This window comes from Triticum urartu, chromosome 5, assembly GCF_003073215.2.
Source record: "Triticum urartu cultivar G1812 chromosome 5, Tu2.1, whole genome shotgun sequence".
Taxonomy (NCBI): domain Eukaryota; kingdom Viridiplantae; phylum Streptophyta; class Magnoliopsida; order Poales; family Poaceae; genus Triticum; species Triticum urartu.
The window spans coordinates 532,601,381-532,673,469 of NC_053026.1; the positions used below are offsets into that span (position 1 = coordinate 532,601,381).

At 43.1% G+C, this 72,089-nt stretch overlaps 2 protein-coding genes and 1 long non-coding RNA gene across 4 annotated transcripts; 2 read left to right on the forward strand and 1 right to left on the reverse strand.

Moving 5' to 3' along the window:
- The first annotated feature begins 21,956 nt into the window (after positions 1 to 21,956).
- On the forward strand, positions 21,957 to 23,677 carry LOC125556614. 2 transcript variants are annotated; one of them, XR_007305148.1, is made up of 3 exons: positions 21,957 to 22,026; positions 22,129 to 22,164; positions 23,610 to 23,677. It is a non-coding gene; the product is annotated as an uncharacterized LOC125556614 (long non-coding RNA). The 2 variants fall into 2 exon arrangements; XR_007305149.1 differs by having other exon boundaries at positions 21,964 to 22,026; positions 23,561 to 23,670.
- A 3,542-nt stretch (positions 23,678 to 27,219) lies between these two features.
- LOC125556615 (B3 domain-containing protein Os03g0620400-like) lies at positions 27,220 to 30,613 on the reverse strand. The gene is made up of 7 exons (XM_048719307.1): positions 30,376 to 30,613; positions 30,085 to 30,224; positions 28,946 to 29,240; positions 28,678 to 28,868; positions 28,106 to 28,595; positions 27,800 to 27,996; positions 27,220 to 27,664 (listed from the first exon to the last, which is right to left on the reverse strand). Exons 1-7 carry the CDS (start codon positions 30,611 to 30,613, stop codon positions 27,392 to 27,394), a joined length of 1,824 nt encoding a protein of 607 aa, XP_048575264.1. The 3' UTR covers positions 27,220 to 27,391.
- Positions 30,614 to 69,100: 38,487 nt separating this feature from the next.
- LOC125510427 lies at positions 69,101 to 71,304 on the forward strand. The gene is made up of 2 exons (XM_048675602.1): positions 69,101 to 69,391; positions 70,982 to 71,304. The coding sequence occupies exons 1-2, from the start codon at positions 69,215 to 69,217 to the stop codon at positions 71,054 to 71,056; spliced, it is 252 nt and encodes an 83-aa protein (XP_048531559.1). The 5' UTR covers positions 69,101 to 69,214; the 3' UTR covers positions 71,057 to 71,304.
- Positions 71,305 to 72,089: the final 785 nt, after the last annotated feature.

Consider the following 72,089-nt stretch of genomic DNA (forward strand, 5'->3'; position numbering starts at 1 on the left):
AGTCAGGTATGACACCTAAGTTTGATTGTTTTAAATCTTTTATGGACACCGATATTTTCTGTAAGTTTAGCACTAAATATGGACTTGACTCTGAGATAGTAGCTTCTTTCTGTGAATCTTTTGCTACTTATGTTGATCTCCCTAAGGAGAAGTGGTTTAAATATCATCCTCCCATAGAAGTAAAAGTAGCTGCACCTATTAAAGTTGAAGAAAAGACTGTCACTTATAATGATCCTATTGTTCCTACTTTTATGTTGAGAAACCATCTTTCCCTGTTAGAATAAAGGATCATGCTAAAGCTTCAACTGTTGTTCGTAAAAGCAATATTAGAACTTATACACCTCCTGAGCAAGTTAAAGTAGAACCTAATATTGCTATTGTTAAAGATCTCTTGTCTGATAATATTAATGGGCATGTTATTCAGTTTAAAGGTGAAACTGCTAGAATTGCTAAACCTTGTGATAAAGATAAACATAGACCTGTGGTAGGCGTGCCTGCTATTTTTGTTAAAATAGGAGACCATTGTTATCATGGCTTATGTGATATGGGTGCGAGTGCTAGTGTTATACCACATACTTTATATGAAGAAATTAAGAATGAAATTGCACCTGCTGAGTTAGAAGGTATTGATGTCACAATTAAACTTGCCAATAGAGATACTATTTCACCAATTGGAATTGTTAGGGATGTTGAAGTCTTGTGTGGGAAAACTAAATATCCTGTTGATTTTCTTGTTCTTACTTCTCCGCAAGATAGCTTTTGTCCCATTATATTTGGTAGACCCTTCTTGAATACTGTCAATGCTACCATAGATTGCAAAAAGAATGTTGTTACTGTTGGCTTGGATGATATGGTTCATGAGTTTAATTTCTCTAAATTTAGTAAACAACATCGTGAGGAAGAATTACCTAGTAAGGATGAAATTATTGGTCTTGCTTCTATTGCCGTACCTCCTAGTGATCCTTTAGAACACTATTTGCTAGACCATGAAAATGATATGTTCATGAATGAAAGAAGGGAAATAGATGAAGTATTCTCTAAACAGGAACCTATTCTGGAACACAATTTGCCTGTTGAAATTTTAGGGGATCCTCCTCCACCCAAGGGTGATCCCGTGTTTGAGCTTAAACCTTTGCCTGATAATCTTAAATATGCTTATCTTGATGAAAAGAAGAGATATCCTGTTATTATTAGTGCTAACCTTTCAGAGCATGAAGAAGAAAGATTATTGAAAACTCTGAAGAAGCATCGTGTTGCTATTGGATATACTCTTGATGATCTTAAGGGCATTAGTCCCACTCTATGTCAACATAAAATAAATTTGGAAGCAGATGCCAAACCAGTTCGTGATCCTCAACGATGTCTGAATCCTAAAATGAAAGAAGTGGTAAGAAAAGAAATACTAAAGCTTCTGGAGGCAGGTATAATCTATCCCGTTGCTGATAGTGAGTGGGTAAGTCCTGTCCATTGTGTCCCTAAGAAGGGAGGTATTACTGTTGTTCCTAATGATAAAGATGAATTGATTCCACAAAGAATTATCACAGGTTATAGGATGGTAATTGATTTCCGCAAATTAAATAAAGCTACTAAGAAAGATCATTACCCCTTACCTTTTATTGATCAAATGCTAGAAAGATTATGCAAACATACACACTATTGCTTTCTAGATGGTTATTCTGGTTTCTCTCAAATACCTGTGTCGGCTAGAGATCAATCAAAGACTACTTTTACATGCCCTTTTGGTACTTTTGCTTATAGACGTATGCCTTTTGGTTTATGTAATGCACCTGCTACCTTTCAAAGATGCATGATGGATATATTCTCCGACTTTTATGAAAAGATTTATGAGGTTCTCATGGACGACTTTTCCGTCTATGGTTCCTCTTTTGATGATTGCTTGAGCAATCTTGATCGAGTTTTGTAGAGATGTGAAGAAACTAATCTTGTCTTGAATTGGGAAAAGTGCCACTTTATGGTTAATGAAGGTATTGTCTTGGGGCATAAAGTTTCTGAAAGAGGTATTGAAGTTGATAAAGCCAAGGTTGATGCTATTGAAAAGATGCCATGTCCCAAGGACATCAAAGGTATAAGAAGTTTCCTTGGTCACGCTGGATTTTACAGGAGGTTAATTAAGGACTTCTCAAAAATTTCCCGACCTCTGACTAATTTACTGCAAAAAGATATACCATTTGTCTTTGATGATGATTGTGTAGAAGCATTTGAAATACTTAAGAAACCATTAGTCTCTGCACCTGTTGTTCAGCCACCTGATTGGAATTTACCCTTTGAAATTATGTGTGATGCTAGTGATTATGCTGTAGGTGCTGTTCTAGGGCAAAGAGTTGATAAGAAATTAAATGTTATTCATTATGCTAGTAAGACTCTAGACAATGCTCAAAGAAATTATGCTACTACTAAAAAAGAGCTTTTAGCAGTTGTATTTGCTTGTGATAAGTTCAGATCTTATATTGTTGATTCTAAAGTAACTATTCAAACTGATCATGCTGCTATTAAATACCTTATGGAAAAGAAAGATGCTAAACCTAGACTTATTAGATGGGTTCTCTTGCTACAAGAATTTGATTTGCATATTGTTGATAGAAAGGGAGCTGAGAACCCCGTTGCAGACAACTTGTCTAGGTTAGAAAATATTCTTGATGACCCACTACCTATTAATGATAGCTTTCCTGATGAACAATTAAATGTTATAAGTACTTCTCATAGTACTCCATGGTATGCTGATTATGCTAATTATATTGTTGCTAAGTTTATACCACCTAGCTTCACATACCAGCAAAAGAAAAAGTTTTTCTATGATTTAAGACATTACTTTTGGGATGACCCACATCTTTATAAAGAAGGAGTAGATGGTGTTATTAGACGTTGTGTACCTGAGCATGAACAGGAACATATCCTACGCAAGTGTCATTCCGAGGCTTATGGAGGACACCACGCTAGAGATAGAACTGCACATAAGGTATTGCAATCTGGTTTTTATTGGCCTACTCTCTTCAAGGATGCCCGTAAGTTTGTCTTGTCTTGTGATGAATGTCAAAGAATTGGTAATATTAGTAGACGTCAAGAAATGCCTATGAATTATTCACTTGTTATTGAACCATTTGATGTTTGGGGATTTGATTATATGGGACCTTTTCCTGCCTCTAATGGATACACACATATTTTAGTTGCTGTTGATTACGTTACTAAGTGGGTAGAAGCTATTCCAACTAGTAGTGCTGATCATAACACTTCTATTAAAATGCTTAAAGAAGTTATTTTTCCGAGGTTTGGAGTCCCTAGATATTTAATGACTGATGGTGGTTCACACTTTATTCATGGTGCTTTCCTTAAAATGCTTGCTAAATACTCCCTCCGTCCCAAAATTCTTGTCTTAGATTTGTCTAAATACGGATGTATCTAGTTACATTTTAGTGTTAGATACATCCGTATCTAGACAAATGTAAGACAAGAATTTTGGGACGGAGGGAGTATGATGTTAATCATAGAATTGCATCTCCTTATCACCCACAGTCTAGTGGTCAAGTAGAGTTGAGCAATAGAGCTCAAATTAATTTTGCAAAAGACTGTTAATAGGTCTAGAAAGAATTGGTCTAAGAAACTTTATGATGCATTATGGGCTTATAGAACTGCATACAAAAATCCTATGGGTATGTCTCCGTATAAAATGGTTTATAGAAAAGCATGTCATTTACCTCTCGAACTAGAACATAAGGCATATTGGGCTATTAAAGAGCTTAACTATGATTTTAAACTTGCCGGTGAGAAGAGGTTATTTGATATTAGCTCACTTGATGAATGGAGAACCCAAGCTTATGAAAATGCCAAGTTGTTTAAAGAAAAAGTTAAAAGATGGCATGACAAAAGGATACAAAAGCGTGAGTTTAATGTAGGTGATTATGTATTGCTATACAATTCTCGTTTAAGATTTTTTGCAGGAAAACTTCTCTCTAAATGGGAAGGCCCCTATGTCATCGAAGAGGTCTATCGTTCCGGTGCCATAAAAATCAACAACTTTGAGGGCACAAATCCGAAGGTGGTAAACGGTCCAAGAATTAAACATTATATCTCAGGTAATCCCATAAATGTTGAAACCAATATTATTGAAACCGTAACCCCGGAGGAATACATAAGGGACACTTTCCGGAACGTTTCAGACTCCGAAAAGGAATAGGTATGTGGTACGGTAAGTAAACCGACTCCAAAACAATTTTTAAGGCAATATTTCTCCGTTTTGGAATATTTAGAAAAATAGAAAAATAAGTAGTAGTCCGGGAAGGACACGAGGGACCCATGAGGGTGGTGGGCGCGCCCTACCCCTCTGGGCGCGCCCCCCTACCTTGTGAGCACCTCGTGTGCCTTCCGGACTCCATTATTGTTGACATGAACCATTATTGGATGTAGGGGAGCATGAACCATTATTGTTGACATTACCCTTGAGGTAAAAGGTTGTGGGGCAAAACTATAAGCCCCTATCTTTCTCTGTGTCCGACTAAAACTCCGTAACCACAAGTATCGCGTGAGTGTTAGCAACTATGGAGGACTAAATGATAGTTGAGTATGTGGACTTGCTTTTTAGCTCTGACATAGACTCTTTCCGATGTTATGATAAATTGCAATTGCTTCAATGACTGAGATTATAGTTTGTCGGAGCCCAATAAGGTTTATGATTTATACTTTTGCATTGTGAATAGATCATCACTTGAACATAAGTAATCATATGACAAAAGCTATATATGTTGCTGCTATGAGAATAATCATGATGCCTTCATGTCCGTATTTTATTTTTATCGACGCCTCTACCTCTAAACATGAGGACATATTTATTGTTATCGGCTTTTCGCTTGAGGACAAGCGAGGTCTAAGCTTGGGGGAGTTGATACGTCCATTTTGCATCATGCTTTTATATCGATATTTATTGCATTATGGACTGTTATTTCACTTTATGTCACAATACTTATGGCTATTCTCTCTTATTTTACAAGGTTTACATAAGGAGGGAGAATGCCGACAGATGGAATTCTGGGCTGGAAAAGGAGTAAATATTAGAGACCTATTCTGCACAACTCCAAAAGTCCTGAAACTCCACAGAATATCTTAAAATAAATAAAGAAAAATCCTCGCCAAAGATGAAGGCCAGGGGGCCCACACCCTGCTCACGAGGGTGGGGGGCGCGCCCCCCCTAGGGCGCGCCCCCTACCTCGTGGGCCCCCTGGTGGCTCTTCGACGTCCATCTTCTCCTATATGAAGTCTTTCGATGAGAAAAAAATCAGAGGAACTTTTCGGGACGAGACTCCGCCGCCACGAGGCGGAACCTTGGCGGAACCAATCTAGAGCTCCGGCAGAGTTGTTCTGCCGGAGATACTTCCCTCCGGGAGGGGGAAATCATCACCATCATCATCACCAACGCTCCTCTCATCGGGAGAGGGCAATCTCCATGAACATCTTCACCAGCACCATCTCATCTCCAAACCCTAGTTCATCTCTTGTATCCAATTCTTGTCTCAAAGTCCGGGATTGGTGTTAGTAGGTTGCTAGTAGTGTTGATTACTCCTTGTAGTTGATGCAAGTTGGTTTATTTGGTGGAAGATCATATGTTCAGATCCTATATGCATATTATTACCCCTCTGATTATGAACATGAATATGCTTTGTGAGTAATTACATTTGTTCCCGAGGACAAGGGAGAAGTCTTGCTATGAGTAGTCATGTGAATTTGGTATTCATTTGATATTTTGATAAGATGTATGTTGTCTAGCCTCTAGTGGTGTTATGTGAACGTCGACTACATAACACTTCACCATTATTTGGGCCTGGAGGAAGGCATTGGGAAGTAATAAGTAGATGATGGGTTGCTAGAGTGACAGAAGCTTAAACCCTAGTTTATGTGTTGCTTCGTAAGGGGCTTATTTGGATCCACATGTTTCATGCTATGGTTAGGTTTACCTTAATACTTTTGTTGTAGTTGCGGATGCTTGCAATAGAGGTTAATCATAAGTGGGATACTTGTTCAAGTAAGAAAAGCACCAAGCACCGGTCCACCCACATATCAAATTATCAAAGTATCGAACGCGAATCATATGAACGTGATGAAAACTAGCTTGACGATATTCCCATGTGTCCTCGGGAGCGCTTTTCCTATTATAAGAGTTTGTTCCGGCTTGTCCTTTGCTACAAAAGGATTGGGCCACCTTGCTGCACTTTATTTACTTTTGTTACTTGTTGCTCGCTACAATTTGTCTTATCACAAAACTATCTGTTACCACTTATTTCAGTACTTGCAGAGAATACCTTGCTGAAAACCGCTTATCATTTCCTTCTGCTCCTCGTTGGGTTCGACACTCTTACTTATCGAAAGGACTACGATAGATCCCCTATACTTGTGGGTCATCAACCACGATTATAGTTCGTCAAGTTGGTGCTGTTTTAACCTTCTCAAAGACCGGGCGTAGCCACACTCGGTTCAACTAAAGTTGGAGAAACGGACACCCGCCAGCCACCTGTGTGCAAAGCACGTCGGTGGAACTAGTCTCGCGTAAGCGTACACGTAATGTCGGTCCGGGCCGCTTCATCCAACAATACCGCCGAACCAAAGTATGACATGCTGGTAAGCAGTATGACTTATATCGCGGATGCCACTGTTGGGAAACATAGTAATTTCAAAAAAAATCCTACGCACACACAGGATCATGGTGATGCATAGCAACGAGAGTGGAGAGTGTTGTCTACATACCCTCGTAGACCGTTCGCGGAAGCGTTATATCAACGCGGTTGATGTAGTCGTACGTCTTCACGATCCGACCGATCCAAGTACCGAAAGCACGGCACCTCCGAGTTCTGCACACGCTCGGCTCGGTGACGTCCTCGCCTTCTTGATCCAGCAAGAGGGGCGAAGTAGTAGATGAGTTCTGGCAGCACGACGGTGTGGTGATGGTGTTGGTGAAGAACAATCTCCGCAGGGCTTCGCCTAAGCACTACAAAAACTATGACGAAGGACAAACTAGAGGGGACGGGGTTGCCAGCACACGGCTTGGTGTTTCTTGATGTGTCTTGGGTGCTAGCCCTGTCCCTCTATTTATATGTTGAGCCTTGGGGTCGAAACTTGGAGTAAAAGCCTCCACAAAGTCGGTTTCACCCTAAAGGCAAGAGTCCTTCTCGGACTACAGGGCCAGACGTGAGGGTTCCCGGCGTCTGGACCTAGACGCCAGGGACCCTGGCGTCTGGCCCCTGGACTCCGCAAAACTTCCTTTTGCGCTTTCCAAAAACCTCATGGGCTTTCCCCTTTGGCCCAGATAAAGTGTTCTCGTACCCAAACATTTCAGGAAACATCCGGAACCCCTTCTGATGAATTCCGGAACCCTTCCGGAGATCAAACACTACTATCCACATATCAATCTTTACTTCCGGACCATTCCGGAGTTCCTCATCATATTTGTGATCTCATCCGAAACTCCGAACAACATTCGATCACCAACATACATAACTCATAGTACTATATCATCAACGAACGTCAAGCGTGCGGACCCTACGGGTTTGAGAACTATGTAGACATGACCGAGACACCTCTCTTGTCAATAACCAATAGCGGGACCTGGATGCCCATATTGGCTCCTACATATTCTACGAAGATCTTTATCGGTCAGACCGCATAACAACATACGTTGTTCCCTTTGTCATCGGTATGTTACTTGCCCGAGATTCGATCGTCGGTATCTCAATACCTAGTTCAATCTCGTTACCGGCAAGTCTCTTTACTCGTTCCGTAATACATCATCCCGCAACTAACTCATTAGTTGTAATGCTTGCAAGGCTTATAGTGATGTGCATTACCGAGTAGGCCCAGAGATACCTCTTCGACAATCGGAGTGACAAATCCTAATCTCGAAATACGCCAACCCAACAAGTACCTTTGGAGACACCTATAGAGCACCTTTATAATCACCCAGTTACGTTGTGACGTTTGCTGGTTCACAAAGTGTTCCTCCGGTAAACGGGAGTTGCATAATCTCATAGTCATAGGAACATGTATAAGTCATGAAGAAAGCAATAGCAACAAACTAAACGATCAAGTGCTAAGCTAACGGAATGGGTCAAGTCAATCACATCATTCTACTAATGATGTGATCCCGTTAAACAAATGACAACTCATGTCTATGGTTAGGAAACTTAACCATCTTTGATCAACGAGCTAGTCAAGTAGAGGCATACTAGTGACACTCTGTTTGTCTATGTATTCACACATGTATTATGTTTCTGTTTAATACAATTCTAGCATGAATAATAAACATTTATCATGAAATAAGGAAATAAATAATAACATTATTATTGCCTCTAGGGCATATTTCCTTCAAATACTAGAGCCTAACCCTTATTATGCGCAAGCTTTCAAGAGCCTTGGGTCTGTTCCAAATCTAGATGAGTATAGGATCTCACTAAACATGGATATCAAGCTGGATCAACGAAGGTACAATGCCCCAACGAATTCTCGGGTGGCAGCGATATGGGTTGAAGGGAGCGGCCCACAAAATTGCTTTGACAGGAGTGTTGTCATGCATGGAAAAAAGGAGAATGGCCCCTGTATATTAGAGCATACTATGGGTGCTATGACCCATTGTCTTATCCCCTATTCTTCCCACGTGGGGAGATTGGTTGGAATCGTTGGATGCCATATGTTGGTCCACCCGACAGGACCCATCATTCATTGGATAATACTACACCACAAGGAAACCAAGACATTCATATACATACAGGTATGTGTTCATTAACAAGGGTTAGGCTTGCTATTTATTAATGTAAACTTAGTTGGGAATTTTGTAGCACATGAAGACCATGCCACTGATTTGCCTGCAGGTATCGGTCATCATTTCTTATTCTTCAATTCTTATTGTGTCAATCATTATGAGTCCAGCCAGCACACTGATATTTATGTTGTCAATCTTGTAGAGGACAACGAGGATAACCCTGATGAGGATTTTGGTGACAATGAGGTGAATGCAACACAATCCAGGAAATTTGTTAGTGTAAGGGGGTACTACTGCTTCAAGCTGCAGGTCATGAAGAAACTTTTAAACATCATCTTGTTCGGGGGGCGCCTTTTCCAACAGTGGGCCGTTGACAGGTATATCAAGATTGAGTCTATGAGGCTTGACTGGTACTCGAAGCCAAAAAATCAGAAGGTTATACGCAGCGACCTCTACCAGGTAACGTGCTTGTGTTTATTCTAACACATTATAATGCAACGACAATATACATGTTCCATGTTTTTCTGTAACATTGGTTACTACTACAGGGTCTTGGTGACACCGTTGTTGCTGGCGAGTCACGCGGTGATCGGATTGGCAAAAGAATCGTGCTTCCACATACATTTCTTGGTGGTGATCGCGACATGCAACGGAGATTCCTGGATGCAATGGCAATTGTCCAGCGGTGGGGCAAACCAGATTATTTTATTATGATGACTTGCAATCCCTATTAGGTAGAGATAATAGAGGAACTGTTGCCTGGACAACTACCACAAGACCGTCCAGACCCGGTGGCAAGAGTATACAGTGCTAAACAACGACATATGATGAACTTACTGACTAAGGGTAAGCATTTCGGAGAAGTAGCAGCTTATGTACATGTCACGGAGTTTTAGAAACGAGGCCTCCCTCATGAGAATATACTTCTAATCATGAAAGCAAAAAGCAAGTTAGTGACCCTAGATGACTATGATCAGGTGATATCTGTAGAGATACCTGACAAAGAGAAACACCCCGTTCTACATGATCTGGTCGTCAAACACATGCTACACGGACCTTGTGGTGAGCTCAAAAAAAGTTGTCCTTGCATGATTGAGGGACAGTGCCGATATCATTACCCGTGAGATTTTTGCGATGCCACACAGCAAGGAAAAGAATCATATCCCATATATAGAAGGAGGGGCAACGGGTGGAGGGTTCGGATCAGATGAGCTGATTTGGACAATAGATGGGTAGTCCCTTACAACCCTTATCTACTTATGACATAAAACTGCCACATTAATGTCGAAGCATGCTCGAGCATTAAGGCAGTCAAGTACTTGTTCAAGTACATCAATAAAGGGCATGATCGAACATCATTTGCATTCGAGCAGGATATCATCAATGAAATCCGACAGTATAGGGATGCACGCTATGTATCTCCTCCAGAAGCTATTTATAGGATTTTTGGTTTTAAAATGTTTGGTGTCAGTCCATCTGTGCTACAGCTCCAGCTTCATTTGTCAAACATGCATACGGTTGCATTTAAAGCGTGTGAAAATCTGGAAGATGTTGTCGCTCGGCCATCTTCTTCCAAGTCCATGCTTACCGAGTACTTTTAGATGAACCAGAAGTTTCCAGAAGCACGGAAATGGCTGTACAGAGAGTTTCCAGAACATTATACATGGATAGTTGGAAATAAGAGTTGGCAGAATAGAAAAAGTAAGAGATCACAGATTGAAAGAATTGTGTATGCCCATGTATATAGTAAGTACAAAAGAATAAAACTGTTACAAAAAAGGCATCCGCGACGAAATCGACCTTGCAACATTCGCCTCCTCTGGCTTCTGATGCCTCGACAAGAAGCGCATACCAATCCCCTACAGGCTACAACAACAGAGCAGAGTTTCTGCTCCTGTCGGTTGGCGAAGCACCAGATGTGAGAACCTTCTTCTCGGGATGGATGCCAAGCACAGGAGTTGGGCTTTGCTGCTGACGCGGTGCTCTTGCTGATACAGGCAAGTGCAGCTTAACATATGGATAGAAACAGAGGAAATATTTCAATAGTTGGTCTCTGTCATCAAATGGTGTCGGGTTTGGCCTTCAGTTCCTCAATCTGATCTCAAGGGGATATCCCAATGGACAAGATCCGAAATTTTCCTAGAGAAAGAATGGTGCCGCGGCCATCCAATAATTCGTGCTGGTATTCAATTATTCATGCAAAAGTTAGAGAGCATACTTCCTTTTTTCTCAAGTTGCAAACCAAACTTTATCATATAAGACCTGAAAAAATAATATGCCAAAACAAATTAACATACACGCCTAATAGGTATATTTGTGCATTAAATGACACCGAAAATACACGCTGGTTGAGAAAACTAAAACAAAAAACATTGAAATGTCTGCAAATATGAGGCCAGAAGAACACTAGAAAGTGGAAACCAGTATCTAAATGCAGTTCGGATTTGGGGGCTCTACTGATATACAAAGTCAGACATGAGTACTACTGAAGAACTTCTTTGCATGGTGAAAATTTGAGGCGTCTGTTATCTCGATTGCATAAGTACTCCCCATCGCGACAAACTGGTATTCTAACAATGAGTAAAGAAAAACACGATCAACCAATGTACCTTCTGAATGTCGAAGAGTTGAGAAGTGGCTTCCCATCCGTAAAACAGTCTCCCCAGATCCAGATGGAAATCATAAAGCTGTGTAACAAGACATGGTAACATAGTCTGCTCTTGATCTAAGTCCAGAAATTAACCACCTTTGCTTGACTGTAGAGGAGTCAACTCATGTCTCTATTCCCAGCTAGATGAGCAATGAGTTAACGTCATTTTTACAAGTTATAAAAAACAATACACATATCAACTGCATTGACTAAGCCTTTGCAGTAAAGCCAATTTTTGTTGTCATACCTGGGAAGCAGTGTGTGATTTTATGTCCAACAATAAAAGCTGTAGGTACTTCTTAATGATAGAAGGAAGATGACACTCGAAAATACCAAAGTCAATAAGAAAGTCGATTTTATTTTTAAGGGCATTCTCCACATCTGAAGCAAACAATTTCCGGAGAACAACAAACAATCTTTGCCATTGCTTTCTTATTGAAACCCATTTCTTTTAATAAGGAAATAGACTGGGAGACGAGTAGGACGATTAATACCAAGATAACAAGCTATTGGAAGATATACATGTTAAAAATGCAATGATTAGTACCAAGATAACCAGTTATGGGAAGATATATATGTAAAAATGCAAGAACTCAAGAGCATCCTCAAATATGGATCAAAATGTAACTAAAAGACCTGGTCCGTGGAACAACTACATGTTGATAGGAAAGTATGCTATGAACTTTATCAACCATTTAGGACTAGAGGTTGGCCACGCATTCATGCCTCTAAGTCATAATCCTAGATTTTTCATCTGGAATAATTACGCAACAACCCCCTCCCTCCCAATCCTATCTAGGGCTTTGAGCCACCACCGCCCCTCTCCTCGCCGCCGTCGGAGCTCCGTGGGACAAACCCCAGGAGGGGGATGATGGTGAAGGAAATATGCCTAGAGGCAATGATAAAGTTATTATTTATTTCCTTATTTCATGATAAATGTTTATTATTCATGCTAGAATTGTATTAACCGGAAACATAATACATGTGTGAATACATAGACAAACAGAGTGTCACTAGTATGCCTCTACTTGACTAGCTCGTTGATCAAAGATGGTTAAGATTCCTAACCATAGACATGAGTTGTCATTTGATTAACGGGATCACATCATTAGGAGAATGATGTGATTGACTTGACCCATTCCATTAGATTAGCACTTGATCGTTTAGTTTGTTGCTATTGCTTTCTTCATGACTTATACATGTTCCTATGACTATGAGATTATGCAACTCCCGTTTACCGGAGGAATACTTTGTGTGCCACCAAACGTCACAACGTAACTGAGTGATTATAAAGGTGCTCTATAGGTGTCTCCAAAGGTACTTGTTGGGTTGGCGTATTTCGAGATTAGGATTTGTCACTCCGATTGTCGGAGAGGTATCTCTGGGCCCACTCGGTAATGCACATCACTATAAGCCTTGCAAGCATTGCAACTAATGAGTTGGTTGCGGGATGATGTATTACGGAACGAGTAAAGAGACTTGCCGGTAACGAGATTGAACTAGGTATTGAGATACCGACGATCGAATCTCGGGCAAGTAACATACCGATGACAAAGGGAACAACGTATGTTGTTATGTGGTCTGACCGATAAAGATGTTCATAGAATATGTAGGAGCCAATATGGGCATCCAGGTCCCGCTATTGGTTATTGACCAGAGAGGTGTCTCGATCATGTCTACATAGTTCTCAAACCCGTAGGGTCCGCACGCTTAACGTTCATTGACGATATAGTACTATATGAGTTATGTATGTTGATGACCGAATGTTGTTCGGAGTCCGGGATGAGATCACGGACATGACGAGGAACTCCGGAATGGTCCGGAGATAAAGTTTGATATATGGGATAATAGTGTTTGGTCACCGGAAGGGTTTCGGAAATCACCGGAAGGGGTTCCGGATGTTTCCCGAAATGTTTGGGTACGAGAACACTTTATTTGGGCCAAAGGGGAAAGACCACAAGGTTTTTGGAAAGTGCAAAAGGAAGTTTTGCGGAGTCCAGGGGCCAGACGCCAGGGTCCCTGGCGTCTGGGTCCAGACGCCGGGAACCCTGGCGTCTGGCCCTGGAGTCCGAGAAGGACTCTTGCCTTTCGGGTGAAACCGACTTTGTGGAGGCTTTTACTCCAAGTTTCGACCCCAAGGCTCAACATATAAATAGAGGGGTAGGGCTAGCACCCAAGACACATCAAGAAACACCAAGCCGTGTGCCGGCAACCCCGTCCCCTCTAGTTTATCCTCCGTCATAGTTTTCGTAGTACTTAGGCGAAGACCTGCGGAGATTGTTCTTCACCAACACCGTCACCACACCGTCGTGCTGCCGGAACTCATCTACTACTTCGCCCCTCTTGCTAGATCAAGAAGGCGAGGACGTCAACGAGCCGAACGTGTGCAGAACTCGGAGGTGCCGTGCTTTCGGTACTTGGATCGATCGGACGTGAAGACGTACGACTACATCAATCGCGTTGATATAATGCTTCCGCGAACGGTCTACGAGGGTACGTAGACAACACTCTCCCCTCTCGTTGCTATGCATCACCATGATCTTGCGTGTGCGTAGGATTTTTTTTGAAATTACTATGTTCCCCAACAGTGGCATCCGAGCCAGGTTTTATGCGTTGATGTTATATGCACGAGTAGAACACAAGTGAGTTGTGGGTGATATAAGTCATACTGCTTACCGGCATGTCATACTTTGGTTCGACGATATTGTTGGATGAAGTGGCCCGGACCGACATTACGCGTACGCTTACGCGAGACTAGTTCTACCAACGTGCTTTGCACACAGGTGGCTGGCGGGTGTCAATTTCTCCAACTTTAGTTGAACCAAGTGTGGCTACGCCCGATCCTTGCGAAGGTTAAAACAGCATCAACTTGACAAACTATCGTTGTGGTTTTGATGCATAGGTAAGAACGGTTCTTGCTCAACCCGTAGCAGCCACGTAAAACTTGCAACAACAAAGTAGAGGACGTCTAACTTGTTTTTGCAGGGCCTGTTGTGATGTGATATGGTCAAGAAATGATGCTAAATTTTATTGTATGAGATGATCATGTTTTCTAACCGAGTTATCGGCAACTGACAGGAGCCATATGGTTGTCGCTTTATTGTATGCAATGCAATCGCCCTGTAATGCTTTACTTTATCACTAAGCGGTAGCGATAGTCGTGGAAGCATAAGATTGGCGAGACGACAATGATGCTACGATGGAGATCAAGGTGTCGCGCCGGTGACGATGGTGATCATGAAGGTGCTTCGGAGATGGAGATCACAAGCACAAGATGATGATGGCCATATCATATCACTTATATTGATTGCATGTGATGTTTATCTTTTATGCATCTTATCTTGCTTTGATTGACGGTAGCATTATAAGATGATCTCTCACTAAATTTCAAGATAAAAGTGTTCTCCCTGAGTATGCACCATTGCCAAAGTTCGTCGTGCCCAGACACCACGTGATGATCGGGTGTGCTAAGCTCTACGTCCATCTACAACGGGTGCAAGCTAGTTTTTGCACACGCAGAATACTCAGGTTAAACTTGACAAGCCTAGCATATGCAGATATGGCCTCGGAACACTAAGACTGAAAGGTCGAGCGTGAATCATATAGTAGATATGATCAACATATTGATGTTCACCACTAAAAGCTACTCCATTTCACGTGATGATCGGTTATGGTTTAGTTGATTTGGATCACGTGATCACTTAGAAGATTAGAGGGATGTCTTTCTAAGTGGGAGTTCTTAAGTAATATGATTAATTGAACTTAAATTTATCATGAACTTAGTACATGATAGTATTTTGCTTGTCTATGTTGATTGTAGATAGATGGCCCGTGCTGTTGTTCCGTTGAATTTTAATGCGTTCCTTGAGAAAGCAAAGTTGAAAGATGATGGTAGCAATTACACAGATTGGGTCCATAACTTGAGGATTATCCTCATTGCTGCACAGAAGAATTACGTCCTGGAAGCATCGCTAAGTGCCAAGCCTGCTGCAGGAGCAACACCAGATGTTATGAACATCTGGCAGAGCAAAGCTGATGACTACTCGATAGTTCAGTGTGCCATGCTTTACGGCTTAGAACCGGGTCTTCAACGACGTTTTGAACGTCATGGAGCATATGAGATGTTCCAGGAGTTGAAGTTAATATTTCAAGCAAATGCCTGGATTGAGAGATATGAAGTCTCCAATAAGTTCTATAGCTGCAAGATGGAGGAGAATAGTTCTGTCAGTGAACATATACTCAAAATGTCTGGGTATCATAATCACTTGACTCAACTGGGAGTTAATCTTCCTGTTGATAGTATCATTGACAGAGTTCTTCAATCACTGCCACCAAGCTACAAGAGCTTCGTGATGAACTATAACATGCAAGGGATGGATAAGACGATTCCCGAGCTCTTCGCAATGCTAAAGGCTGCGGATGTAGAAATCAAGAAGGAGCATCAAGTGTTGATGGTCAATAAGACCGCCAGTTTCAAGAAAAAGGGCAAAGGGAAGAAGAAGGGGAACTTCAAGAAGAACAACAAACAAGTTGCTGCTCAGGAGAAGAAACCCAAGTCTGGACCTAAGCCTGAAACTGAGTGCTTCTACTGCAAGCAGACTGGTCACTGGAAGCGGAACTGCCCCAAGTATTTGGCGGATAAGAAGTATGGCAAGGTGAACAAAGGTATATGTGATATACATGTTATTGATGTGTACCTTACTAGAGCTCGCAGTAGCACCTGGGTATTTAATACTAGTTCCGTTGCTAATATTTGCAACTCGAAACAGGAACTACGGATTAAGCGAACACTGGCCAAGGACGAGGTGACGATGCGCGTGGGAAATGGTTCTAAAGTTGATGTGATCGCGGTCGGCACGCTACCTCTACATCTACCTTCGGGATTAGTTTTAGACCTAAATCATTGTTATTTGGTGCCAGCGTTGAGCATGAACATTATATCTGGATCTTGTTTGATGCGAGACGGTTATTCATTTAAATCGGAGAATAATGGTTGTTCTATTTATATGAGTAATATCTTTTATGGTCATGCACCGTTGAAGAGTGGTCTATTTTTGATGAATCTCGATAGTAGTGATACACATATTCATAATGTTGAAGCCAAAAGATGCAGAGTTGATAATGATAGTGCAACTTATTTGTGGCACTGCCGTTTAGGTCATATCGGTGTAAAGCGCATGAAGAAACTCCATACTGATGGACTTTTGGAACCACTTGATTATGAATCACTTGGTACTTGCGAACCGTGCCTCATGGGCAAGATGACTAAAACGCCATTCTCCGGTACTATGGAGAGAGCAACAGATTTGTTGGAAATCATACATACAGATGTATGTGGTCCGATGAATGTTGAGGCTCGTGCCGGATATCGTTATTTTCTCACCTTCAAAGATGATTTAAGCAGATATGGGTATATCTACTTAATGAAACATAAATCTGAAACATTTGAAAAGTTCAAAGAATTTCAGAGTGAAGTTGAAAATCATCGTAACAAGAAAAATAGAATTTCTACAATCTGATCGTGGAGGAGAATATTTGAGTTACGAGTTTGGTCTACATTTGAAACAAAGCGGAATAGTTTCGCAACTCACGCCACCCGGAACACCACAGCGTAATGGTGTGTCCGAACGTCGTAATCGTACCTTACTAGATATGGTGCGATCTATGATGTCTCTTACTGATTTACCACTATCGTTTTGGGGTTATGCTTTAGTGACGGCCGCATTCACGTTAAATAGGGCACCATCGAAATCCGTTGAGACGACGCCTTATGAACTGTGGTTTGGCAAGAAACCAAAGTTGTCATTTCTTAAAGTTTGGGGCTGCGATGCTTATGTGAAAAAGCTTCAACCTGATAAGCTCGAACCCAAATCGGAGAAATGTGTCTTCATAGGATACACAAAGGAGACTGTTGGGTACACCTTCTGTCACAGATCCGAAGGCAAGACATTCGTTGTTAAGAATGGATCCTTTCTAGAGAAGGAGTTTCTCTCGAAAGAAGTGAGTGGGAGGAAAGTAGAACTTGATGAGGTAACTGTACCTGCTCCCTTATTGGAAAGTAGTTCGTCACAGAAACCGGTTTCTGTGACACCTACACCAATTAGTGAGGAAGTTAATGATGATGATCATGGAACTTCAGATCAAGTTATTACTAAACCTCGTAGATCAACCAGAGTAAGATCCGCACCAGAGTGGTACGGTAATCCTGTTCTGGAAGTCATGCTACTGGATCATGATGAACCTACGAACTATGAAGAAACGATGGTGAGCCCAGATTCCGCAAAATGGCTTGAAGCCATGAAATCTGAGATGAGATCCATGTATGACAACAAAGTGTGGACTTTGGTTGACTTGCCCATTGATCGGCAAGCAATTGAGAATAAATGGATGTTCAAAAAGAAGACTGACGCTGATGGTAATGTTACTGTCTACAAAGCTCGACTTGTTGCGAAAGGTTTTCGACAAGTTCAAGGGATTGACTACGATGAGACCTTCTCACCCGTAGCGATGCTTAAGTCTGTCCGAATCATGTTAGCGATTGTCGAATTTTATGATTATGAAATTTGGCAGATGGATGTTAAAACTGCATTCCTGAATGGATTTCTGGAAGAAGAGTTGTATATGATGCAACCGGAAGGTTTTGTCGATCCAAAGGGAGCTAAAATAGTGTGCAAGCTCCAGCGATCCATTTATGAACGGTGCAAGCCTCTCGGAGTTGGAATAAACGCTTTGATACTGTGATCAAAGCATTTGGTTTTGTACAGACTTTTGGAGAAGCCTGTATTTACAAGAAAGTGAGTGGGAGCTCTGTAGCATTTCTGATATTATATGTGGATGACATATTACTAATTGGAAATGATATAGAATTTCTGGATAGCATAAAGGGATACTTGAATAAAAGTTTTTCTATGAAAGACCTCGGTGAAGCTGCTTACATATTGGGCATCAAGATCTATAGAGATAGATCAAGACGCTTAATTGGACTTTCACAAAGCACATACCTTGACAAAGTTTTGAAAAAGTTCAAAATAGATCAAGCAAAGAAAGGGTTCTTGCCTGTGTTACAAGGTGTGAAGTTGAGTAAGACTCAATGCCCGACCACTTCAGAAGATAGAGAGAAGATGAAAGGTGTTCCCTATGCTTCAGCCATAGGCTCTATCATGTATGCAATGCTGTGTACCAGACCTGATGTGTGCCTTGCTATAAGTCTAGCAGGGAGGTACCAAAGTAATCCAGGAGTGGATCACTGGACAGCGGTCAAGAACATCCTGAAATACCTGAAAAGGACTAAGGATATGTTTCTCATTTATGGAGGTGACAAAGAGCTCATCGTAAATGGTTATGTTGACGCAAGCTTTGACACTGATCCGGATGATTTTAAATCGCAAACCGGATACGTGTTTATATTAAACGGTGGAGCTGTCAGTTGGTGCAGTTCTAAACAAAGCGTCATGGCGGGATCTACGTGTGAAGCGGAGTACATAGCTGCTTCGGAAGCAGAAAATGAAGGAGTTCATATCCGATCTAGGTGTCATACCTAGTGCATCGGGTCCAATGAAAATCTTTTGTGACAATACTGGTGCAATTGCCTTGGCAAAAGAATCCAGATTTCACAAGAGAACCAAGCACATCAAGAGACGCTTCAATTCCATCCGGGATTTAGTCCAGGTGGGAGACATAGAAATTTGCAAGATACATATGGATCTGAATGTTGCATACCCGTTGAATAAGCCTCTTCCACGAGCAAAACATGATCAGCACCAAGGCTCCATGGGTGTTAGAATCATTACTGTGTAATCTAGATTATTGACTCTAGTGCAAGTGGGAGACTGAAGGAAATATGCCCTAGAGGCAATAATAAAGTTATTATTTATTTCCTTATTTCATGATAAATGTTTATTATTCATGCTAGAATTGTATTAAACGGAAACATAATACATGTGTGAATACATAGACAAACAGAGTGTCACTAGTATGCCTCTACTTGACTAGCTCGTTGATCAAAGATGGTTAAGTTTCCTAACCATAGACATGAGTTGTCATTTGATTAACGGGATCACATCATTAGGAGAATGATGTGATTGACTTGACCCATTCCGTTAGCTTAGCACTTGATCGTTTTGTTTGTTGCTATTGCTTTCTTCATGACTTATACATGTTCCTATGACTATGAGATTATGCAACTCCCGTTTATCGAAGGAACACTTTGTGTGCCACCAAACGTCACAACGTAACTGGGTGATTATAAAGGTGTTCTACAGGTGTCTCCAAAGGTACTTGTTGGGTTGGCGTATTTCGAGATTAGGATTTGTCACTCCGACTGTCGGAGAGGCATCTCTGGGCCCACTCGGTAATGCACATCACTATAAGCCTTGCAAGCATTGCAACTAATGAGTTAGTTGTGGGATGATGTATTACGGAACGAGTAAAGAGACTTGCCGGTAATGAGATTGAACTAGGTATTGAGATACCGACGATCGAATCTCGGGCAAGTAACATACCGATGACAAAGGGAACAACGTATGTTGTTATGCGGTCTGACCGATAAAGATCTTCATTGAATATGTAGGAGCCAATATGGGCATCCAGGTCCCGCTATTCGTTATTGACCAGAGAGGTGTCTCAGTCATGTCTACATAGTTCTCGAACCCGTAGGGTCCGCACGCTTAACGTTCGTTGACGATATAGTACTATATGAGTTATGTATGTTGATGACCGAATGTTGTTCGGAGTCCGGGATGAGATCACGGACATGACGAGGAACTCCGGAATGGTCCGGAGATAAAGTTTGATATATGGGATAATAGTGTTTGGTCACTGGAAGGGTTCCGGAAATCACCAGAAGGGGTTCCAGATGTTTCCCGAAATGTTTGGGTACGAGAACACTTTATTTGGGCCAAAGGGGAAAGCCCACAAGGTTTTTGGAAAGTGCAAAAGGAAGTTTTGCGGAGTCCAGGGGCCAGACGCCAGGGTCCCTGGCATCTGGGTCCAGACATCGGGAACCCTGGCGTCTGGCCCTGGAGTCCGAGAAGGACTCTTGCCTTTCGGGTGAAACCGACTTTGTGGAGGCTTTTACTCCAAGTTTCGACCCCAAGGCTCAATATATAAATAGAGGGGTAGGGCTAGCACCCAAGACACGTCAAGAAACACCAAGCCGTGTGCCGGCAACCCCGTCCCCTCTAGTTTATCCTCCGTCATAGTTTCCGTAGTGCTTAGGTGAAGCCCTGCGGAGATTGTTCTTCACCAACACCGTCACCACGCCGTCGTGCTGCCGGAACTCATCTACTACTTCGCCCCTCTTGCTGGATCGAGAAGGCGAGGACGTCAACGAGCCGAACGTGTGCAGAACTCGGAGGTGCTGTGCTTTCGGTACTTGGATCGGTCGGACGTGAAGACGTACGACTACATCAACCGCGTTGATATAACGCTTCCGCGAACGGTCTACGAGGGTACATAGACAACACTCTCCCCTCTCGTTGCTATGCATCACCATGATCTTACGTGTGTGTAGGAATTTTTTTGAAATTACTACGTTCCCCAACAGTATTCACAGAATCTTCCGTATGAGATCTATCTTAAGGTCTGGAGATCTCTTAGCCCCGTGAACCAAGTTTTCATCTGTATCATAAATATAGAGTTGGAAATGTGGAGGGCCATTATCAGCCGGCATCAGATCATCAAGAGCGTGGTACAAACCGCCACACGCACGAAAAGTATATACTCCAGTTCCTGCCGCATTGCTGACTCGGCGATCAAGGGTGACTCCTAAACTTGTGAATGAGAAGTGCGAGTTGAAATATCGTATATGCTCTCTGAAATATTTAGCATCCGCATCAACTTGACATGTAAACAACCGTTTCAACTCTTCTGGAACCTCTGGAGTAAATATACCGACTTTTCCTTTTCTGCAACAAAATCCTGGTGCCTCGAATGGAAACCGCAAAGCCCCACAGTGAAGGCAGTCTGCAACCTTTTTTAGGACATGGTGCTTTGTAGGTAGGTTTCAGTATATGAATTCATCAATATTTGCTACGGGTCCTACTTGTGCATTCTGGCGTCCAAGCTGGTACGACTCAAAAGCAACATTTAGCACAGAAGAACAATATGTATTAAATTATCACTCAATACAACTAAAGTGTGCACTTGAGGCTGCTAAGTTGGAAAATACATAATGGACATACCCTGATCCATAAATATTCTAGCTTCTTCATCAGGATCATGGTATGCGGCTTCTCCATTCTGCAGTGGCTGTAATCTAGTAGGCAATATGTTGGTAAAATATAAATTCCTCAAATTTATGGATGAAGACATTCAAATGGGAACGACAGTATATATAATGTACCTTGAAAATTGGTTTGTTGGACAAGAGGCTCAAATATTCCACATGGATCAGCTGTCTGGTCGTTGCCCACTATGGAAAATCATAAGATCAGTATAACATAACAATATAGGTGTTCTAGTTGTCTGGTCGGCAAAACTACCTTGCAGATTTTTAGTGTTTTGAGCAGTCTCTGCTGTCGGTTCTACTCCTCGCCTATCATCAGCCATGGACTTCTGAGGTTGATTGGAGGCATTAAGAGGCTCTATACATTAAAAATGAAAGAGAACCCAGATTACGGTAAACACGGTTGCACTATAAGTAATATTGAGGTTGATTATAGTAATATCGTTCCTTACACTGTACATATGCCTAATGATATACTTGGTGCAATATCTGCAGTGACATTGGAAATTGTTTGCGTTTCATGACCAAGAGGTACAACAACAACTCTCAGTCTCCCTGCAATTTCTACCATCTGATATGCATCATTCCTATGCAACCAATTGGATTCATCAATGTTTCCTAAAATATTGTCCTTGTCAGGAAGGATGCCTTCATGTGATTGGGATGAAGTTGGCATATTTGATAAGCCTGCAAGAAATTTGGTGTCACCACATCAGTGCATATAATCATATACTCCCTCCATCCTAAAATAAGTGTCTCAACTTTATACTAACTTTAGTGCAAAGTTGTATTTAAGTTGAGACACTTATGTTGGGACGGAGGGAGTATCTTTTAATAATATGTGAGATAATAAAAGGCAATGACTATTTTATGGTAGTACACAACCTGCAAATGATATTGTTTGTAGCTGGCTGACACCTGATTGTCCTGTAGCTGGTGTGCGTGACACATTGTCAACGTTGTTAACGGTGGCAATAGATGTCTTTGCCTGTTCATGGGATTGGCGTTTTCTTCTTAATATTTCATCCATGTTCTTTGCATACCGCTCCCTGTCCCTTTGCCTCCTTAGCTCTATAGGGTCTACATAGATGCAAAAAGCTAATTAGCTTCAACAGTTAGGGGTGTATGTAATGCGTTGATCGTCATTACCAATGGATGTGGACATCGATATTTGTGTTTGATCTTTCTGGGCACCGGTCCCTGCAGAAGCCTGAGACAATTTTTTGCTGACTGTAGGCTTGACGTTGTCTCTTTAATATGTCATCCCTATTTTGTGAATACCGTTCCCTTTTCAGTTGCCTCTTTTGCTCCATAGGATCTACATCTAATATACATTATAGTTATAATTCAGAGTCTCAAAATGTTGCCTGAACAACGGAACATAAGCCAATAGTACAAGGTTATTTTTACTTTGGGTCAAGGCCAGGGGTGTATGTGGCACACTTTGCCGGTCATTGGGCAGCGCTTTTGGAGTCCCGTTATTTTGGCGTGCATCACGACGCCGTTTGAGAATGGCATCTTTATTTCGTGCATAGTATTCTCTGTCCTGCTGCCTCTTCAATTCCTTAGGGTCTGTATAAATACAAACAGAAAGTTAGCGCATAAGCAATAACAGTGTTCATCATTCAAGAAAAATTGTAGCGCTTAGTAGGCTGTTACTTACCCACGGAGTGGGAGTTGGTTATATCCTGAAAGGGGATGCGTGCCACCGCGCGATTGGAAGATGACATACCACTGCGTATTAGTAGAATCTGCAAGAGGGTTGAATTAAAGCATATTAGTTAGAATCAAATTGCATATATGATCCCTGTTACCATTAGTGGCAAATAGCATTCATGTACACACAGTATTATTAAGAATAAACATGCCTGTTATGTTTATGCAGGATACAGGCTCAAGTTTTTTGGTTTTTATTGATGTCAAGCAGGATGGTGCGGTTAGTAGATTGAATGTATCATAAATTCTGCTCACCTTAGGCCTTCAGGGACTTGCCGATAGCGAGGAGGCGAGGACGGAGGAACGGCTGCCCACGGTGCGGTGCAGGGCGTCGTTCCGGAAGCAGACGATGCTGCCCCAGGGCGAGGGGATCTGTCGGGCGGCGAGGTCGGGGCGACGGTGCTACTAAGCAGCGATGGGATAATTGTTTTGTTTCCTTCCTGATGATGCGTGATTTCAGGTGTTCCCTCCCAGCATGGTATGATGCATCGATGAGAAGTTATTTGTTTCCCTGCGTGTGATTGATGATTGGGAGCTGCGTGGAGGTGATTTCCTCTGCGGTGGAATGGTCCGTCCGTGTGTAAATTATTAAGTGCACCCCAAACAACATATGAGGTTAAGGTTGACCATTAGATTGATTTTAGTGGGCCTAATCATAGGGTGGTAATAGGTCTATGTACATTTAATGGGGTGCGTGAAGAGAAGTTAATGTTTGCTCTTTTATTAGTAGTAGAGACTAGTCACTAGTCAATATGTACGTGCAATGCACGTTAATTTGGAAGTATATGAAGTACACGTAGATATTAAGTGAGATACTATTTGCGTGTTATTATGTGATTAGCATTATATTTGACATGAAATTAACTTCCTTGATATGTGTCACGTACTAGTTGCAGACGTACACAACCAATCCAAATCCCTCCCTCCTGGACCTGGCTCATTTATTTTAAACTTCAAAAGGTATATGCATGATGTAGGATTTGAAATCCATACCTCTTGATTTTACTTCCACCCACGGTAACCAACTAGGACAGCGCACTTGTTGTGTTGGCTATTCTTTTAATCTTATTATTGTTAATTTCTCAGCCTACTTTTCTTTTGGATGAGAAAGCTTTGGTTGGTTGCATTTGACTTCACAACGTGGTTTCCCATAGGTAGTTTGCACGTAATAAACGGAATTGATTCCGGTTTGTTTGCTAAAGCTGTCCAGCGGAAATTACATGTCCTTCTAAAATCATGCGAGTATAAATTAAGGGTCTCTCTCTCTCTCAGGAAATTAAGTTCAGTGAAATTTTGTACCACATACATGCTCCTAAAATCATACGTATATTAAATTTTTATGCCTAGCCCTAGCTCCAAGGATGAAAAAGTTCGCAAAATTGAAATTAGTTAATCAATTTGAAAAATTCATGAATTTGATAAAAAAATGTGAAATTGAAAAGTTTATTGATTTGAAAAAATGTTCACGAATTAAATAATTTTTCACAGGAGGCTGACCGACTAGGCCAGCCCATTGTTGCTCGCAAAAATAGGGAAAATTAAAATAACGGTTTTACGTAACTATATAAATTATGATTTTAAATACTTTTTCTTCAAACCTAACACGGATGCCTACCTTGGGCATGCCCACCTACTGGAAAAAAGTTGAGGTCATTCCATGAATGTCCCAAAAAAAATACCATGTTCAATGGAGTGCGTTTGGGTAGGACAGAGGTCTCCGTTTGGGAGCACATTTTTGGCATCGTCAAATGACACCAATTTTTTTCCATGAGCTTATATAACCAATTAACGGTATCATGCCAAGTTGCTTTAGTTTTTGACAATTTTTGCATTTTTTGTTGTTTTCTCAGTCAAAAAATACCAAAAATGGTCTGACGTGTCGCAACTTGCATACGGTGTTGAAAATCGTTCAAACCTGACATTTTTGGACACTTGAAATAACCAAAAATTTTGCAAACAGATGTGCATGCCCATGGTAGGCATCCGTGTCAGATTTGAACGATTTTTGACACACATTGCAAGTTGCGACACGTCCGGCCATTTGTCCGTCTATTTTACCGAGAAATCTCCAAAAAAATACAAAATTTATCAAAAATCAAAACAAATTGACATGGTGCCTTGAATTGGTCATACAAGGCCATGGAAAAATGGGGTCATTTCAAGAATGTCGGGAAACAACATGCTCTCAGATGGAGCCTTCCGGCCGAACACCCTCCATTGAATGGATACGGCTTGCCTGCTCCCTCCCCATGCTCCCATCCGTGCTCCCACTTGATCCTACGGATGTCTTTTTCTTTTTTTCTTTCTAATCTAATCATCTCCCTCCTGATTTTAAGGGGGTGGGGCCGGATCTTATTTTGTTCCAATCAAATCATGCCACGTATGCGGGAGCACGGATAGGCGCACGCTGGGGAAGCAGGCAAGTCTCGTCCCCATTGAATATGGTGTCTTTTTGGCATTCATTAAATGACCTGAACTTATGCCATGGCATGCCCATGGTAGGCATCCATGTCATGTTTGAAAAATATAGTTAAAATCATAATTTAAACAGGTACTTCAAACTATTATTTTGTTTTTCCATGTTTCCGCGCATGACAGTGAATTGGCCCAGTCGGGCGGCCTCCCGTGAATAAAGTATTTAATTTGTATGTTTTTTTCAAATTTATGAACTTTTTTTTAAATCAATGAACTTTTTTCAATTTTGCGAGCTTCTTTGTCAAATTCGTGATTTTTTATTTCAAATCGATGAACGTTTTTCCTCCTTAGAGCTGGGGTATTTGTGTGTTCCAGGGCCGGTCCATCAAAATTGAGGTCCCTATGTCAAAATCTAAGATGGCCCTATGTTGTTAGAGAAAAACGTCCGACTGGATCAAGTTGTCTTCTGTGACAGGCTGCGTGCATAAAAATTATTTTGAGGTGTTCTTTTTAGTAGCCTTAATATTTTTTTAGGCATTTTGGTGAAACGCCTAGAAACAACAAAGGTGTTTCCTCACATGCCTCAAGTGAACGAGGCGTTTTGGCATTTTAGAAAATATCTCCACAATGGCAGGAAGCCTGCAATTAATTTATATTTTTATATATATATATATATATATATATATATATATATATATATATATATATATATACTTATAGAAAGTTGAAGTCATAAAGGCTATTTCCCTTCATCTAACCATAACAAATATGTACAGTCTAGTTGGCCGCCCATGTTTTTTTACAAGCTTTATTATTCGAGAGGTCGCTAGATCGAGTGCGAATAAGAAGAACTATTTCCCGAGAGATTGATGGGTCGATGGATTGGTTTTGGAGATCTCTTGGTTTTGAGCACCGGCCTAGTGTGTTGTTATATAGTTTGTGCTATTTTAAACGCCAATGGCACCGGCCTAGTGTGCCCTTTTTTTCCCACGATTTTTATGTCTTGCTTTGAATGGCAAGTGGCCTAGCGTCTGGTGGGCCAGCCCAGTTGTGCGTGGTAGTAACGGCACGCTCGTTGGTACACAGACCGTGTATCTAAGATATTAAGGGCCAGTTTTTTTGGCCGACTCTACCAGAATCGCCCTCTCCCCAGTTTCTCCCAGAATCACCACTTCATATGTTTTTACAATCCTACCTAATTAGACCTTAACTAGATAGGATTGTAAAAAAAATATGGAGTGACGATTCTGAGAGAAGCTGGAGAGGGGGGCGATTCTGGGAGAATCGCCGAAAAAAACTGGCCCTAATGCGGACGACATACTTTCAGAAAACGACCGTCGTGCCCTTTATTATGAAGAGGTATGAGGTAATCACAACTGTTGATGTGTTTAGAGGGGGCCTACCGAAACGGAAATCAGCAATAACATAAAATCTGTCTACATCTACAACAAGAAAAACAATCAGCAGCAGCAGAGGCAGCAGCAGTAGTACATGTGGGTCAAGGAGGGTTCAGTGTTTCCCCAGATTGCATTACATACTTGGTAGAGAGTTTGCTTAACATCAGGTCATGGGAAGGCATAATCAGCTGAGTTTGAAGCCATCATACTACAGACCGCACACACACTAACTAGAGCTGCATTTCTGACTTGCGGATCAGATGGACCGTCATCCTGAGCCTCTCGCTGCTCCTGTCTGCCAGTTCGACGAGGCAGATGTCTCCCGCCTCCATGCCGGCCTCCAAGACAAGGTCGCTCCAGAACGAGGAAATCCACCACCCCTTCTTATACTTTTTGACCACCAGCATGCTAGGCCACTGCATATCGCTACCCTCTATCCCAAGTAGGAGAGGTGTTTGTTGGAGCGGGAGAGGACATGCTGAACCATATTCCACGCAGAATCTCTGTTTACACAAAAGTGCGTCAAGATGGCGATCGAATCTCAGGCTGACAGCGACAAACTGGTTCTAAATTTGGGAGATTTTGGATGAGAAATGGACTATGCATACTGCACGTGCTATCCGAAGTTCTCAACTCACCAGCTGTATTGGCCTCCAGACAGCGTGCACCGTCATCACCCTCACAAACACAGGGAAATCAGATCCAATCGCCCGGACCTTCTCCTTAACTTTCTCCTCCTGTTGCTTATTTAGGCTCGCCCCTTCGGATAATATGTATGACTTGTTGGGCATAGGAGCTTTTAAACCGGCTTCATTCGAGTTGCCAGCTTTGCGCCCTGAAAAACATGCCATATTTTCTTGTGGTGAGCATATGACAACCACAAAGTCGATCGTCTAAAATATGGCAAATGGAAAGAAATGCACAGGACATTTATATACTATGACCTGATTTAGTAGAAGGGCAGGATGTTGAAGCCATCGTTTCAGCTTTTGCACGACAACTTCGTAGCGGCTGCTCCCTCCTTGACGCTGTGGTGTCTTTTCCCACAACTTCATCATCGTCACAACTCGGGTCAATAACTTCATCGTCAGAACTCAGGTCAGCAACTTCATTGTCCTCAGAACTCAGGTTAGTAACTGTAGGTGGGAGTGGTGGCTTTTCTTGGACTTTGGAAGAGTTTCCCATGGCAAAAGTTTTCTCACTACCGCTTGGGTCAAGGACGAGAACTTTGAGGCGAGTCCCCCCCTCAATTATGAAAATGAGGAAGTCATTCTGTTGTATGCGCTGATCAGTCACAAACCTATCCCACCCAGATTGGAGTACGATTTGATCATCATTGTGCTTCTTTGCTCCAACAACGTATGTACTCTTGTCAGGGGCTACAATCTTGACCACCTCCTCTTTGAACTGCCCCACGAGCCACAACGGTATGTACTGCATGTACCAAAAAAGAGACAACCAAGGTGAGTAACTTACATAACCAAGAAATGATTCGGAAAAACATGATCCAACTTACAACATGGCAGTCGTTCAAGCTGACATTGCTCTCGTCCATGGCTGCCACAAAAAGAGGAAATCCAGACTTGATGGTATTAGCCCATTCTAGCAATTTATCATCTTGTGCTTTGGTTACAAAGCTCCCGGGCAACATGGTATAGCCAAAGTGGGCTGAGCTATCAACATGTTCAGGATGAGGCACCACTTGTTCTGCACATCAAGCAAATTGTTAGAATTATCACAAAAACATAGAGAAGACACCGGACTTGAAGACTAATCCATTTTACCACTCGGCACATGATGATCACAAGGTGGTTCAGAAGAGGACAAAAACTTGTTGCGGCCGGGTGAATTGAATATGTGAACCTTAAAGGTTGAATTCCCACCATAGACGAACAGCATGGGGTCACCTTGTTGTATGTGATTTGCTTCCACAAAGTCCCGCCACCCAGTCGTAAGAATTATGAGGACATACTTGGCGAATTCGACACTGTATGTGCGGCCATCAGGAGTTTCAAGTTTGATAGGCTCGGAGTCGGGAATCAGATCTGTCAGCTGGCTTGTGACCTCCCGCGGTATGCACTGTCAAAAGATTCACTTTGGTTAAGAGTCAGATATAGGTTTCAGTGTTTGTGCGCATTGATTTTCACACTATTTGCAGTTAATGCAGACACAATTCAGATTGCATGCCCTAGCAGAGGATATGGACAAACAAAACAAAGACTCATCTGCGCGGAACATACAAATTAAATGACACGAGTTAATTACCAAATTGTCTTGATGAACATTAAGATATAACGAGTGGACTCATGGTGTGTAGCTGCATAGTAATTGTCTCCATAAGAGGTTCACACGCAGGCAGCATTTTACTAATTCTCAATCTCCATAAGAGCTAGCTAGCTTCAGTTGTAGCTTCAGTTGCAGTATGAACTACGTACTAGTTTGACACACATGTACAGAGTGTTTTCCTGCTGCCTCTTGATATGTTGTGAGTCGGTTCTTCCAAGCAAAATATCCCGAAGCAATTCTATTTCAAGCACACGACAAAGCTAAGAATGAAATTAAACATTTTTTTCCTGGTGAAATTATCAATGAACACCCCCAAATCCTGAAAACCCCTTTCTAGGAAACCTTAGCAGCATTGGAAGTATTTTTTTTCTTTTTCACTTGCAGTACGCATTCTTTATACATATATGTTGTGAAACAAACTTATCCCAGGCAGATTTTAGCATCCATCACGCAACAACATTTTGATTAAATTAAGGATTTTTTCAGCGGAATCTTGAGCACACCCAACAAAAAACTCTAAAATCGGACCCTTCATCCTCGAAACGTACAGAGTAAACTGAATCGATCGACCGACGAGAGCGGAAGAGAGAGAGAGAGAGAGGGGGGGGGGGGGGGGGGGGGGGGGAGGGGTTGTTACCAGATTATCTTTGTCGTCGGAGGCGAAGAGGAGGAACTGCTTGGTGCCGCCGTCGCCGTGGTCGTGGTTCCAGTAGCAGTGGCGCCTCCACTCCTCGCAGTCCCCGCAGTCGCAGCCGGCGCCGTGCGCCCCGCCGCGGTCTGCACATTGACGCACGCACGGAGACCGCCGCAGGCGGTGGTGTCAAGAAAAGGCGGCCGGCGTCTCCCAAAGCAAGGAGAAAGCGAAATTTCTGGCCAGAAAAGGACGCATTCTTCTCCGGTCGGGGGCATCAAGAAGGATGGGGGTCACCTGGGTTGAAGAGCTCGCCCGCGTCCATGAATCGCCGCCGCCGCCGCCGTGCAGAGTGGAGAGACGGACGGACCCCAAGCTGCTTCTTTTCTTTGGTTGATCGTATTGGGTGTGGGTCCGCGGCAGTGGCGCAGTGAGCTGAGCTGAGCTCCCAAGCCCAAAGGGGAAACTGCGGGCGGTGGCACTGAGCGCCCGGCGCGTCGCCTCGCTTCCTTTCCCCCTCTCGGTCTTTCTCCATCTCAATTACTGTTTCACCCACCGCGGTAGATACGGTGAATCGTGTACGGCCACCTCATCTTATTTTCACCGGTTAAACTCTTTTAAAAAAACCAGTTCAGTCTGTACATTTTTTTTACCCTCCAACGGTGGCCACTAAATTTGTCCGGACCGGTATGGATGACTAAAATCTGGTGGGGAGATACAGAGGAGGAGAAGAAAATGCACTAGGTAGCATGGTGGAAAATGTGCATACCAAAAGTCAGGGGAGGTATGGGATTTAGGGATCTCCTTGCGTTTAACTTGACGATGTTGGCAAGACAAAGCTGGAGGCTGTTAACACATCCTGAAACATTATGTGCCAAAGTTCTGCCGTCTAAATATTTTTCTGATGGGAATCTTCTTAAAGCAGGACCCAAAAAGGGGTCATCTTATACATGGCAAAGCATCTTGGCGGGGCTACAGACTTTTCGAAGAGGTCACATTTGGCGAATTGGTTCCAGTGAGAGAATTAATATATGGGATGATCATTGGATCCCTTCTAGCCACACTAGGATGGTTGAAAGTGCGTTATATCAACTAAAGGGGGTGAATAGGCGATTTTTATGAAATTATTCACTGAGGAATTTGCTAGTGAGGAAATTTCTTAGCGAAGAACTACTAGCAGCGGAATAAGTATTCAAAGGTAAACATAACAGAATACAAGCATAGTCATCATGATGAAATGAAGACAGACACAGAGTACAGGAAGCGTAATCACAGGATAACACAGGATGAAGACAAACAGACTGAAGAAATTGAACCGATAAAATTGAAAAAGTCTTCGGTCAAAGTCTTCAAACACAGATATGAACAAACATACAACACAGTTATGAGAAAATGAAAGAGTTGAGGAAATAGAACCAGTAAGCTCGGTGAAGACAATGATTTGGTAGACCAGTTCCAACTGTTGTCTCAGTTGTACGTCTGGTTGGAGCGGCTGAGTATTTAAACTCGAGGACACACAGTCCCGGACACCCAGTCAAGGATACTTAGTCCAAGACACCCAGTCCTCACCGTATTCTCCTTGAACTAAGGTCATACAGACCTCGTCCAATCACTCGTGGTAAGTCTTCAGGCGACTTCTAAACCTTCACAAACTTGGTCACCCAGCGATCCACAATTCCTCTTGGATGCTCTAGACCATGACGCCTAACCGTCTGGAAGAAGCACAGTCTTCAAAGGTAACAAGCGTCGGATCCACTCAGGATCAATCTCTTCAGTGATGCTCAATCACTTGGGGTTTGTAGGTGTTTGGGTTTTGGATTTTTGGTTTTTCCTCACTTGATGATTTTCGCTCAAAGTCCTCGGAGGATGGGTTGCTCTCAAATGACAAGTGTCAGTTTCTCTCGGAGCAGCCTCAACCAGCTAGTGGTTGTAGGGGGGGCTATTTATAGCCTAGGGAGCAGCCCGACATGATAAGACATAAATGCCCTTCAATGATATGACCGTTAGGTGGATAGATATTTTGGAACAGCTGGTGCATAGCACAGCAACGGTCCGAATTTTGAGTACCAAAATCCTCAGGGCTATCATGTTCCTCACTGTGTAGGCAATCAGCACTGGCGAATTCCTATCTCCTGAGTCAGGACAAATTCCTCAGAGACCAGAAGAACTTCGTCTCAGACAAATCAGCGCGAGAGTTGTAACTTAGAAAAAAAAACATTGTATATGGGCGATAAAATAGACCCGCTTGAAGACTAACTCAAATTTCTCCCCCTTTGTCATCAAATGACCAAAAGGATCGAAACTGAGGACTAACGCCCCTGAAGATAATCAAGTTGATGAAGGAGCGCCAGCGTTGTTGGGGTCGTTGGTTGATGTAGGGCCTGCCGCAGTGTCGTCTAAATCTTCATGTTCATCAGTGTCGCGCGATGAAGAATATGAGCTGGCCACCAGAGAAGGAACCTTGACCTTCTTGAATTTCTTCGGTGGAGGTGCAGACCAGTCAAAATCTTCATTAAGACCCATGTTCTTCAGATCTTCTTCACCATACAGATGTGACAGGATTGCCCAGGTGCGACCGAAGACTTGATGGAGGTAGTAGTGGTTTTTCTTCACTGCATTGTGTGTGGCAGTCATGTTGTGAAGTGAACCAAACTGACGCTTAACCCATTTGTGATTTCGATCCACCTTCTGGTGAAGACTAAGAAGAAATTCACGGTTAGTCATCACGTGCGGAGCAGTGGCTTGAGGAGTGGACTTGGGAGCATTGGCAGAGTCATGTGTGGCAGAGTCATCATTGGTGGAATAAGATGCAGCTTTGCGAAACTGACCATCCAATGGACGAATGCCTTCATTAATTACAGCTGGTGCCTTGCCCTTTCCATCAACTGAGGAATATGTCTGCTTGAGGACTTCAATTGGGGACAAGTAGCTGAGATGATTCTGGAAATCAGCTTTGTAGTTGAGTGAAGACCTTGTCCTAAGGAATCTCATGATCCAAGGTGCATAAGGCTTCAGCTCAAATGGAGACAGTGCAACATTGGCCATAGTCCTCATGAAGAAATCGTGATAGTTGACAGAAATGCCATGAACGATGTTGAATACCAGATTCTTCATGATGCCAACAATTTCCTCATCAGATGAGTCGTGGCCTTCGATAGGACTGATTGTCCTTGTAAGAATACGATAGACAGTTCTGGGCACGTACAGCAATTCCTTCACGAGGAATTCTGTTTGTGGTGCCTAACCTGGTTTCAAAGGCTTCATCAGCACTTGCATGTAATGATGTGTGAGCTCAGGTTCACTGTAGATGCAGCGAGCTTCTTCAAGGGGAGGACTGAGTGGTAGAGCACGAAGCAATTCAGAGGCTGGTGCAGTGTAGTGAGTGTTTTCAGACATCCAGTCCAGCACCCATGAATTCACATCTTCAGCATTTCCGGTGATGTGCAGCGTTGCATAGAATTGAAGAATCAGTTCTTCATTCCAATCGCAGATGTCAGAGCAAAAATTGAGCAGTCCAGCGTCGTGAAGAACACTGAGGACTGGTGCGAAGCACGGCAGAGATTCCATATCCACGTGAGGAATATGCTCATGGTAGAAAATCTTCTCCTTGTTGAACAGCACTGAGGAATAGAAATTGGCTTGACTAGCAGTCCAGAAACGCCTCTTCCTAATGCGAGCAGAGTCATATGGGTTGTAATCTTCGAAGAATACGTGCTCGCCGAAGAAATCATCAGCCTTGAACTTTTGCTTGCGTGAGAATGGATCCTTTGGCTTCGGCAGAGGAGTGTCAGTGAGTTGCATCACGACCTCAGGAATCTCAATCGCAGGTTCTTCAGGCTGAGGAATTTCTGGTTCCTCCTCAGTGGCAGTCTGCGTAGTTGGTTGTTCAGCAGCAGCAGTTTCTTCAGCGCTAGTGGCTGGAATTTCCTCATGGACAGATGCAGTGGGATGAGTTTCTTCAGAGCCCATGTGAACAGTTTGTGTGGGGGACTGAGGAATTTGCTGTAGAGGGGTGAACATTGGAGAGTTTGGATGCTGACTTTCCCAGAATTCATCACTGATTACGGGTGTGGAGCAGCCAATGTCCACATCTTCATCTTCCATTTCTTCAACGCCAGCCTCTTCAGCTGTGAACTGAGGCATAGGCGAGGAGATGATAGGTGTTGAAGGGATCGCATCCACTTCAATTTCTTCATCCAACGGTTCAGACGAAGCAGCAGAAGGAGTTTCTTCATCAGATCCGCTGGGGATCACATATTCTTCATCAAAAGGAACAAGGTCCTTTGATGGCCTGGTTGAGATGGGAACACATCAATCGGATTTGCAAATGAACTTGTCATAGGCTTCATTTTCTTCGGAGCTGAAGAATCTGAAGCAACTGATGCTTTCCTTTTCTTCACTGCAGCACGCTCTGCAGCCTTGGTCTTCTTCACATCTGATGCAGATGGAAGGATTGGAGTTGAAGTTGGTGCAGGAGCAGCTGAGGAATCTGGTTGATTTTCTTCAGGCACAACTGATGCAGTTGCCCTGAGTTCTTCAGTTTCTTCAGGCACACCACTAGTGGGTGCCCTGGCAATTTCTTCAGTGGCTGGAATGCAGTCATCAGCCCTGGAACTCACATTTTCTTCAGCAGCCTGATTGTCATCAGCGGTGCTGGCATGTTCTTCAGTCGGCTGAGCAGATGCTTCAGCCTGAGGAATTTCCTGTTGCGTTGGGGCAGCAACATTTGAAGTGAACTGTTCAGTTATCTTTATAAATCTAACTTTGGCTCCTTGCCAATCAGCATAGTAGGCTTGAAGTCGTCTGAGGGTTGATTTCAGATTGATTTTTACAAGTTCATCAGTGGTCATTGACCACGTTGTTCTTCAGGTATTTTCTCTTCTTGTACTGGGCCTTCTTGATCTGCCTGGCCTGATCATATTTCCATTTCTCCTCTTGGATGAAATGAGTCAGCCATGTGATTTGACAGCGTCAGCTTGAAGTCAGGCATAGGAGTTTGGGTCCTTGTGCAGAGATCAATGTAGTCGAGGGATCAGCTTGGGATCCAAGCAGTGGCACAGGTGTGCCTTTGGCTCTAGCGCCTAACTTGTCTGTCTCTGATGATTTCTGCAAGTTCATCTTCTTCAGGTGGCACTTGAAAAGCGACTTGCTTATTTTGAGGACTTGGCCGAGGAACCTCGTCCAGTATGCCTTGGTCTTCATCGGAGTGGGCCAGAAGATTTGGTGCAAGCTGAGGAGCTTGCTGAGACACCAGAGGCAATGGAGATGCGTAGTCCTTTGGCACGAGCAGATGCACAGGTGTTGAGACTTTGTCGGAACAGCTGAGACTTGGAGGAGGCTGAGGATTTTGAGGAGCAGCTTGAGGGATTGGTCGTGAGGACCTTGAAGAGTCTGGCCGTGAGGGTGCAGCTAAGGAACTTGGCCGTGAGGGCACTGTTGGTGAAGCACTTGGCTTACGAGAAGGCTTCTTAGGCATGGATTTCCTCGGCTTGACAGAGGCCTCAGCAGAGGCAGCAACAGCCACAGCAGAGTCTTCATTGAATTTCCTCACTGCTTCTCTGGCTTGCTTCGCCAGCTTGGCTTGGCGCTTGGCCCATTCATTAGGATAGTCCTCACCGCGCTTGAGGCTGGTGGGATCAGCAATTTGGCCAGGTGCCAGTGGACCTCTTGGGCATGGAGGATTGAGTGCGAATTTCTTCTTGTACTTAGGAGTGACATATCTGTACTCCCTCCATTCTCTTTCCCATCTCCTCTCTATCTTCTGAATGCGCACTTTGCGCTCATTCTTGGTTTCCTCAGTAGGTGTGCAGTACCCAGCATATATGTCATCAGGGATTTCAAATGCTGTATTTACCTCAGGCCTCTTTCCTCCCTTCTATGGCTTCTTACCATCAGCCATTTTCTTCAGTTGAGGAATTTGAACAATTGAATTCTCTGAAGAAGTATGCAACTTTTCTTCGAGGAACGCTGCAAATGAGTTAAGTTGATGAGAACCTAGTGATTCAGCAGCGACATTGTGTACCTGTGAACAGAGTATAGTTGCGAGGAATTTGGAGAGGTCATATGCGTTCTCAGAAGGTTTTTCAAAAAGAACAAGTTAGAGGAATTTGACCAGATGAGTCTTGAAGATTTTCACTAAGCGTTCTTTGTCTTAGGTTCCAGAGTTATATAGATCGAAGATCCACACAATTGAGGAATCTTGAAGAAAAATGATGCTTAGAGAAACAAATCAAGAACAGATGACATGTGAGGTGTTTAGTGTGTGAAGATTTGAAGAATAAAACACCTTTGAAGATTTTGTAGAGAAACTTCGAATCAAAGAGGGCAGTAAAAGTAACTTTTAATTACCCTGAATGAAGAACACGACGAACAGTGAGGTGCAACAGTGGAGTTCGTCAGTGTAGATCTTCCACGCCCTAACTTGGCGGAGGAAGACGTCTATGGCGGCGGCGGAGGGTGAAGATTTCCGCGGTTGGCGCGAGTACAACGACGACGAGGTCGAGGCAGTGAAGCTCTTCCTCACCGGCGACGATGGAGTAGCGGCGACGCTAGGGTTTGGGAAGCTCGAGTGGGAGAGAGAGATTGAGCGAAGTAAAGGAAGTGAGGAAGGGATGAGGAGGTATTTATAGTAGCAGTGAAAAACTGTTCGCCCGAAGATTTTGGACGAACGTGCCCCAGACCCTTCTCCTTCGCACGACATGTGTCACCCACGTACTATGTAGTGGAGATCGTGTAAGATCGTGGGTGAATTAAAAATTTATCGTGGGATGCGGAACATTTTGAGCAGCAAAACCGAAAATTTGGATAAGATTAGTTTTAAAGTTCCGTTCGCAATTTCTTAGGCTGACAAGGACACAATGAAGATTTTGAACGAGTTTCAAATAGAACGCACATGAAGAATTTGTGAACAGATTGGGTTGACTATAGCATAGAGGGGAAGGGTCCGATCACATTCACTTAGCAGAAAACCAACCTGAAAAAATAGCAATAAGTGAATGCTGTAGAGGACATAAACTCATATATATATATATATAGCCAATGAAGAAAAACAACGAAACCAGTGAAGACTATGCAAAGTTGAAGAATATGAATAATTTGAGGAATGTCAACTTTTGGTGGTGGCGTGACCCACCGTATAAGAATGATGATTTCAGACACTGCGTACAATTAACGTAGGGTTCTGAGAATCAAATTCTTCATTAATTTCTTCACACTAAGAGTGTTATTCTTCATTGATTGAAGTAAAACGTTTCTTCATGTGTTGCACATCTAAGTCATCAATTTTGCATAAGTGTTAGGATGAGTGTCCTTTTCACAGAACATTCGAAGATTTTAGGATATTTAGCTCACAATGCAACTTACTAAATCTCTTCTCATCCAAGGGCTTTGTGAAGATATCGGCTAGCTGTTCTTCAGTCTTCACATGCTCAATAGAAATGTCGCCCTTCAACACATGATCACGAAGAAAATGATGACGAATCTGAATGTGCTTTGTCTTCGAGTGCTGAACTGGGTTGTGAGCAATCTTGATGGCACTCTCATTGTCACAGAAGGGAGGTACATTCTTCATGTTGACGCCGTAGTCCTTGAAAGTTTGCTTCATCCATAGCAATTGGGCACAGCAAGAACCAGCGGCAATGTACTCAGCTTCAGCAGTAGATAGTGATACGCAGTTCTGTTTCTTCGAGAACCAACAGACCAAAAATCGTCCGAGGAAATGACATGTACCAGATGTTGACTTGCGATCCACACGATCACCAGCATAGTCAAATTCAGAATATCCAACAAGATCAAACACCGAGCCCTTGGGGTACCATAATCCAAGTGTTGGTGTGTGAGCTAGATATCGAAGAATATGCTTCACAGCCTTATGGTGTGATTCCTTCGGTGCAGCTTGAAATCGGGCACACATGCAAACACTAAGCATTATATCTGGCCTAGATGCACATAAGTATAATAAGGAACCTATCATGGAGCGGTATACCTTATGATCGAAGTCAATACCATTTTCATTAGTGCACAGATGGCCATTTGTGGGCATAGGAATTTTGACGCCTTTGCAATCTTGCATGCCGAACTTCCTCAGTACATCCTTGAGGTATTTCTCTTGAGATATGAATATGCCATTGTGTTGTTGACGAATTTGAAGACCTAAGAAAAATTTCAACTCTCCCATACTAGACATTTGATATTCTTCACTCATCATATAGGCAAATTCATCACTATAACGTTGGTCAGTACAGCCAAAGATAATATCATCAACATATACTTGGCACACAAACAATTCACCATCATAACATTTAGTGAAAAGAGTAGGGTCGAGTGAACCGGGTTTGAAGCCTTTCTTCATGAAGAGTTCTTTCAAAGTATCATACCAAGCCCGTGGGGCCTGCTTGAGGCCATAGAGGGCCTTGTTGAGTCTGAAGACTTTGTCAGAATTCTTTGGATCTTCAAAACCTGGGGGTTGAGTAACATATACTTCTTCCTCAAGCTTACCATTGAGGAATGCACTTTTCACATCCATTTGATATAGAGTGATATCATGATGGTTAGCATAAGCAAGTAATATGCGAATAGCCTCAAGTCTAGCAACAGGTGCAAAAGTTTCATCGAAATCAATTCCTTCAACCTGTGTAGCCTTGAGCTACCAGCCATGCCTTATTCCTCACAACAAGGTCATTTTCATCTTGCTTGTTGCGGTAGATCCACTTTGTGACGATGATATTGTGCTTGCGAGGATCTAGACGTTTAACCAGTTCCCAGACATTGTTGAGCTCGAACTGATGTAATTCTTCTTGCATGGCCTGAATCCACTCAGCCTCCAGAAATGCTTCATCTACCTTAGTGGGCTCTGTAATAGAGACAAAAGCATACTGCTCACAAAAGTTAGACAAATGTGAAGCTTTTGAGCGTGTAAGAGGACCTGGCGCTTTGATGTCATTGATGATCTTTTCAACTTGCACTTCTTTTGCAATGCGAGGATGAGCTGGTTGTCGTTGAAGAGTTTGATCAGCGTTTTCTTCAACACCATTTTCTTCAGCATTTTCTTCAGGTGCATTAGCTCAACGTTCTTCATGTTCCGGAATGAATTCTTCAGCAGATTCTTCAGTAGGAATGACATCCTCAGTAGCCTTGAACTTGATAGTTTCCTCAGGTGCTGGTTCATCTATCACAGTAGGTAGGTGCTCTCTTTGCGAGCCATTAGTTTCATCGAACCGCACATCTATAGTTTCAACAACTTTGTGAAGAACGTTGTTGAAGACTCTGTAGGTGTGCGAGTCCTTTCCATAACCAAGCATAAAACCTTCATGTGCTTTTGGTGCAAATTTTGAGTTGTGATGAGGATCTCTAATCCAACATTTAGCACCGAAGACTTTGAAATAACTTACATTGGGTTTCTTATCAGTGAGGAGTTCATAGGCAGTATTTTTGAAGAATTTGTGAAGCTATACTCTGTTGATGATGTGGCACGCAGTATCAATTGCCTCAGTCCAGAAACGACGAGGCGTTTTGTATTCATCAAGCATAGTGTGAGCCATCTCAGCAAGAGTCCTGTTCTTGCGCTCCACGACGCCATTCTGCTGAGGAGTGTAAGGAGCAGATAACTCATGAGTAATACCAAGTTCATCAAGATAGTCATCGAGATCAGAATTCTTGAACTCAGTGCCATTGTCACTTCTGATGTGCTTGCTCTTCACACCAAAGTTGGTTGAAGCCCTCGAGGAAAATCGTTTGAAGACTTCCTGCACTTCATGTTTGTAAGTAACAAGGTGTACCCATGTGTAACGAGAATAATCATCAACAATAACGAAGCCATATTGAGATGCTTCATTTGAGATAGCAAAAAAATGATTAGGACCAAAGAGATCCATGTGAAGCAATTCAAATGGGCGAGTGGTGGTCATGATAGTCTTCGCTGGATGCTTGGCCTTGGTCATCTTCCCATCTTCACAGGCTCTGCATAGGTGATCCTTGAGGAATTTGACATTCTCGATGCCAATGACATGCTTCTTCTTCGCAAGCGTGTGCAAATTCCTCATGCCTCCATGACCAAGTCGTCGATGCCAGAGCCAGCCTTCTGAAGCTTTTGCAAGTAAGCACACGGCTGGTTGTGGTCCTGTAGAGAAATCAACAATATACAGGTCTCCTCTCCTAAAGCCTACAAAGACTTTGGAATTGTCAGCTTCCATAACCACAACACAACGGTACTTGCCGAAGACAACAACCATATCAAGATCACAAAGCATTGAGACAGACATAAGGTTGTATCCTAAGGACTCAACAAGCATGACTTTGTCCATGTGTCGATCCTTTGTAATCGCAACCTTACCTAGACCCAATACCTGACTTTTGCCTTTGTCAGCAAAGATGATATGCTTCAGATGCGATGGAGATAATGGAGCATCCATCAATAGATTCTTGTCACCAGTCATGTGGTTTGTACATCCACTATTGAGGACCCACTCAGTGGCTTTGGGTTGATCATCCTGTAGATGAATTAGTGCAGCTTACAAACTCATATACTTCATCAGTGAAGAATATGACATCAATTCATCAGATCAATTTCATCAAGTAAAAGAACTGATAAAGCAATATGAGGACGTGAGAAATGAAAGTTCATTTCTTCATGATTAGCCTGTGTCCTTTCAGGCATGCTCAGGTCTCCAGAAAATTCTTCAGACGATTATGTGCGTCTGGAGACCTGACCCTGCAGAAGAGATTAGTTCTTTTTCTTCACCACCCACATCTGAATGGGTGGCAAAGAGTTCATCATTCTGCGAGCTCCATACGAAAAGGATGGCATGGAAGCCAGTCCATTTCGTCTCACATAAGAGGGGTTAGAGTAAGCATAAGAGTATGCAGAGAAATTCTTTGAGGACTTATGGACATAATGATTTGAAGAATAATGCATATATCCATAATCCTTAGATCTTCCCTGCGAAACAGACGGGTTAGCATGATGATGATCATATGAGGATTTTGATCCATATGAGGAATTTGATAAATATGAAGAATTTGATCTGGCGTTCCTATTCTTCACAGGTGGCGTCATGATGACATTCACCTGAAGATTTTCAAGGCATCTTTTGGGAACCCAGATTTTCTTCACAGGGGAGCCGTTCCTGCAGTTAGTGCCAACATATCTAGCAAATACTTCACCATTCTGATTTTTGAACAGTTTATAGTTGGAGTCAATTGACTCATCATCAGAATGAGGAGATTCACATTCAAATCCAGATAAGTTAGATGGATCAACTGGAGGTCCCTTTGCAGCAACCCATGTAGTTTTGGGGTACTACTCAGGCTTCCAATATGTACCATCAGCATTGATTTTCCTCTCAAAGGCGATACCCTCTTTCCTAGGGTTCCTGTTGAGGATCTTCTTTTTAAGCACATCACAAAGAGCCTGATGCCCTTTGAGGCTTTTGTACATGCCTGTCGTGTACAATTCCTTCAGCCCTGCATCGTCAGTGAAACTAGCAATGTCCTCAGATGAGGAATTAGTGATAGCAGAGGCATGTGAAGAATTTGAAACATTAGCAGCATTTGAACATTCAGGTGAAGAATTAGCAGATTCACGTTCAATGCACTTCAAGCATGGAGGAACAAATTCTTCCTGAGATGCGCTGATTTTTTGAGCAAGTAATGAATCGCGCTCCTTCTGAAGATCTTCATAACTCACTCTTAGCTTCTCAAGGTCTTACTTTCTTTGAAGAAATTCATAAGAAAGCTTCTCATGATCCGATAAGAGAGTGTTATGATGACTTTGAAGTTTGTTAAGCTTGGACTGAAGTCTCTGAAGATTTTCAGTCAAAGTTTCAGTGCGATCCATTTCTTCACCCAACATATCATCACTTTTATTTAGCATGTTTTGAACCTTTTCTAAAGCCCTTTGTTGTTTTATAGAAATCTTAGCAAGTTTAGAATAGCTGGGCTTAAGGTTTTCATCAGATTCATTCTCACTTGATTCAGAGGAGGTATATTTGAGTGCCTTGGCACCCTTTGCCATGAAGCAATAGGTGGGAGCGTAGTCATCATCCCCTTCATCAGCCTTGTTGGTGAGGTCATTTTCCTCAATGTTGAAGATAGACTTGCTGACGAATGCAGTAGCGAGAGCAAGGCTCGCCACTCCGGATTCGGACTCCTCAGATGACTCCTCTTCCTCATTTTCTTTAGATTCAACCTCAGAGTCCATTTCCTTGCCAATGAATGCCCTGGCCTTCTTGGAGCTACTCTTCTTTTGATATGAAGGCTTTGAGGATTTTGATGATGAGGATTTTGTGGATTTCTTCTTTTTCTTTGCATCATCAGAACTGTAATCCTTGTATTTCTTCTTCTTTGATTCCTTTTCCCACTGAGAACAATCTTGAATGAAATGTCCAGGTTTCTTGCACTTGTGACAGAGCCTCTTCTTGTAGTCACTGGATGAGGAATCATTGCTCCTTGAGGATCTTCCAAGGCTACCACGTCTTGAGAACTTCTTGAACTTCTTCATGAGCAGAGCCAGATCATGACTCAGTTCTTCAGGATCACCAAGGCCGCTACCAGAGTCTTCATCTTCAGACTCAGATACTGCCTTGGCCTTCAGTGCACGTGTTCTGCCATAGATTGAACCATAGAGATCTCTCTTTTCAGCAAGTTGGAACTCATGAGTATTTAGCCTCTCGAGAATATCAGCGGGATCAAGTGACTTGTAATCAGCACGTTCTTGTATCATCAATGCCAGAGTGTCAAATGAGGAATCAAGCGATCTCAGCAATTTCTTCACCACCTCATGGTCGGTGATGTTAGTGGCACCAAGTGCTTGAAGCTCATTTGAGATGTCAGTGAGGCGATCGAAGGTTTGTTGAACATTTTCATTGTCGAGTCTTTTGAAGCGGTTGAAGAGATTGCGAAGAACATCAACTCGAGAGTCACGCTGAGTTGAGACTCCTTCATTCACTTTGGACAACCTGTCCCAGATAAGCTTCGCTGTTTCCAAAGCACTCAATCTGCCATACTGTCCTTTGCTCAAATGGCCACATATGATATTCTTCGCTTGAGAGTCGAGTTGCTTGAATCTCTTCACATCGGCAGCATTCAGAGAAGGTGTGACTGAGGGAACACCATTTTCCACAACATACCAGAGATCGTTATCAATTGCTTCAAGAGGCATTCGCATCATATTCTTCCAGTAGGGGTAGTCCGTCCCATTGAAGGTAGGACACCCAGCGACCTTGATCATACCTGCGGTCGACATAACTAAAACTCCAGGCGGTTAAGCCAAAATCACATAGAACAAGGGAGTACCTTGCTCTGATACCAATTGAAAGTGCGTTATATCGACTAGAGGGGAGGTGAATAGGCGATTTTTATGAAATTCTTCACTGAGGAATTTGCCGGTGAGGAAATTCCTTAGCGAAGAACTACTAGCACCGGAATAAGTACTCAAAGGTAAACATAACAGAATACAAGCATAGTCATCATGATGAAATGAAGACAGACATAGAGTACAGGAAGCGTAATCACAGGATAACACAGGATGAATACAAACAGACTGAAGAAATTGAACTGAGGAAATTGAGAAAGTCTTCAGTCAAAGTCTTCAAACACAGATATGAACAAACATACAACACAGTTATGAGGAAATGAAAGAGTTGAGGAAATAGAACCAGTAAGCTCGGTGAAGACAATGATTTGGTAGACCAGTTCCAACTGCTGTCTCAGTTGTACGTCTGGTTGGAGCGGCTGAGTATTTAAACTCGAGGACACACAGTCCCGGACACCCAGTCAAGGACACTTAGTCCAAGACACCCAGTCCTCACCGTATTCTCCTTGAACTAAGGTCACACAGACCTCGTCCAATCACTCGTGGTAAGTCTTCAGGCGACTTCCAAACCTTCACAAACTTGGTCACCCGGCGATCCACAATTCCTCTTGGATGCTCTAGACCATGACGCCTAACCGTCTGGAAGAAGCACAGTCTTCAAAGGTAACAAGCGTCGGATCCACTCAGGATCAATCTCTTCAGTGATGCTCAATCACTTGGGGTTTGTAGGTGTTTGGGTTTGGTTTGTTTTTCCTCACTTGATGATTTTCGCTCAAAGTCCTCGGAGGATGGGTTGCTCTCAAATGACAAGTGTCAGTTTCTCTCGGAGCAGCCAACCAGCTAGTGGTTGTAGGGGGCGGCTATTTATAGCCTAGGGAGCAGCCCGACATGATAAGACATAAATGCCCTTCAATGATATGACCGTTAGGTGGATAGATATTTTGGAACAGCTGGCGCATAGCACAACAACGGTCGGAATTTTGAGTAGCAAAATCCTCAGGGCTATCATGTTCCTCACTGTGTAGGCAATCAGCACTGGCGAATTCCTAACTCCTCAGTCAGGACAAATTCCTCAGAGACCAGAAGAACTTCGTCTCTGTCACTGAAGAAATTGACTGAACTGTATGAGATTTCCAATGGCTTCACTCGAAGGGATTGGTAGGTGTAGGATTTTGAGTTGAGCATCACATGGAAATTTTTCCTTAGTATTTCCTCGACCCCCTTTAACAGTACGGTGTTTCCTATGACTCAAGAAAGAGAAAAACAAAACTATGAAAACGAAAGTCTTCAAGCTTCATATTTCTCGCATGAATATCAAGTCTTCACGGACACACCAATTTCTTCACTTTCAAAGTCTTCATGAAAGTCTTCAGAAATACCAAAATCTTCAGTCGAAGATATTCATTTTTAGGGGTCAACTTTTCCTGTAAATATCAAACTCCTCATAGACTTATAGACTGTGTACACTCACACACGCATTAGTCCCTTAACCTATAAGTCTTCAATACACCAAAATCACTAAGGGGCACTAGATGCACTTACACTAGGCATCAGAGTTTGTTCATGCTGAACATCTGGACTCCCCCAACATTTTTATGTCAGTTTGTGGGATTTTGGTTGCCCGGACCGGTCTAAACAAATTTAGTGTCATTGGAGGGTCAAAAATGTACAAAATGTCTTGGTCTGAACATTTGGCGGTCGTTTTGGTGATATACACGTTGGTGTTGGCCCAAGAGAAACTTCAACGCGGTGACGAAAATGGTCCGCACGTGTTTGTTTGCGTCGGAGTGAACCAAAACAACGAGCCAATGCGTCGACCCAAACCCAAAATGCGTTCGCTCATTGTCTGTCTAGGTGCATTTCAAACCCATATTTGTGTCGGATTGCGTCCACACAGACACGAGAGGAACGCTCCGCGAGTCCGCTCGGTGTCTGCCATGGACCCACTTGTCAGCCGCCCAACCACCACCCGCGGTTGTAGTCAATGCAGCCACCTAACTCGGGCCCACATGGCAACGAGTGGAAGCATCTGGATCGTCGTCCTTTTTAAATGCAAGCATGTGAAGGGGCCGAACTCATCCACTTCTCCACCATCCACATCTGGCCACGCTTGTGCCCTCGCCACGACATCAAAACCCTTGCTCGCGATGGGTTTCTTCGACAAGGGCAGGGGCAAGCTCGGCACCGGCACCAGCTCATCCCGCGCGCTACCTCTGCCGCCGCCACCTCCCCCGGTAGCCTCCGAGCTCATCCTATGTGTGGCCAGTGGTTGCCAGCCGCTGCCGTGGCTAGATGTTAGCCTCCCCCACGGCTAGCACCTTGACCCGCACCTCGTCCTGGTGCCGGAGGTGTCGTGGACAACACGGGCGCACGCGGAAGAGGTGCACAAGCGCCGTGCCCTCCTAGCACCGGCGCAGCGGGCAGACCAACATACGCACCATACTCCCCCAACTGGGAGGCCTAGTTCGTGACGGAGCACGACGTCGCCCAACGCGGCGGCGTGCAACTCAATCCCGGCTTCATGTTGCCGCCCCCAGAAGTGGCGCTGGAGGAGGAGGAGGCCGCCTACCAGACCACACTGGAGGCGGCACTGTAACGCGCGCTGGAGGAAAGCCAGCGCGAGGAGGACAAGCGCTTGGACGCCTTGGAGGAGGCCCTCACCCTGTCTGCTGTGGGGGACTGAGTTTGCCTCCTGTCGTCGCTCCCCGAGACCAAGGCTGAGCCGCCTCCCACGACGGACGAGCCGGAGAGGTACGCCTAGAATGACTACATCCACGAATGGGTCGGCACGCCACCTATCGCACTGGGTGAGACGCCGAAGTAGGAGGCTGCCTACCTGGAGCACTGGAGGCAGCGCGCACTAGCGGAGTAGCACGCCGAGGTGAGGGATAGATGCAAGCCTAGCGCGAGGAGGAGGAGCATCGTGCCCGTTGGGCACGGGAGGAAGAGGAAGAGCATCGGGAGAGGGGGATGAGGAGGAGTGCGCCCGCCGCGCAGCAGTGCAGCCGGTTGGGTAGATGGCGGAGGAGGCAGCGAGGGTGGCGTGGCAGACCTCATTCCCGTGGGCTGCGTCGACGCCTAACCTCATCGACCTCACCGCCCCAGGGAGGACGGCGACGCCTAGGCCATGCGCATGAGGGCGCAAGTTTTTTATGTTTAATTTTAGTTTTATTAATGTTTAAGTGGACTTTGGTCAGCGATAGACTGGCCGGTTAATGTTTAATTAAGTTAAATTTGAATGAAAATTTTCATATAAGTAGGCGTGCAAAAAAAGTATCGACGTGCATGAGCCAGCCCAAATGGAAAAATGGACACAGCAGCCCGTCGCCGACCCAAAGGAACAAAAAGCGGACAAAATTGACGTCCGTTTGGGTCACCATGTTGGATTTGCTCAAGGGCGCGCTCTGGATCGGATGTTCAGTGGCGCCATGGGCGACTTCACGAAGGACGCCATGTGCATGTGCTTCTTCGAGGACACTCCTCCACACGATGAGAAGGTCGCGACATGCGATGAATTGCTTGCTGCGAAGAGTTGAGGGCGAGGGTGAAGAAGATGGGGGCACGCTAAAGAGAGATTTCTCGATCGCTGTGCCAACACAAATGCAATTAAGCAGGAGGCGGCCTGCCGGAATGAATGCGGTCAAGCTGGAGCAAACGCGGCAAGAGAACGATATAGGTGGGCTCAGAGTTTGCACATGATGAATATCCGGACTCCCCCAAACCTCCCGAGTTTTGGTGTCGGTTTGTGAGATTTTTTTTGAAGGGAAAACCTGCTCGGCACTTTATTATGAGTTAATGAGAATTACATCCTTCAAAACATGCGGTAAAAGGAAACTAGGGGGATCGTCGTCCCAAGTAAACATCAGGTTTGAATCAAAAGCATGTCTTGCTAAGAAATGTGCCAAGCCATTTGCCTCCCTCGGACAATGCTGAAACTGAATTGAAGCAATATCATGGGCATACCGGAAGCAATCTGCTAAGATCGCAGAATATGGTGCCAAAATGTCAGCCTCGCCTCTACATGCCGAAATAATCTCCAAACAATCCGACTCAACCGTCACCCTGGAGCAACCCATTTGATTGACAAGTTGTAGACCTCGGCGAAGAGCCAACGCTCCTGCTGTAGTCGCGCTATCAGCATATGTGAACGGTTCTGCCACTCCCGCCACTGCTTCTCCTCGACAGTTCCTGATGATCGCAGCAATTGCTCCGACGCCGTTTTCAAAGAACGAGGCGTCAGTGTTCAGTTTGTATGATCCTTGGCCTGGTTTTTCCCACGTAAACTTCACAGCAATGTTGTCCCTTGGCTTAGCTGTCGAATTGCATGTTATTGCATGAACGGCAAAAGCTGTGCTCCTTGGAGTTTTGACCATTTGCCCCTTGCATGATTCTCTCCTTTCCCACCAGATATACCATGCTGCCACAGCCAATGTTTCATGTAGTCCCAATTGGCCAAGCACCGGCGAAGAACCACGTGGTCTTCGCAGTAGTTCTTCTAGAATGACAGAACTGGAGCGATCCACTGTAAGGGCATGTTTAACAACATCATCCAAGCCAAGTTCACGCCATACTGACATCACTATAGGGCAGCTGAAAATCAAGTGCTTAATGTCTTCCAGACCAGACTTGCACACGGGACAAAGGGGTGAAACCTTGATATGTTTGCGAGCTAAGACTGCCATGCCAGGGATTAAACCATGAAGCGCCCGCCAAATAAATATCTTCACTTTACTCGGTATCTCCAGTTTCCAAACCGTTTCCCAAACCGGATTAATATTTGATGTGCCCTGGATGCTTGAACATCTTGATCCAAACTGGTGTTCCCATTCAACTAAATACGCCGATCGGACAGTGAAAGAGAAAGATTTGGTGTTATTCCATGCGACGAAGTCCTCCACAATATTTTCTGACACTGGGATTCTTAAGATTATCTCGGCATCCAGAGGTAGGAAGATGCTTCTTATAAGTGCCTCATCCCAACTAGCAGTTCCTGGAACCATTAGTTCGTCGACTGTCCGGAGCAAGGAATTACCCCTCCATGTTATGACCATTGTAAGTGCATCTAGTGCCCCTTAGTGATTTTGGTGTATTGAAGACTTATAGGTTAAGGGACTAATGCGTGTGTGAGTGTGTACACAGGTCTATAAGTCTATGAGGAGTTTGATATTTACATGAAAAGTTGACCCCTAAAAATGAATATCTTTGACTGAAGATTTTGGTATTTCTGAAGACTTTCATGAAGACTTTGAAAGTGAAGAAATTGGTGTGTCCGCGAAGACTTGATATTCATGTGAGAAATATGAAGCTTGAAGACTTTCGTTTTCATACTTTTGTTTTTCTCTTCCTTGAGTCATAGGAAACACCGTACTGTTAAAGGGGGTCGAGGAAATACTAAGGAAAAATTTCCATGTGATGCTCAACTCAAAATCCTACACCTACCAATCCCTTCGAGTGAAGCCATTGAAAATATCATACAGTTTAGTCCAATTTCTTCAGTGACAGAGACGAAGTTCTTCTGGTCTCTGAGGAATTTGTCCTGACTCAGGAGATAGGAATTCGCCAGTGCTGATTGCCTACACAGTGAGGAACATGATAGCCCTGAGGATTTTGGTACTCAAAATTCCGACCGTTGCTGTGCTATGCACCAGCTGTTCCAAAATATCTATCCATCTAACGGTCATATCATTGAAGGGCATTTATGTCTTATCATGTCGGGCTGCTCCCTAGGCTATAAATAGCCCCCCCTACAACCACTAGCTGGTTGAGGCTGCTCCGAGAGAAACTGACACTTGTCATTTGAGAGCAACCCATCCTCCAAGGACTTTGAGCGAAAATCATCAAGTGAGGAAAAACCAAAAATCCAAAACCCAAACACCTACAAACCCCAAGTGATTGAGCATCACTGAAGAGATTGATCCTGAGTGGATCCGATGCTTGTTACCTTTGAAGACTGTGCTTCTTCCAGACGGTTAGGCGCCATGGTCTAGAGCATCCAAGAGGAATTATGGATCGCCGGGTGACCAAGTTTGTGAAGGTTTGGAAGTCGCCTGAAGACTTACCATGAGTGATTGGACGAGGACTGTGTGACCTTAGTCCAACCAGACGTACAACTGAGACAACAGTTGGAACTGGTCTACCAAATCATTGTCTTCACCGAGCTTACTGGTTCTATTTCCTCAACTCTTTCATTTCCTCATAACTGTGTTGTATGTTTGTTCATATCTGTGTTTGAAGACTTTGACTGAAGACTTTCTCAATTTCCTCAGTTCAATTTCTTCAGTCTGTTTGTATTCATCCTGTGTTATCCTGTGATTACGCTTCCTGTACTCTATGTCTGTCTTCATTTCATCATGATGACTATGCTTGTATTCTGTTATGTTTACCTTTGAGTACTTATTCCGCTTCTAGTAATTCTTCGCTAAGGAATTTCCTCACCGGCAAATTCCTCAGTGAAGAATTTCATAAAAATCGCCTATTCACCCCCTCTAGTCGATATAACGCACTTTCAATTGGTATCAGAGCAAGGTACTCCCTTATTCTGTGTGATTTTAGTTTAACCGCCTGGAGTTTTAGTTATGTCGACCGCAGGTATGATCAAGGTCTCTGCTGGGTGTCCTACCTTCGATGGGATGGACTACCCCTACTGGAAGAATAAGATGCGAATGCATCTTGAAGCAATTGATAATGATCTCTCGTATGTTGTGGAAAATGGTGTTCCCTCAGTCACACCTTCTCTGAATGCTGCCGATGTGAAGAGATTCAAGCAACTCGACTCTCAAGCGAAGAATATCAGAGTGAGTGCTTTGGAAACAGCGAAGCTTATCTGGGACAGGTTGTCCAAAGTGAATGAAGGAGTCTCAACTCAGCGTGACTCTCGAGTTGATGTTCTTCGCAATCTCTTCAACCGCTTCAAAAGACTCGACAATGAAAATGTTCAACAAACCTTTGATCGCCTCACTGACATCTCAAATGAGCTTCAAGCACTTGGTGCCACTAACATCACCGACCATGAGGTGGTGAATAAATTGCTGAGATCGCTTGATTCCTCATTTGACACTCTGGCATTGATGATACAAGAACGTGCTGATTACAAGTCACTTCATCCCGCTGATATTCTCGAGAGGCTAAATACTCATGAGTTCCAACTTGCTGAAAAGAGAGATCTCTATGGTTCACTAATTCACTAGTTCTTTTACTTGATGAAATTGATCTGATGAATTGATGTCATATTCTTCACTGATGAAGTATATGAGTTTGTAAGCTGCACTAATTGATCTACAGGATGATCAACCCAAAGCCACTAAGTGGGTCCTCGATAGTGGATGTACAAACCACATGACTGGTGACAAGAATCTATTGATGGATGCTCCATTATCTCCATCGCATCTGAAGCATATCATCTTTGCTGACAAAGGCAAAAGTCAGGTATTGGGTCTAGGTAAGGTTGCGATTACAAAGGATCGACACATGGACAAAGTCATGCTTGTTGAGTCCTTAGGATACAACCTTATGTCTGTCTCAATGCTTTGTGATCTTGATATGGTTGTTGTCTTCGGCAAGTACCGTTGTGTTGTGGTTATGGAAGCTGACAATTCCAAAGTCTTTATAGGCTTTAGGAGAGGAGACCTGTATATTGTTGATTTCTCTATAGGACCACAACCAGCCGTGTGCTTACTTGCAAAAGCTTCAGAAGGCTGGCTCTGGCATCGACGACTTGGTCATGGAGGCATGAGGAATTTGCACACGCTTGCGAAGAAGAAGCATGTCATTGGCATCGAAAATGTCAAATTCCTGAAGGATCACCTATGCGGAGCCTGTGAAGATGGGAAGATGATCAAGGCCAAGCATCCAGCGAAGACTATCATGACCACCACTCGCCCATTTGAATTGCTTCACATGGATCTCTTTGGTCCTAATCATTATTTTGCTATCTCAAATGAAGCATCTCAATATGGCTTCATTATTGTTGATGATTATTCTCGTTACACATGGGTACACCTTGTTACTTACAAACATGAAGTGCAGGAAGTCTTCAAACGATTTTCCTCGAGGGCTTCAACCAACTTTGGTGTGAAGAGCAAGCACATCAGAAGTGACAATGGCACTGAGTTCAAGAATTCTGATCTCGATGACTATCTTGATGAACTTGGTATTACTCATGAGTTATCTGCTCCTTACACTCCTCAGCAGAATGGCGTCGTGGAGCGCAAGAACAGGACTCTTGCTGAGATGGCTCACACTATGCTTGATGAATACAAAATGCCTCGTCGTTTCTGGACTGAGGCAATTAATACTGCGTGCCACATCATCAACAGAGTATAGCTTCACAAATTCTTCAAAAAGACTGCCTATGAACTCCTCACTAATAAGAAACCCAATGTAAGTTATTTCAAAGTCTTCGGTGCTAAATGTTGGATTAGAGATCCTCGTCACAACTCAAAATTTGCACCGAAAGCACATGAAGGTTTTATGCTTCACATTTGTCTAACTTTTGTGAGCAGTATGCTTTTGTGTCTATTACAGAGCCCACTAAGGTAGATGAAGCATTTCTGGAGCCTGAGTGGATTCAGGCCATGCAAGAAGAATTACATCAGTTCGAGCTCAACAATGTCTGGGAACTGGTCAAACGTCCAGATCCTCGCAAGCACAATATCATCGGCACAAAGTGGATCTACCGCAACAAGCAAGATGAAAATGACCTTGTTGTGAGGAATAAGGCACGGCTGGTAGCTCAAGGCTACACACAGGTTGAAGGAATTGATTTCGATGAAACTTTTGCACCTGTTGCTAGACTTGAGGCTATTCGCATATTACTTGCTTATGCTAACCATCATGATATCACTCTATATCAAATGGATGTGAAAAGTGCATTCCTCAATGGTAAGCTTGAGGAAGAAGTATATGTTGCTCAACCCCCAGGTTTTGAAGATCCAAAGAATCCTGACAAAGTCTTCAGACTCAACAAGGCCCTCTATGGCCTCAAGCAGGCCCCATGGGCTTGGTATGATACTTTGAAGGAAGTCTTCATGAAGAAAGGCTTCAAACCCGGTTCACTCGACCCTATTCTTTTCACTAAATCTTATGATGGTGGATTGTTTGTGTGCCAAGTATATGTTGATGATATTATCTTTGGCTGTACTGACCAACGTTATAGTGATGAATTTGCCTATATGATGAGTGAAGAATATCAAATGTCTAGTATGGGAGAGTTGAAATTTTTCTTAGGTCTTCAAATTCATCAACAACACAATGGCATATTCATATCTCAGGAGAAATACCTCAAGGATGTACTGAGGAAGTTTGGCATGCAAGATTGCAAAGGCGTCAAAATTCCTATGCCCACAAATGGCCATCTGTGCACTGATGAAAATGGTATTGACTTCGATCATAAGGTATACCGCTCCATGATAGGTTCCTTATTATAGTTATGTGCATCTAGGCCAGATATAATGCTTAGTGTTTGCATGTGTGCCCGATTTCAAGCTGCACCGAAGGAATCACACCATAAGGCTGTGAAGCATATTCTTTGATATCTAGCTCACACACCAACACTTGGATTATGGTACCCCAAGGGCTCAACGTTTGATCTTGTTGGATATTCTGACTCTGACTATGCTGGTGATCATGTGGATCGCAAGTCAACATCTGGTACATGTCATTTCCTCGGACGATCTTTGGTCTGTTGGTCCTCGAAGAAACAGAACTACATATCACTATCTACTGCTGAAGCTGAGTACATTGCCGCTGGTTCTTGTTGTGCCCAATTGCTATGGATGAAGCAAACTCTCAAGGACTACGGCGTCAACATGAAGAATGTACCTCTCTTCTCTGACAATGAGAGTGCCATCAAGATTGCTCACAACCCAGTTCAGCACTCAAAGACAAAGCACATTCAGATTCGTCATCATTTTCTTCATGATCATGTGTTGAAGGGCGACATTTCTATTGAGCATGTGAAGACTGAAGAACAGCTAGTCGATATCTTCACAAAACCCTTGGATGAGAAGAGATTTAGCAAGTTGCGTTGTGAGCTAAATATCCTAGAATCTTGGAATGTTCTGTGAAAAGGACACTCATCCTAACACTTATGCAAAATTGATGACTTAGATGTGCAACACATGAAGAAACGTTTTACTTCAATCAATAAAGAATAACACTCTTAGTGTGAAGAAATTAATGAAGAATTTGATTCTCAGAACCCTACGTTAATTGTACGCAGTGTCTGAAATCATCATTCTTATACGGTGGGTCACGCCACCACCAAAAGTTGAAATTCCTCAAATTATTCATATTCTTCAACTTTGCATAGTCTTCACTGGTTTCGTTGTTTTTCTTCATTGGCTATATATATATATACGAGTTTATGTCCTCTACAGCATTCACTTATTGCTATTTTTTCAAGTTGGTTTTCTGCTAAGTGAATGTGATCGGACCCTTCCTCTCTATGCTATACTCAACCCAATCTGTTCACAAATTCTTCATGTGCATTCTATTTGAAACTCGTTCAAAATCTTCACTGTGTCCTTGTCAGCTGAAGAAATTGCGAACGGAACTTTAAATCTAATCTTATCCAAATTTTTGGTTTTGCCGCTCAAATCGTTCCGCATCCCACGATAAATTTTTAATTCACCCACGATCTTACGTGATCTCCACTACACAGTACGTGGGTGACACACGTCGTGCGAAGGAGAAGGGTCAGGGGCACGTTCGTCCCAAATCTTCGGGCGAACAGTTTTTCACTGCTACTATAAATACCCCCTCATCCCTTCCTCACTTCTTTTACTCCGCTCGATCTCTCTCTCCCACTCGAGCTTCCCAAACCCTAGCGCCGCCGCTACTCCATCGTCGCCGGTGAGGAAAAGCTTCACTACCTCGACCTCGCCGTCGTCGTACTCGCGCCGACCGCGGAAATCTTCACCTCCGCCGCCGCCATAGACGTCTTCCTCCGCCAGGTTAGGGCGTGGAAGATCTACACCGACGAACTCCACTGTTTCACCTCACTGTTCGTCGTGTTCTTCATTCAGGGTAATTAAAAGTTACTTTTACTTCCCTCTTTGATTCGAAATTTCTCTACAAAATCTTCAAAGGTGTTTTATTCTTCAAATCTTCACACACTAAACACCTCACATGTCATCTGTTCTTGATTTGTTTCTCTAAGCATCATTTTTCTTCAAGATTCCTCAATTGTGTGGATCTTCGATCTATACAACTCTAGAACCTAAGACAAAGAACGCTTAGTGAAAATCTTCAAGACTCATCTGGTCAAATTCCTCTAACTTGTTCTTTTTGAAAAACCTTCTGAGAACGCATATGACCTCTCCAAATTCCTCGCAACTATACTCTGTTCACAGGTACACAGGTCCGCTGCTGAATCACTAGGTTCTCATCAACTTAACTCATTTGCAGCGTTCCTCGAAGAAAAGTTGCATACTTCTTCAGAAAATTCAATTGTTCAAATTCCTCAACTGAAGAAAATGGCTGACGGTAAGAAGCCACAGAAGGGAGGAAAGAGGCCTGAGGTAAATACAGCGTTTGAAATCCCTGATGACATATATGCTGGGTACTGCACACCTACTGAGGAAACCAAGAATGAGCGCAAAGTGCGCATTCAGAAAATAGAGAGGAGATGGGCAAGAGAATGGAGGGAGTACAGATATGTCACTCCTAAGTACATGAAAAAATTCACACTCAATCCTCCATGCCCAAGAGCACCACTGGCACCTGGCCAAATAGCAGATCCCACCAGCCTCAAGCGCGGTGAGGACTATCCTGATGAATGGGCCAAGCGCCAAGGCAAGTTGGCTAAGCAAGCCAAAGAAGCAGTGAGGAAATTCAATGAAGACTCTGCTGCTGCCTCTGCTGAGGCCTTTGCTGTCAAGCCAAAGAAGGCTATGTCAAAGAAGCCTGCACGCAAGCCAAGTGCTTCACCAACAATGCCTTCAAGGCCAAGTTCCTCAGCAATGCCCTCACGGCCAGAATCATCAAAGCCCTCAAGGACAGACTCTTCAAAGTCCTCACGACCAATCCCTCAAGCTGCTCCTTCAAAATCCTCAGCACTTCCTCCAAAGTCCTCAGCTGTTCCGACAAAGTCCTCAGCACCTGTGCATCTCGCTTCGTGCCAAAGGACTGCCGGCATCTCCATTGCCTCAGGTGTCTCAGCTAGTTCCTCAGCTGCACCAAATTCTTCATCTGGCCCCACTCTGCTGAAGACCAAGGCCACTGCTGGACGAGGTCCATGCCCAAGTCCTCAAAATAAGCAAGTCGCTTTCCAAGTGCCGTTTGAAGAAGATGAAGCTGATGATGATGAACTTGCAGAAATCATCAGAGACAGACAAGTTAGGGCCGCTAGAGCCAAAGGCACACCTGTGCCACTGCTTTTGGATCCCAAGCTGATCATCGACTACATTGATCTCAGGCACAAGGACCCAAATACTCCTATGCCTGACTTCAAGCTAACACCTGGTCAAAATCACATGCTGACTCACTTCATCCAAGAGGAGAAGTGGAAGTATGACCAGGCCAGGTAGATCAAGAAAAAGCGCAGTATAAGAAGGAGAAATTTCTGAAGAATAACGTGGTCAAAATGTCGACTGATGAACTCATTAAAATCCAGTCTGAAATCAAAACCCTCAGCGATGACTTCAATGCTTACTATGCTAATTGGAAAGGAGCCAAAGTCAGGTTTGTGAAACTGACTGCGAAGTTCTCAAATGTTGCTGCCCCAACGCAACAGGAAACTCCTCAGGCTGACACATCTGCTCAGCCGACTGAAGAACATGCCAACATCGCTCATGATAATCAGGCTGCTGAAGAAAATGTGAGTTCCAGGGCTGATGACTGCAATCCAGCCACCGAAGAAATTGCCAGGGCATCCACTAGTGGTGCGCCTGAAGAAATTGAAGAAATCAGGGCAACTGCATCAGTTGTGCTTGAAGAAAAACTAACCAGATTCCTCAGCTGCTCCTGCACCAACTTCTACTCCAATCCTTCCGTCTGCATCAGATGTGAAGAAGACCAAGGCTGCAGAGCGTGCTGCAGTGAAGAAAAGGAAAGCATCAGTTGCTTCAGATTCTTCAGCTCCGAAGAAAATGAAGCCTATGACAAGTTCATTTGCACATCCGATTAATGTTGTTCCCATCTCAACCAGGCCATCAAAGGACCTTGTTCCTTTTGATGAAGAATATGTCATCCCCAGTGGATCTGATGAAGAAACTCCTTCTGCTGCTTCATCTGAACCGTTGGATGAAGAAATTGAAGTGGATGCGATCCCTTCAACACCTATCATCTCCTCGCCCATGCCTTAGTTCACAGCTGAAGAGGCTGGCGTTGAAGAAATGGAAGATGAAGATGTGGACATTGGCTGCTCCACACCCGTAATCAGTGATGAATTCTGGAAAAGTCAGCATCCAAACTCTCCAATGTTCACCCGTCTACAGCAAATTCCTCAGTCCCCCACACAAATTGTTCACATGGGCTCTGAAGAAACTCATCCCACTGCATCTGTTCATGAGGAAATTCCAGCCACTAGCGCTGAAGAAACTGCTGCTGCTGAACAACCAACTACGCAGATTGCCACTAAGGAAGAACCAGAAATTCCTCAGCCTGAAGAACCTGCGATTGAGATTCCCGAGGTCATGATGCAACTCACTGACACTCCTCTGCCGAAGCCAAAGGATCCATTCTCACGCAAGCAAAAGTTCAAGGCTGATGATTTCTTCAGCGAGCACGTATTCTTCGAAGATTACAACCCATATGACTCTGCTCGCATTAGGAAGAGGCGTTTCTAGACTGCTAGTCAAGCCAATTTCTATTCCTCAGTGCTATTCAACAAGGAGAAGATTTTCTACCATGAGCATATTCCTCACGTGGATATGGAATCTCTGTCGTGCTTCACACCAGTCCTCAGTGTTCTTCACGACGCTGGACTGCTCAATTTTTGCTCTGACATCTGCGATTGGAATGAAGAACCGATTCTTCAATTCTATGCAACACTGCACATCACCGGAAATGCTGAAGATGTGAATTCATGGGTGCTGGACTGGATGTCTGAAAACACTCACTACACTGCACCAGCCTCTGAATTGCTTCGTGCTCTACCACTCAGTCCTCCCCTTGAAGAAGCTCGCTGCATCTACAGTGAACCTGAGCTCACACATCATTACATGCAAGTGCTGATGAAGCCTTTGAAACCAGGTCAGGCACCACGAACCAAATTCCTCGTGAAGCAATTGCTGTACGTGCCCAGAATAGTCCTCGTGAAGGCACCAGCTGTAATTGATGAAGGCATTCGTCCATTGGATGGTTAGTTTCGCAAAGCTGCATCTTATTCCACCAGTGATGACTCCGCCACACATGACTCTGCCAATGCTCCCAAGTCCACTCCTCAAGCCACTGCTCCGCGCGTGATGACAGAGCGTGAACTTCTGCTTATTCTTCACCATAAGGTGGATCGAAATCACAAATGGGTTAAGCGTCAGTTTGGTTCACATCTTCACAACATGACTGCCACACACAATGCAGTGAAGAAAAACCACTACTACCTCCATCAAGTCTTCGGTAGCACCTGGGCAATCCTGTCACATCTGTATGGTGAAGAAGATCTGAAGAACATGGGTCTTTATGAAGATTTTGACTGGTCTGCACCTCCACCGAAGAAATTTAAGAAGGTCAAGGTTCCTTCTCTGGTGGCCAGCTCATATTCTTCATCGCGCGACACTGATGAACATGAAGATTTAGACGACACTGCGGCAGGCCCTACATCAACCAACGACCCCAACAACGCTGGCGCTCCTTTATCAACTTGATTATCTTCAGGGGCGTTAGTCCTCAGTTTCGATCCTTTTGGTCATTTGATGACAAAGGGGGAGAAATTTGAGTTAGTCTTCATTCAAGCGGGTCTATTTTATCGCCCATATACAACATTTTTTTGCTAAGTTACAACTCTTGTTCTTCTGAAACTTTATTGGATCGAGTTGTAATCTTAAATCCGATGGTGCTCTGATACTTTTGATGCACTGTGCTCTGACACTCTTGATGCACTATTCTGCATGCTTATTCCTTGTTGATATTATTGCACGCATGCTGAATTTCATCAGGCACCATATTTCATCATGCATTTCAAATTCTTCATATTATATGTTAAATGCGTGTATGAATTACAAGATATAGGGGGAGATCTCCATGATTCAACTCTTTAAGTGTGCATTGCTTCAAAAGCAAATTCCTCACTATGCACATCTTCAGGGGGAGTTCTTCTATATCTTGCAATCAAATTCCTCAATATCAGTATTTACACTTCATATGTTTATCCCCGTTGAAAACTTAACCTATATTGTCATCAATCACCAAAAAGGGGGGGATTGTAAGTGCATCTAGTGCCCCTTAGTGATTTTGGTGTATTGAAGACTTATAGGTTAAGGGACTAATGCGTGTGTGAGTGTACACAGGTCTATAAGTCTATGAGGAGTTTGATATTTACAGGAAAAGTCGACCCCTAAAAATGAATATCTTTGACTGAAGATTTTGGTATTTCTGAAGACTTTCATGAAGACTTTGAAAGTGAAGAAATTGGTGTGTCCGTGAAGACTTGATATTCATGCGAGAAATATGAAGCTTGAAGACTTTCGTTTTCATAGTTTTGTTTTTCTCTTTCTTGAGTCATAGAAAACACCGTACTGTTAAAGGGGGTCGAGGAAATACTAAGGAAAAATTTCCATGTGATGCTCAACTCAAAATCCTACACCTACCAATCCCTTCGAGTGAAGCCATTGAAAATCTCATACAGTTCAGTATATTTCTTTAGTGACAAAGACGAAGTTCTTCTGGTCTCTAAGGAATTTTTCCTGACTGAGGAGTTAGGAATTCGCCAATGCGGATTGCCTACACAGTGAGGAACATGATAGCCCTGAGGATTTTGGTACTCAAAATTCCGACCGTTGTTGTGCTATGCGCCAGCTATTCCAAAATATCTATCCACCTAACGGTCATATCATTGAAGGGCATTTATGTCTTATCATGTCGGGCTGTTCCCTAGGCCATAAATAGCCGCCCCCTACAACCACTAGCTGGTTGAGGCTGCTCCGAGAGAAACTGATACTTGTCATTTGAGAGCAACCCATCCTCCAACTTTGAGCGAAAATCATCAAGTGAGGAAAAACCAAAAATCCAAAACCCAAACACCCACAAACCCCAAGTGATTGAGCATCACTGAAGAGATTGATCCTGAGTGGATCCGACGCTTGTTACCTTTGAAGACTGTGCTTCTTCCAGACGGTTAGGCGTCACGGTCTAGAGCATACAAGAGGAATTGTGGATCACCGGGTGACCAAGTTTGTGAAGGTTTGGAAGTCGCCTGAAGACTTACCACGAGTGATTGGACGAGATCTGTGTGACCTTAGTTCAAGGAGAATACGGTGAGGACTGGGTGTCTTGGACTAAGTGTCCTTGACTGGGTGTCCGGGACTATGTGTCCTCGAGTTTAACTACTCAGCCGCTCCAACCAGACGTACAACTAAGACAACAGTTGGAACTGGTCTACCAAATCATTGTCTTCACCGAGCTTACTGGTTCTATTTCCTCAACTCTTTCATTTCCTCATAACTGTGCTGTATGTTTGTTCATATCTGTGTTTGAAGACTTTGACTGAAGACTTTCTCAATTTCCTGAGTTCAATTTCTTCAGTCTGTTTGTCTTCATCCTGTGTTATCCTGTGATTACGCTTCCTGTACTCTGTGTCTGTCTTCATTTCATCATGATGACTATGCTTGTATTCTGTTATGTTTACCTTTGAGTACTTATTCCGCTGCTAGTAGTTCTTCGCTAAGGAATTTCCTCACCGGCAAATTCCTCAGTGAAGAATTTCATAAAAATCGCCTATTCACCCCCCCTCTAGTCGATATAACGCACTTTCACCTAGGCCCACCCATATCGTTCTCCTGCAGCGTCCGCTTCGGCTTGACTGCATTCACTCCAGCAGACCGCCTCCTGCCTACCTGTATTCATGTTGGCACGGCGACCAAGAAGTCTCTCTTTAACGCTGCCCTCTCTCCTTCACCCCCCCTTAACTCTTCGTGGCAAGCAATTCATCGGGCATCACGACTATACCTGGCCATGGGAATCCCGGCCCGAAAAAGCCCGACCCGGCCCGGCCCGACGCTGCTCCCGGGCTGGGCTCGGGCCTAGATTTTGAGCCCGATGGTCGGGCCGGGCCGGGCCCGGGCCTGTCGTTTTTTCACTTTTCTGAAGGTCGGCCTGGCCCGGCCCGGAGCCCGATGGGCTTTTACGTGTTCGGGCCGGGCTCGGGCCCAGAAAACAGGTTTGATGGCCGGGCCGGGCTGGGCCTGGGCCTGGGTTTTTTTCGTCGGGCTTGGCTAGTCCCGGCCCGAAGCCCGGTCGGGCCCGAGGTATGGCTAGGTATAATCACGACCTTGTCGTCGCGTGGAGGAGTGTCCCCGAAGCAGCACATGGCATCCTTCGAGAAGTCACCCGTAGCCCCTGTTCAAGAATTCATCCGATTAACCAGTTAACTTGCCGATTAATCCCTACTCATAGAGTCCCCGAGTAGCCGATAACCCGATAAATCGTCCGATTAATTGATTAAATGGCCGATTAACTTGCCGATTAGCCTATTAATCCCCTACTCACCAGCCCACCGAGCAACTACCAGTTAACGATTTCCTCAACAATGCCCGTAGCACCACTGAACATCTGATCCGGAACATGCCCTCGAGTGGGTCCTGGTCTTTGATCGCTCGAGCACCTACTCGAGGGCATGCTTCGGACTCCGTCCCAATTGCCGGGGTGCTGTGGGAGAGGATCCTCATCTCCGAGCACGGGGACAGTGACCGGAGCAATGACGATGGTCCTGTCGGCGGCGATGTCCCCACGTCGCTAAAGATCTAGGTTCAATTTGTTAGGTACATATAGTGTTGAGTTAGTTGTGTTTAAATTTGAATTAAGTTGGTGCAATGTATCCATACTATGTTTGAATCTAGTTTGAAATCGTTTATATGTCCAGACACCGTCTAAACTTTTTGGATTGAGCATTGGGTACCTGCACTCCTAGCTGATGTATGCGAATATGTGAGCACATGGCCCGCTACACTACACTGGTTGTGTGAGAAAAACCAACGGATATAGTTCATTGGCATCCCATCCTTTGGTTTAGGATGTGACTAGCACAAATGTCTATCACATGACATGTCCGACGACCGGACCGGACCGCCTCTCTCATGAATGTCCGACGTCCGGATCGCCTCTCTCATGAATTTCAAACAAGGTATTTGACAAAATGGCGCCATTCTAGATGTGCAGAAAATGGTCCATATTTTTCGTGATCTCATCTATCCTTCTATATGTCACGTTGTCTAGTGTCAAAGGATTCAAGAAAACCAGGGCTTCATCATTAGCCGGAAGTAACATATGCATAATGGTATGAAGCTCTCCAAAATTGTTTTGGAACGGAGTCCCGGATAGGATAATTAGCTTTTTGGTACGAAGTTCAGCAAGGGCCTTCCGAATATCGCTATTTGGAAGGCCTTTGCTGAAATTCGTACCAAAAGGCAAATTATTCTATCCAGAACTCCACTCCAAAACAACTTTGAAGAGCTTCGTAGCATCATACGCCTGTTACTTTCGGCTAATGATGTAGCCATGGATTTCTTCAATACTTTGACAGACAACATGACATATAGAAGAATATATATATATATATATATATGAGATCACAAAAAAAATTGGATCAACTTGTGCACATCCATAATGGGGACATTCTTGATAAATCTATGTCAAAAGTCAAACTTTGACATATGATCAAATATTGTTGCATAGGTCAAAATTCATACTTTGACATATGATCAAATGTTGCATATGTCAAAAATTAAACTTTGACATCTGATCAAACTTTGATATATGATCGAATGTTGCATATGTCAAAATTCAAACTTTGACATATGATCAAACTTTGACATATGATCGAATGTTGCATATGTCAAAATTCAAACTTTGACATATGATCAAACTTTGATATATGATCAAATGTTGCATATGTCAAAATTCAAACTTTGACATATGATCAAATGTTGCATATGTCAAAATTCAAACTTTGACATATGATCAAACTTTGATATATGATCAAATGTTGCATATGTTACCGGAGTTTTCTATATGAACAAAAAAATTCTACATGACATGTCCGACGTCCCCCCTCATGTCGAATTTATCTGGGAGGGGGTAGACGACAACGACGCTCACCCCTCATGACATGTCCGACGTCCGACGTCCCCCCTCATGTCATGTCCGGCGCCCCCCTCATTTAACCTAATTTCTATGAACAAAGAAATATTGACCAAGTTTTCATATATATCATCCATCCATCCATATTCAAGATGTTCATCCATATCCATCCGGGATATACATCAAAAAAAATCTTTGCATATTCTTTGCATATACAGAGAACATACATACATTTACTTTTTTTCTTAAATGTAACATATGAATATTTTCTTAAATGAGCATATGAACATTTTCTTAAATGAGCATATGAACATTTTCTTAAATGAGCATATGAACATACATATCACCAAAAAATAGACTTTCTTTGCATATGAACATACATCCATATTCAAAATGTTCATATTCTACAATCGTAACCAAAAAATGCAAAAAGAGCATTATACAGCATATACAGAGAACATACATACATACATACATCGTAACAAAAAATAATGAAAAACAGGCCGGTGGTCGGCGATGGCGAGGTCGGGGACGGCGACGATGGTGGGCGGTGGCGCTTACAGGTGGCGTGCGGGGACGGCGATGAGAAGGAAAGGGGAGGAGGCAGGGGCTCACAACGCGGTCGTAGGGATGAAGAAACATCTTTTCTGCTTTCGATCTTTTGTGATGAAGGGACATCACGGAGATACGTTTCTAGAAGGACAAGTGGCAATGAAATGACACTCTCCGGAAACTGTATCATGTCTTGTACCATATTGTACGCGGTAAGAGTGATACTCTAGTGCATGCACTTAGTTCCTCCCTGTTGGATGTATCATTCAGGCAGGATTTGATTGAACCCCCAGTTATGTCATGACAACATCTTCTATCCTAGTGTGATTCGATTAGCCTGACACAAGGACATGATGTGTTTCACTAGAATCTCACTACATCTGGATCCTTCATGGCTAAATTTTTACCATGCACGCATGATCTAAGAGATTCCATGGACAATAATAATCAAATTTGAAAATCAAATATGTACCAACGAAAAATTTCATGTGGTAATTGACAAGGAAGTAAGAAGTATAGTTTTTCACTCATGACAAGACAATCAAACACCCCTTCTTCTAGTGCAAGTTTGCCCAATCTGCGTGGTCAATCATCCAATAGTGTTCAATTTGCATCTGTCCACAAGTGTTGTCACCTATTTTTCTTGTATGCACTGAGTTCGTATGTGGTCTAGGCAACACCAAGCGGAGTAACAACCGATCTTGAAGGTGTGTTGTGTATGTTGTTTGAGCGGGTGACCAGGAAGATTTTTACCCAACATGGATGACAACAGAATCTCTGGATCAGTCGACCACCTCCTTCGATATAGGCATAGTGTTGGTCCTATATGACTTTATTGTTGCACATATGTCTAGGCAACACCAAGCGGAGTAACAACCGATCTTGAAGGTGTGTTGTGTATGTTGTTTGAGCGGGTGACCAGGAAGATTTTTACCCAACATGGATGACAACACAATCTCTGGATCAGTCGACCACCTCCTTCGATATAGGCATAGTGTTGGTCCTATATGACTTTATTGTTGCACATATGTCTTTTTTTAATTACTTGTGTCAGACTGTTTGTTTGGTTGTGTGCATCCTAGCATGCAAAGATAGGGTGTCGCCCATCATGTTTCATATCCACTTATTGATATATTTTGAGTTAATAAAAGTGCCCTTTATAAAAAAATATTGCAGGTTGCATGTTGATTGAATTTGAAATACTCATTCTATCCACGTTCATAAGGCCAACTCAGGTTGTTAGGACTTCAAAGCTTCTAACCATATGCTTTTGATGACATATATTACACATATTTTGTTAGTCAATTTGAAAAAAACATGTGCTCGCCTTACAAATCCAGATGGAGGGAGTACTACTATTAGCTACTACTCCATGCTGAAGGTATTTGCGTGTCTCAAAAGTCGGGTTCTCAATCACCGATGGTAATTCCTTTTTCAGGCACTACACTCTCCCTCATCGGTGACAATCCATCTGCTCCCAATAGCTGTGCTGGTCCATAGTGTGGCATTCACATTGTAAAATTATGTGTGATCGTCTGCAGGACAATTACGCATGCAAACTTCCACCAACCATGTCTATAAAAGTCACACCGTTCCTACTTGCTCACCAATATGGAGCCAAAACCACGCAACTTGTATGTTACCGGGAGTTCGAAATCTTTGTGGTTGAATAACAATAAATTAAATAGTAGTTCAAGGACCTCAAGGAAACACCACATGTAATCTCTTCCATCGGACTAGGAGGCTCAAGGAAGTTAGCGAGACCCCATTTGGGGAGAGAGAGTTTGTCGTATTAAACTACTCTGATTCAAGATGTAGAGATCACACGTAGGACCTGGAATCTTTGCTCTTTTGGTTGAAGAAGGGAAGCTTTTCTTCCGCATCCAACTACATATTTTCCAAAAATGATTTTTACAAATAACGTTGAGCAAGTTTGTAAAGTGTGGTTGTTCCCCTTAGTATCTATATAAACTTGTAGTGAATTCTAAGGCTTCTTATAGAATTATCTATTTGCTGTCAATTTCAAATCCTAAATCAGTTGGGACATACATCAAATCAAGACGACTCAAGGTTGAATCAGTATTGCATGAAACAAATAATCGAATAAAAAATGTATGCTGTTCTTAGAGGCCAAACGGTCGACATGTAGTGGCACATGTTAAGTGATCCTGGTGGCTTTTACAATAATCTTGTAGAGCAACACGTATAACATGCCATAAACTCTATGAAAAATTGTCAAAAAATTGTATACTTTGGTAGTCATTCCATAGTGCTGATCTGGATCTCACCATCCAACGACCAATTATTTCATTTTCCCATTTCAACATCCCGATAATAACTGCATGTATGTCTCACACCGCGACCGAGGCCATGTGCATCTACCTGTTTTCCAGCCTATGTTTAGTGCCCATATATACCCATCCATAAAGGGTGCCCAACCAAGGACCATTAGCAGGAAGCAACCCATAATTAGTAACACCTTCCCTGAATTGAGTCATGTAGATTTTGGTCGTTGTGATACATCAAGCTACATTAAAGTTGTAACACCTCTGCTTTAACTAACGTGTCTCTTATTTCGACAACCCCTCCTCATGTCGACTACATCCTCATCTTCACTTTGATACTCTACTAACTCATGGTTTCCATGTAAGATGTATTATATTTCTTTTCTTTTCTCATTTCACACCCATTCTCAGTAAGATAGCATACAAAATTGCCACATTGTATGTCACAGGGAGTTCAATACCTCGACATGTTTCTATTCATCGATCGAAAAAAACAGTAGCACGAAATGTTCATGTATGTTGGCTCATAATTTTATTATGTCCTTGACACTTAAGAGTAGGAAGCATCGGGAATTTCACTAAATCCCAATGTTAAGGAAATCGTTAACTGGTAGTTGCTTGCTTGGCTTGGGAGTAGCAATTAATCAATGAATCGGCCTATTAACTGGATTAATCGTTCGACCATTAATCGGTATAAATTCAAACTCAATAGAAGCAAGTTTTGTATGGAGAAAAAAATCTACATTGCAAATATGAAGAAAATAGCACAATTTTCTTTCCCCAATAGATCACAAACATGTATACAACAACAATCATCATGTGGATGTAAAATCATCAACAAACATGTATACAACAACAACTTTTTTGCTGATTCCGGCCTCGGGCGCAACTCTGAGAGATGGCGGCCATGCGACGGCGATAAACAGAGGGTGACGGCGGCCAGGCAGGACATCTGAACGAGTCGGTTGCCAGATGTGGCAGGTCACAAATGAGGAGGGGAAGTAGCAGCGCACAAAGGGAGAAAAGAAAGTGGCAACACATAGGGGAGGAGGGGAAGTGGCGATGTGCCGACGAGGACCTGGCCAACCACCATCTAGGTCGGGAGGGGATGAGAGGAGTAGGAGGGGGCGCGTGGAAGGCTAAACCCTAGATCTTTCGGATTAGGGGGCTTGGGAGGGGTAATGGGCCAAATAATCGGGCTTTGTTCGACAACGAGTTAATGTGCCAACAACGATTAATCGGCCTGGCAACCAATTAATCTGTCTAACAAACCAGTTAATCGGTCTCACAAACCATTTAATCGGCCCAGCAAGTTAACACTATGAATAGGTGTGATTCGACTCGACCACCCGATGAGTAGCGATTAATTGTCCAATTACCTAATTAATCAGATGAATCCTGGAACAGTGGTATATATATACTCATTGCTCACTAGGTGAGTATCTAGTTGTGGTTAAGTTCAGTTTTGCTTAAATTTGCGAGTTGTAATTGAGTGTGTAGGTATGGTGGGTTTTATAGTGCAGAGACTCTAGTTCGAACTGGTAATGGTTTATAGATCGTCACAAATAAAATGAAAATCATGGTAGAAACATCACATGCGGTTTAGAGTAAAGCATATAGAACAAAGCGTTTTGGGATTGAGCAATGATTTCCAAATATATTTGTGTTGTCTGCTGGTCATTGTTCGTCATCGACACCATAGTGTCTCACATGCATCGCCCAAGTGGTGACAATTTGCACTGCCAAATAATCACCGAACCTTGGGAACAACTAGAAAAACATCACTTTTCGACTATATTATCAGAAAATTGGCAATGCCAATTATTTGACGACACTTGTAGACATATCATACACTATAATTTTGTATTATTTGTGGCTAATATAAACAATCACATGCTCTAGTGTTCTCTACCAAGATCTTTATTATATGAATATGCTATGGAGCTTTCTTTAAATATATTTATATGTGCTAAAATAGGTTCCAATGCATAAAATACACAATACTACATCTAATGGTAGACATTAATCCATAAAAATTCATGGTGAAAAATAATAAGTCATAAACAAATAAAGAATTTTGGTATAAGTACAACTTCTACATAACTACATATAATTCTACATATCATTCCCTCTTGTCTGTATCGCTCGGTGGCCTCTGCGGTGCTCAATCACATCAATTTGCCTGGATAGGGATCACGATTAGAGCCAGATTTGAAAATAAAAGGAGAGAGTGTATAATTTGGCAAAGATCCATTGCATGCATATTACCAAGATTATTCCCCGTCATCTTCTCCATTGTCTTCACTTTTTCCCCGCCTCCTCCCCTTATAGCCTCATCCATGTGCTGCATCGTTGACATGTTTGGAACCTTCATGTTTGTGCTACTGGATGTGACGTTGGGCATTGGTATAGTTGAAGTAGTCGATCTATTCATACTTGTTCTCTGTCGATTATAGAACTCTTGGTCCGCACAGTTTAAGTTAGTTGTTCTGATCAATAATATTTATATATAGTGGTACTTATATGAAGAATAAAATTGAATTACATCCGAGTTAGCAATAAACATCTTATATAATGCTACAACTTGTTATATCAGATTCATATGAGTTGCTTCACCAAGGTTGTGTTACCTTGTAAGGTAGTAATGATTCATATTTTATATTTCTACACACATTTTTTTCACATAGATATGCTTGGACACAGGCTTATATCTAACATGCCAAAATATAATGATGTTGAAAATGTGTAATTTTTGTGATTTTTTTGCCTTGACAATATGCAGACGGCGCTGCAATGCATGATATTGTTCTTATGTTATTGCATCGATGTAATTCAATTGCTGGAATTATGAAATATTTTTGTTGTACTCTTGGATACATCTTGCTACAATGGTATATGTTTTTTGTGTCATGCTTATCTAATTTGCTTGGACAGGTATATTTTGGATGTTGAAATAAGTCAGAATTTCAGTAGTGTTTATAATGCAATTTTTTTCTTAGGACATATTATGAAGTTCACTTCTTTTCTCGATTTGCCTCAGGAAGGGGCCATCACCACATACCATGGTTGAGGTGTCCACATATGTCACACAATAGTTTTGATGTGGGCTAGCTAATTATTGCATGTCATAGTGCAAGGTTCGGAGACAGAAGACAACAAAGAAAAGAGTGAGTCGGAAAGAGATGCACAGATCGAAGAACGGGGATGGGGCCAGTCCATGCTAGATCCAATTAGATGAGACTATGATTCAGGCTAGGGAAGTGAGGATAAAGATGAAAGCAGAAGAGATGATGAGCCTCGTGAAGAAACAGGCAGAGACCATGCACACTCGTCGGTCACTTGCCGAGTGGCCTCATCATAGAGCAGAAAAAAATCAGCAGTGGGAGGGAACTGACAACTGTTTACGAACAAAGAATTAGAGAAAAATATTTGTAGACAAAATTAAAGAAAAATATTAGCATCTCATTTACAACCTTGATTATTTTGACCAACAATCTTAATTCTCTTTTGCGACTTCAAAAGACAAAGTTACCAGGGAAGTAATGTTAAATTGCACTCCATATGAAGAAAAAACGACTTGTATGAAGGGATGCAGTAATTAGCACGGGTAGCAGGGTCGTCGATGCAAAACCGCCCACCCCACACTCTCTTCGCAGCAGCAGCAGCGCGGCCCGGCCAGGCCCAGACCGCACCCGACCCCCGATCTGGTTGAATCCGTCCAATCCAAGGAGCACTCGCAATCGCACCGGCGGCGGAGATGGGCAGCGACCATGGCGGCCACGGCCCTAGCGGCGGCGACTTCCGGCAGAAGGTGTGGAGCATGACCGGCGGGCCCTACTGCCGGCCCGTCCACTGGCGCCGCAACACCGCCATCGCCATGGTCGGCATCTTCCTCGTCTGCATCCCCATCGCCATGAAATCCGCCGAGCTCGAGGTGTGTTTCCCCCTGCCCTCCGTTTCCCTATGCCGCTGCCTGAACCACCCCCCCTAGCCCCAGCCGGCGCCCCGTGATCCGGCGCTGACCCGACGACCTCTGACCGGGGGACGAGATCTGCGCCTGCGGGGAATTTTGGCGGAAGCGTCAGGCATGATTGGTAGAGATTTTGTCGCCAGTGGGTAGCGCTGGCAGGGATAGGTCGAAATGTGGAAGTGGTGTCCAATACTAGGTGGTTCTGCTCTACTCCATTTAGCTGCAGAAATCGATGATCTGAGTGGGCCTGGTTTGATCCTTGCTAGGGGATTCAGTGTGGGCTACGAAATGCGTTTTTCTCAATTCTCGGATGGGATGCAAATCTTACTCTTCTGTCTGCAGCAGCCCTGCTTGATTAGGTTGTATCGTGTTGAACTCTAGAATGGGATGCAAATGTGTGGAATTTTGTACACAGAGAATGATTGCTGGTCTTTCTCGCTTGCTAGACAAAAACTTCGAGCCAATACTGTCCATGTTACTTGTATAAAACAAGTAAATGACATAACTGCACCTGCACCTGCACATGGCATTTGTTGTGGTACAAAGCAAGAACAGAGCAATGTTTCCTTTATTCGACTCTTGTATCAATGTATTGTTTCCAGCAATACTCTAAAATGGGTTAGATTTAATCTCATGTTCTTGACTGTTTATTGTATACTTTGGGCATTCACCACACAGCATTTTGTCCCCCCGGTAGTCCGGTACTGGTTCTGCTACTAGTGAGACATATTCCATATAGGTGTACCTGCATAATAGAATCATATCTTTTACAGGCTTCACATGGGCATCTGCTTTTTGCTAAATAAATTGTGGATCGTGCACAAGATACAATCTAGTAGTACTAATTGCAGAGTATATGTAGTTATGAGATAGTCCTAATGCTCCATGTTAGAGTTGGCCACAAACCTGGTTGTTAAACTTCTCTTTGTCAAAACGTTCTTTGCATAGACTGGTAGATGTGTTGGTGGGCAGCTGCCTGCCATGGTAGACCAATGAAACATTTTGTTTGATGTTTCAAGACGAAATTTGGGGAAAGCATAAGCAGCTTGTTATATCAATATTGCATATGAGCTTTGATGTAATTTATAGCAATACAAAATGCATACCAACTAAATATCAGGTTTTCCTGGTGTATGTGTTAAATATCTGATTTTCTGCTAGATGTGGTTCTGACCAGCTGAATGCTATGGTAGACTAATGAAATATTTTATCTATGTTCAGAACAAAATTAACTGGCAAAAAGCATCTTTATTTCTCATATCTTATAACAAAAAATGGTATTCCCTCCTATCTGAATTAATTGACGCAGCCTCTATACAATGTCTATTTTACATTGTATAAAGGCTGCCTCAATTAATTTGGATCGGAGGAAGTACTGTAGTTAGTACCTTATCTCCTGTTTTTCTTCTGATTGGTTTTCCCCTATCTCAATCTTCATTTGGAAGACATGTCTCCATGACAATTTCCATAGGACTAGGTTATGGTATATACTGACCCAATTTAGTTTTCTGTTTTTTGTGTTAGCGCTGATGAATGTGATATACTCTTGTGCAGCAACGCCCTCACCACCCAGTCCGGCCAATCCCATCCCAGCTTTGGTGCAAGAACTTTGGCAAGAAGGAGTACTGAAGGATGTGCCGACTTTCACAGAGAAAGTCATTCTTTTACCTTTGTGCCTTCTTTTGTCATAACCGGTCCTCAGCGACCGAAGCTGGAAGAAGTACGCAGCCATAGCATTATGTAACTCTTGTGACTTCTTATTATCACATACAAGGAGTGCCTGTTTGTTTGCGATTCAAATAAACTCGTGATGCATGAGCGCCTCTATGGATCTACATTAGGATCAAATCCTATGGTTATAGACATCGTCTGTTCTCCTTTTTGGTTTCCCCCTGTGTGTGGATGTTAGTACTGGTTTTCTTGTATTCCTGAAGTTATGATGCTTTGGGTTCATCTCAAATATCCGCTGGTTGTGTTCTTTGGAAGATGAAAATGTACCTCCTGTCATGTGATGTCAGCCTGTAACGTATCCTTGCCATCCTTTGAAAATTTTCACTTCTGCTTTTTGTTGTGCCTTCTGTCATTTGCTTTTACTTGTGATCTGCAGGACTCGTGCCTGGTTGGTGTTTTCTTTTGATACAAAATGACGCGCACTTACTGTACATTTGAAAAGAAAGATAGCGTTGTTTGGGCCCCTTTTTTTGTGCAACAGGCACAGACAGTGCTTGAGGCATATGTGTGTGTGTTGAAGAAAGAGTGATGCAAAAATGTGTGTTGAAACGAAAACAAGAAAATGTTGCAAGGTTTTTTGGGAGCCTTGTCTTATTTTCAAATTCGCTAGCAAGCGGTCCTTGCTTTAGTACGACTTTGTTGACACTTGACAGAGTATGGGTGTTTTGAAGGGTAGGCGACTCCGCTCTCGAAACAAACATGAATGAAGGGATAATAAACCGAGGGTGGATTTTTGGGATTATAAACCGAGAGAGGATGTTTAGCTCCATAGGGCTCAACTTTTGCCAAAAATAAATAAATATTTTTTAAGTTTTAATAATTTTTTAGAAAAAACACATATACATAAGGATGCATACTTAATGTGTGTACATTTTCATGATAAAATACGTTTCGATGTGATCACACAAAAACATAGAAAAATAATAAACTT

Coding starts and splice junctions, on each gene's coding strand:
- LOC125556615 (XM_048719307.1), bottom strand. CDS start 30,613: ATGGAGAAAGACCGAGAGGGGGAAAGGAAGCGAGGCGACGCGCCGGGC. Junction 28,869..28,945: donor TGATCATCATGTGCCGAGTG/GTAAAATGGATT, acceptor CTTGATGTGCAG/AACAAGTGGTGCCTCATCCT. Junction 27,665..27,799: donor TCTGGAGGCCAATACAGCTG/GTGAGTTGAGAA, acceptor TTGTGTAAACAG/AGATTCTGCGTGGAATATGG.
- LOC125510427 (XM_048675602.1), top strand. CDS start 69,215: ATGGGCAGCGACCATGGCGGCCACGGCCCTAGCGGCGGCGACTTCCGG. Junction 69,392..70,981: donor TGAAATCCGCCGAGCTCGAG/GTGTGTTTCCCC, acceptor ACTCTTGTGCAG/CAACGCCCTCACCACCCAGT.